At 43.4% G+C, this 72089-nt stretch overlaps 3 protein-coding genes and 1 pseudogene across 4 annotated transcripts; all 4 read right to left on the bottom strand.

Annotated features, from left to right (window-relative positions):
• Positions 1-20964: 20964 nt before the first annotated feature.
• On the bottom strand, positions 20965-24521 carry LOC311241373 (tubulin alpha-1 chain-like; the record flags this gene model as incomplete). The annotated part of the gene is made up of 3 exons (XM_084330170.1): positions 24308-24521; positions 22117-22265; positions 20965-21936 (listed from the first exon to the last, which is right to left on the bottom strand). Exons 1-3 carry the CDS (start codon positions 24480-24482, stop codon positions 20965-20967), a joined length of 1296 nt encoding a protein of 431 aa, XP_084186296.1. The 5' UTR covers positions 24483-24521.
• Positions 24522-32404: 7883 nt separating this feature from the next.
• Positions 32405-33209, bottom strand: LOC311242164 (tubulin alpha-4A chain-like; the record flags this gene model as incomplete). Its single annotated transcript, XM_084331115.1, is given in 3 exon segments — positions 32405-32452; positions 32454-32864; positions 33045-33209. Coding segments are annotated over 3 exon segments (624 nt in total).
• Positions 33210-43100: 9891 nt separating this feature from the next.
• On the bottom strand, positions 43101-46731 carry LOC311242163 (tubulin alpha-1 chain-like; annotated as a pseudogene). The gene is made up of 4 exons: positions 46700-46731; positions 45319-45533; positions 44242-44390; positions 43101-44061 (listed from the first exon to the last, which is right to left on the bottom strand). The product of its transcript is annotated as a tubulin alpha-1 chain-like (transcript).
• Positions 46732-53462: 6731 nt separating this feature from the next.
• LOC311241778 (tubulin alpha-4A chain-like) lies at positions 53463-55847 on the bottom strand (the record flags this gene model as incomplete). Its single annotated transcript, XM_084330683.1, has 3 exons — positions 55634-55847; positions 54615-54763; positions 53463-54434 (listed from the first exon to the last, which is right to left on the bottom strand). Exons 1-3 carry the CDS (start codon positions 55806-55808, stop codon positions 53463-53465), a joined length of 1296 nt encoding a protein of 431 aa, XP_084186809.1. The 5' UTR covers positions 55809-55847.
• Positions 55848-72089: the final 16242 nt, after the last annotated feature.

Here is a 72089-nt window from a genome sequence, read left to right as displayed (position 1 = left end):
AAGGTCTACTGTGAACGAAGGAAAAAGTAACTCTGATGTATTGTCCTACTGAAGAGATGACAGCTGATATGACAAAACCTGTAACAAAATTGAAACTGAAGAAGTTTGCAGGAATAATTTTTGGAGTTCAAAATGTGTGAAGATATATGCATTTTACTATGCTTGATTTCTGTCAATACAACAACCTGAGTTCAAGTGGGTGTGTTAAGAATAAAGGTAAAAATGTCCTCAGTTGTGCTATTATGTGCTATATATATATCAATGGGTCTCATTCTCTTGGAAGACTTATCTTGGAACCGACTGAGACAGAATCAATGACAAGTTCACTCTGAGTCACCAACACGCTGGTAATATGTCTTAAGTGGCTCAAACATTCGCACCTGTGATATGATCTGATATCTGCATTGGGGAATGGCATATGTCTCAAATGCGAAAGCGCGTCCCTGTTCAGGTCATTTGCATACAAAACAACGCATTCAGAGCTCCTTATAAGGCAACTAATAACGCAGCCGCGTGAAAATGGAATGGCGGAAGCGCTTTGCAAGTCTTGCGACCCATCAAAATTAGATTAGATTAATGTATTGGCATCATATAGTACAGCTCATGGTACACCTGCCGCAGCGCGCGCACACACACACACACACACGCAGTACTGTATATGAATGAATGAATGAAAACTTTATTTAACAGATTGCAGAATGGGTACAATACAGTACGGCTCAATACACACAATTGTTAAGGGGATGCAGACCAGAGAAAGACGTTTGTCTTGTTTACATAATATATATATATATATATATATATATATATATATATATATATATATATATAGCCTACGGCGTAATGAATGAACGCAGTATAGGCTTATTATTCCATTAATGACTTGTTTCATTAGGATTTAGTAGATACTATATATATTCTCTGCCCTACATACAGTATAGGTACAGTCTGTATACATACAGACTGTACTTATACTGTACGTAGGGCAGAGCATATATATAGTATCTACTAAATCCTAATGAAACAAGTAACTAGAATATATTAAGCCTATGTTCATTCATTAGACACGTAGGCCATACTGGCGCACACAAGACTTATTATGGAATATTAATGCAGTCTATTTCCACCGATTAGCTTTAGTTCTTATTTATTTATTTATCCACTGTCATTTCAGTGTTGGTGTATAGGCTATATAGTGTATTTCAATATAAGTTTAATTGATTAATGATATATTCGAAGGAATGCAGGTTTATATCTATATCAAACAAAGGTCTGTCCCATTGTATACCATTAAAACAGATATGTAACAAATAAGAAATACAAATTCCACAGAAGGCATTAAATAATTATTATTTTCAATCATTTCACAATAATTGCATAATTGTGTTTGAATATCTGAGTAATTAAAGTAATTATACATTTGTTCAAAATAGCTGGTTCAGATATGGTTAATGCAGCTGCCCTGTGATCAGATGCATCCATATTATTTATTTTTCCGGCATGAAATGCGTAATTTCTTATCGTACAAATATTGTCATATTTATTTTAATTATGATTTAATTATGATTAAGTAATTAAGTCAAAGGAGGCCTGTAGTGTTGACATGAAGGAATCACTATGAGAACAAAGTCTGTCAAGTTAATACAATTTTCAATTAGTCAATCAATCATAAGTGTGCTCCTCAGCACTCTTAAATCTGCTCTCAGGAAAATTTGGGGAATCGCGCTACCAGCCCTAATATGTCTTAAATGGGCAGAAATCTGCCTAAGAGGACATTTTTGGTCGTAAACCGGTTTGGGAATGAGACCCAATGTGTTCTCTGTATATATCATAAGTGCAGTAATGTTGTTGTAACACTATGGGGCGCTCTAACTAAAGGTAGAGGCGCACATCTGTTCCACGTACTGAGCCTATAAAAGGGGTGTGTCCACCTGCTCAGCTCGCTCTCATCCTCTCAGCTGCACCTTGAAGTAGCAGGTGCACGCTGCAACAATGTTTATGACCAATGTGAAATAAACCAAGCCAAAAAGGCTAAAGAGTTCATCGTCTCTCATCGATTCCTTTCCTCCGAATGCAACACAAAGATAAGCTGCAGTCATTATCTTAAGTCTTGATTTGTCTTTTTTGTTTAAGTCTAGGGGAAAAAGCTTATTTGACGACCATATTTAGTCATCATTTTAGTTGACAAAATTAACACTGTACTCGAGTAAAGTACAAATCCCCCAAAACAGTACTTAAGTATTGTAACAAAGTACAATTACTCAAGTACTTTACACTTTACTCTGATTAAAGGTTATGCTAAAAGTGGTATGTGGTCCAGCTATGCTGCTCTGATTACATCCTCTTGGAGTTAACAGGCTTCAAATGTGAAATTATATAATCATCCTTTTCTTAAAGTAACTACTAACTGATGGGTTGAGAAATGTAGAAAAAAAGTATAACGTTCCCTAAAATCACGTAAAGTACAAGTAGCTCGAAATTGTAAGTACAGTACTGTAATGTCCATGGTTCACATAGTTGACTTTATGTTCATAATGTTCAGTGAGCTTGGTAATGTTTAGTTCTGACCTATAGAGGGCGCTCTAGGTTTTACTCCTCAAGAGCGAGACACTCGGGTGATCTTGTCAGTGCACTACGGAGAAGCAGCGGGAGTATTGTTATTGTGGTAGTTCTAGCCATAACAGCAGGAATGTGTCTGTAAGCTTGAAGACGTTCATAAAGAGTCAAACCAGGAATCAATGTGTCGGAGCCTTCATTCTAAAACTTTACACTGGCGACGAGGAGTAAAAGTTATATTTTTGTATAACCATGGCTGCTGCATTACCATCGTTCCCTACTTTTGATACAAGTGACGATCACAGCTCATCTATCCGTTGGAGAAAGTGGATACAGCGTTTTGAAAATTTCATTGTTGCGTTGGATGTCAAGGATGAAACAAGACAACGTGCGATGCTTCTACATTATGCAGGGGAAGGTGTACAGGACATTTTTGATACACTGTCAGACACGGGTGACGCAAAAGACTATAAAAAAGCTAAAGATAAACTGAGTGAGTATTTTTCCCCTAAACTCAACGTCACATACGAGACTTACAAATTCAGACAAGCTATACAATTGGCTGGAGAAAGTCTCGACTCTTATCACACTAGGCTGCGACAGCTAGCAGCAACCTGTGAGTTTTCTGATGTTGGAAGAGAGATCAAGACGATGATTATCCAGACGTGCACATGTAATAAGCTGCGACGTCAAGCACTACAGAAACCGGAGATGACGCTGACTGAGCTACTATCACTGGGTAGAACCATGGCACTTGCCGAGACTCAAGCATCAGGAATGGAGCAAACACGACACAGTTCGGCTCAAGGAAACATGAGGGAAGATGTTTTGGCTATTGAAGTGTCTTTTCTTCATTCATGTATCTCTATCTAAGTTCATTGATCGTATAGTGTTCTATATCACCCTTCTCTCTGCATTGGTTTCGGTATTTTCAGATGTTCGGTTTCAAGTAAGAGGAGACTGACGATATGGTCAAAATCAACGGGCGGCGGTTGTTTATTAATTAAACAGCTTTAGGAATTAAAACAGTACATCGTCTCTTTGGTTCAATCTAATTGTCTCTTTCATTTGGCTGTTGTCGTCTCTCGGTGCTGTTCGCTGTCTCAGGTTGTCCCTGGCCAACACCGAGTCCTCTCTTGTGGTTCGCTGGTCTGGTTGTCAAGACAACCTGGTCTCCTCGCCGATCAGGCAGGGAGTGCTTGATTTCGTATCGGCGGAGTCCGCTATGAACCTCGGCTCGGTCATCTGGTCTCAATGGCTCTCTGAGTCATCGGCTCTTCAGTAGCCTGAGTGGCGAGTCTCCCTCTGTCGGTGGAGGTTTTCAGCGCTCCAGTTGCGATGCGATCTCTGTCATCGTCTGTCCCCATGTCTCTGGGTCTTCAGGTCCTTTCTGGTGTGTCAGCGCTTCTCCTGATGCGAAGCGATTTCGTCTGTCATCGGGTCTCAGTCCCTCTGTGTCACGGCTTGGCTCTGCAGGGATCCTTCTCCGTCTCCTCTGAGTGTCACCGGGTGTGTGTGTCTCTGTCCGTCGCCATTCGCCCTTTTTATCAGGGGGAGAGAGAGAGAGAGAGAGGGAGGGGGAGACAGAGAGCGAGAGGGAGGGGGAGACCCTGCCTATTCCTGTCACATTCCAGCAGAACTTGTCTTGATGGTGTCCTGTGACCACATGTTACACAATTTCTTCTGCTGACACAACCTCCTGGGTCCTCTGACAACGGTTTTTCACAGTTTGAATCTGCTGACACTTTAATCATTACTTAATGAGAGGGTAGTTTTTCACTGAGTAATACATCATCATGCTTGTGACTAAAATGTTTACATAGTCTAGATAAGAACCAGACTACTTTTCCAGACAGTGCCCAGATAACAAACCCTATATATCCGTTCTTTAATAGAACACCTTATTTTCCTGATGAACATTTGACCAATACGGTATAGTTTTACCTTCTAGCTTTAAGAGTTTCTTTTCTTTATTGTGACTAAGTTATTCTAATAGTTTCTAAGAGTTTATGCCTACATGTAACTTATGAAATTGCTAAATCTTTTAGTATATCATTGCTTTGCATTGTTTTCTCAACTAGTGGCAGTTGTCTGTGTAAGGAGAGATTTCCAAATAGCCTGTGTCACTTTTCTGACCTCTGGGTTAGTCAGCAGCTGCCGTGTTGTAACTTGAAAGTCCTTACTTAGGGTAAATATGACCTTTTATGATCTCACCGGTTATTCTGAGTTTTTAGTTCCTGTTTCAACGAGAATGATCTCCTCGCTTTTCAGTTGGAGGTGGCCTAAACCACAGCTGCTAACCAGTGGAATGTGCATTAACATCATAAACAGTCTTTTGCCCTCCAGATTGTCGGTGCATTGGCTGAGTGCGGGCTGATCTCCCTCTCAAGCTTCACTATAGCCAATTTTGTCTTTCTAATCATTACCTTGTACATTTTCACTTGCATTTATTCATGTTTTCATTTAGAAATATACGACAATCCACCCTTAGGGGGTTTAATAACCTCCTATACAACATCAATATTCTAAATTAAAACATGTTTAAAATCATTCTCATAATTTTTGCTAATATTTTCTAAAATTTTCAAAAAAATCCAAAATTTACCCAAATCGAACTACAAAACCCTTTCCATCTGTACAGTTACAAAATCATCATTTCACCTACCTTTTCCTCCTTTCACAGTTTATACACATTATCAGTTATTATTATGACATCCAGTCTAGGTCCGTCTCTCTATGCAAAGAGATGATCGTACCATTCTCAGCTTCTTTTCGTTTAAGACTATATTTATCCATGTACTTAGCTTAAATGTCTATTTTGTGTAATGGACTCTGCAAGAAAAGATTAATACATCACACCACTAAAATATTAACACTCTAAACATTTGAGGGAAATTCAAACAAGCAACATAAATTATTTTTACTCCTTAAAAAGACCACTGAGGCCTCAATTATCCTTTGCTTTCATCCCTGTCAGTTATCCCTGTTTAAACCTCCTAAGGCCTTTACTGCTAACTCGTTTTTGACCGTTTTCTTCTTGTTGTATCTTGTGCTAATCACGCCCCTTCTTCGTTGTATGCAGGTCTCTGGTACTGCTCCGATTTTCCACAGAAGGAAAAGATTTTCCCTCTGTCCTTTTTGCATTTTGGATTATTATTTACAAAACACACAATAGATTGGAAACAGTTATTTTCGCAGATACATTCTCTACTGTTCTGCATTTTGACAATACATTTTTCTCCAATTCATTATCTATGTATTTCACAGCTTCTTACGTTAGCATTCAATCAAATCATCTTTGTCTCATTTCTTTTTGTGCTGTACTGTTTTACTAGATCAAATATCTTAAGATCAACACAACTACCTCCACCCTTGACAGTGGAATAACCATTATTTCACTTTCAAATACCTCGTTTCCCGACAGCTCCTCGGTCCGGACAGTCAGCTCTAGACGAGGCCAATCACCAACAGAACCTATGTGCATGGTCAACAAACCACAGTCCCTTTAAACACACATCACACAGTCCCCGCCAGCTTTCAACAAGCCGGTGCAGAGTCTACCATAAGTCAATCATCAAATTCACATGTCTGCACCCTACATGAACACCAACTGGCCAAATTTGCGACCAACAACCCACAGAGCTCCCTATAGACAGAGAAATATGTTCCCCCAACACTTACCATAACCCAAAAAGTGACACAACCCTCCAGATTCTACATCTGGAGTCTTAATGAGCGGAAAACAAACCATGAACCAGCTCCCGTCCATTTCCAGTTTCCAGCTCATTATATCAGACCTCCTACCAGTCCCGCTGTGTCACCACCACCTGCTATCCCTGACCGGCGAGAGAACCCTCCCAGCCAGCCAGCTCCTAAAAAAATATAGTCAACCAAAAACAAAGAAAATTAAAAATAAACAAAAAAAAACTGTGAGTGCCTACATGCTACACACCCATCCAACAGAATTAAACTATCATCCAGAGGCATAAATACCCCCGCAAAACTAAGACAGCAAAATTAGAAATCCAAAAAGAAATAAAATAAGTAATGAAATAATAATATTGTTGTTGTTCTTTTTTTTTTTTTTTTTTTTTTTTTTTTTTAATTCCTTAATTCAACCTTGACCACCCTTTGATCAAGTATTGTAATCACTACTATAAATAGTCCTTTGTTTCTAACTCTGTCTAATATTACATGTTCCATTGTTCCTGTCTAAAACCAACTGTTTAACCCTTCTCTGACACCGTCTGGTTCAGAGTTCACATGACCACAAGAGCCATTGCGGTGACCATTTTTCTCTCCCTCTCCAATCTGTGCAGCCGGGCCAGGCTGCACAGGTGGGAGATACCAAAAATCGTCCACCATACCATTCTCCCTTACGTTTTCCTCACTGCCACAGCAAGAGTTGATCAGACACACTGTAGCAAAAAGGAAAACCCATGATTTGTCTATTAATTAACTGTTAGTACGATTGGCTCATGCATCTATCAGTCATTTCATCTCTCCCTGTTAGTTGCACATCCATCTTAGTCGCTTCCACTCATAATCTAATGTACCAACGCTTCTATATATTTTTTTTTCTATTTTTTGTTCCAATCAGTCCTTCTTCCCATTTTAACTTATTAATAACTCTATTTTCCCGAGCACTATTAGCTCCGCTTGTGCATTCCTGCCTCGTTCTTAATTAACCTATGACCTATGCAGACACCCCCTCTGACAATGTCCCAACTCTCCACATTCCCAGCAACCCTGTTTGGACACTTGCTTCTTACTGGACATTCGCTGAGTCCTCCACCCTTTGTCACATGACCGAGCGAAATGGCCAACCTCCCCACAACCCCAGCACACAGCCGACGCCGGCCATCCCAGGGGTTCCAGTTCACCCAGTTTACCACGACTCCCACAGTCTCTCGGCTGGCCTCCCACCGTCCTCTCCAGGTCCACCCCTCTCCTGTCCTCTGGTCGCATGTCCTGTTGCCTGGAGGAGAGAGGGGCATACCTGTCCTTTTCTGCTGCCTCTCCTCGGGCCTTCTCTTGTTGGGAGGGGCCTGGAAACTCACCCCTCCTGCGGTCCTGTTCACCCTGTCGCGGCCCAGCTCCCTGTCCGGGCAACGGAGCACAGGGCACTCTTTGATCACAGCGGCCTAGGTCAGACGCCCGAAGCATGATCTCAACAGCTGTCGCTTCTAGTAGCACAGTCTTTCTCGCCAGTTCTCGTCCCAGTCTCTGAGTCTCGTGTGCGGCTTGACCGATCTCCAGCTGTGTCTTCATCAGATCCCGATGAACTGCCTCGTGTTGTTCGAACGCCGTCACAAACGCTCTCTGTTGTTTATAGTATGCTGCCTCTTCCCCCATCTCAGCACGGGCGGTTTGACGTCCCACCGTTGGGCTCCGCCTCTCATCTTGGCTCTGGTGCTGAGGGCAGGGTGGATATGGGAAACGGGTGGGCTGTAGAAACTGTTCGTGTATTCCATACCTGCTGTCGGTCTCAGTTCCAGCCCTCCGGCCAGAGTGGACTTCGTGGGACGGCTGTAACCTCAGTCTCTTTTTCTGCCCCTTGGTTAAACCGCAGTCGCCTGCAATGGACACTCCAGCTTGAATAGTCAACATTTCAAGTCCTTCTGTCGTACTGGTCACATGAGAGAAGTCCATATTCAAATCAATCAGATCATTATCACTGGTAAAGTCTATCTGGGAAATGTCTGCAGAGGCTCTCGGCCTACTCCCCCCAATGGCCCGATCACTAAGGCCCTCTTCCATATTGTCGTTGTTGTTATTCTATTATTATTGCATCTAACGCTTCAGTTGTTCCTATCAAATGTCCCACTAAAGTGAACTTCCTATGTTACTGTCATTCATTCCACTTTCAACACACTCTTGTAATCACCGTTTGAAAAAACAAGTTTCTCTGTCTTCCACTACTTCTACTTACTTGAGTTAAAACACTCACACTGTCAAATTTTTACTGTGCAGACACGGATTGATAACTGGCTTATCATTCATACTTATACCAAGGCGCATTAAAGCCGTTTTCCCTAGATGGTTATGGAAGTCGTTAGAGCACCTGTCCGGCCGAGCACCTGTACAGAAAGAAAGCAGAAATATCCAGCACTTAATACAGTGGCATTTCCCTTATTATTTCCACTCTTCGTTATGCATTGGAAATGTCGGGCAACACTATACTAATATATTTAAAGAGACACAGTGTGATTTGCTTGAAAAAATAACGATACAGCTTATCTTGTTTTTTGTCCGTTCCTTCAACAGGAACACTGGAGGTTTTCCAATCCCCTGTGTGCTCTCTCCACCTGATTTCCTGGGAAATATAATCATTAATCCCCTTCCTATCCATTGTCTAATAATCCTTTGTAAACCTGGTCCTTCATCTGATTCTAATCTCTCTTTGCTTGATGAATCTGTTCATCCTAACCTTATTTCTTACTTTTAAATGCCCGATTAGCGTATCGACTAAACCTATTATTCCGATTAGCGTATCGACTAAATGTATTATTCGCTTTCGCTTCACTTCTCATACTACATCCATTTCATTCATCCTTACACACAACCATTACCCCCCACAACACTTAATAAAAATTAATCAGTGTTGCTACTGCTACCAACCACCTAATCAGGGAAAACAATAAACTTTTAGCAACTTAGATCACTAAAACCCTGACCGACACATAGTACAGCTGGCCACGTTAATAATTTCATGGACACCCGCACCATGCCACCGCAATATTCACCCAGTTCTCTGAATATACAAAGAACCGTCAACTCACAGCCCAAAGCGTCCTCCCTTCAGTTTCGAACCTGAATGGAAACACCCCAAGCTTTTACCACACCAAGAATATCACAAATCATCCTACCACCACCTGCACCTAGACAGGCCAGCGCCCATCCGGTACCTACTTCACATACATAATACCAACGCAGTACAAATAAACCTACAACCAAATGCCCACAACACACGCCGCAATCTAGGGATGGCGAAATACAAGGAGAGACAGGGAAGGGAAAAGAAAAAAGGAGGGAGGGATACAGGGATCCAGGGACTAAGGGGAGGAAAGGGGGGGGGGGGGGGGGGGGGGTCACACAATGCAACATTAACTACTACCAAAACCGTCTAAATCAACCTTAACTTTAATCAGACCAAAAAAAATGACCATGAATATTCCATCTATCCTTATGTAATTCTATTTTAGCAAGTAACACTATATTAATATAACCAACACTCCAAGCCCATGAATTGAAAATGGGGGACCCTGATGTAAACCAGACGAAAGTCTTTCTCCGGTCTGCATCCCCTTAACAATTGTGTGTATTGAGCTGCACCGTATTGTACCCATTAAACAATCCGTTAATAAAAATTTTCAATCAATCAATCAATCAGGCAATCTATCCTAAACAAAACTCCCTCCGTGCACCTGTCATCTCACAAAGTTAAGCCGGGAGACAGGGATGGAGCGGAGGGGGGCGGGGGGGGGGAGAGAGGGAGGGAGGGAGGGAGGGAGGGAGGGAGGGAGGGAAGGAGGGAAGGAGGGAGGGAGGGAGGGAGGGAGGGAGGGAAGGAGGGAGGGAGGGAGGGAGAGAGCGTGAACGAGGGAGGAAGAGACAGAGGAAAAAGGGGGGGGGGGTTGTTCACGCCAAATCCCATCACAAAACGCTGCTGCTCTCACTTCAACCATACTTGGCCCATAACAAATACAGATTTATAATCAAACCAGTAAACACACCCATCATCAACAACAGTTAAAACCGATAAAAAGAACCCACAAATTCCCACAGATTGCCGCGCTTCAAAACCTATAATAATCACAACTGATCTCTATTGTTTACTGCACCTCGTTCCACCTGTAAAGGTGAAACTATAAAAGAGGCAACAGCGCCCTCCGCTGGAACGTCTTGTCCATCACCAACGCACTACAGCACTCACCACTTCCTGTAGGAGGCGCCCACGCCCCCCCCGCAAGTGCGTCATTACGTAAACCACCCCAAGACGTCAACTCGACGTTCCACCTCAACCACAAAACTACAATTCCCAGAACCCTCTACACCGGAAGTCCCTGTCCATCGCCTCTCTAAGATCCCGCGCCAGCAACAGTAGCAACACGCGAGATTCCCCGAGAGCTCAATCATGCTATATTGTTAGCACAGGTAGCTTAGCATCTTAGCTTCGTTAGCTCAGTACCGCTCGCACCAGCTTAGCTTAGCATCCAACACCACTCCTCCTAAACGGCCCAGTCTCCTGTTGATCCGAGCGGCACAACACATCGCGACGTTTACACAACCCCAGCTATACCCCGTAACACAACTTTAATCCTATTAAGCCCCCGTCCACAGAACATATATTATTATCCTTATCCCAGTACGCTCGCCCGATTGGCCCCGGCCGGCTCCGTATTTTAAATCTAACGCTCCCGATCTAGCCCCGTATTTCAAATCTAACGCACCCCAAGCTCCGACGCTCCCTATGACGTCACCAGCTCTAAAATCCCAGTTTTCTTTGATCTTTACTACATTACTTTTAGACTTCTACAGCCCCGATTTGAAAAATTTCAACGAACATTACACATCTCCTAGGTTCCATCTCACATGTCATTCATTCAATTCACTCGAAAACGCAACACAGCGTCCACACGCTAGTCCCGTCGCGCTCAGCTAATGCTGGCAGGACAGGGGTGTGGTTTCTCCGTTGCAGCCCTGGCCACCTGGTTCATAATAATGCAAAAAATACCTTGACTTTTACTCAGAGCTCCTAACATTCATCCATTCAAACACATATACTTAGCAAAAACAATTTCCCATTCATAAGCACCCCATCCATTTGTACACATCCATCCTAAACGCATTTGCTGCCCATTTCACACAATATCCTCCTATGCTCTAATCTCATGTGCAGTTACCCCACGCATTTCCCCCACAAGTGCATTATCTCCAAAGGTTACTTTCCCCCCCCCCATCATTCCTCTTCTCAACCTCTCAATCTTCATATTCAGCGCCGTTTGGGGAGCTTTTACCTGTCTCACCCCCAATCGACCAAATACCTCCTTAAAAATCCGTACCAAAGGCGAATTTTTTAAGCAGATTCCGTCGGGTCACACTACAACAGATCTGTATGAAAACGTCTTTCTAAACTCGTCTGTTATACGTGCCGATTCTAAGAGTGAAGTCCGCGAATGATGGCGCGGCAAAAAAAGCAACCAATTATCTCCCTGTTCTCTATTTCTCTTCGCGGAACCAGGCTACCCCGTACTTCACCACGGTTCTCTTATACTACTCTACACTCCACTCCGTTCTCTGTTCTCTTCGTGGAACCAGGCTGCCCTGTACTACACCACAGTTTATCTCTTCGTGGAACCAGGCTGCCCTGTACTACCACGGTTTTCTCATTAAACTCCTTACCTTACCCTCTACTGAACCACTCCGTCACGCACAGTCCCACTTCCCGCTATCTGTGACTAATCTCCGTTCTACTGCTCCTACGCCGGTCCCCTCAAATATTTCACCTAATCCCTAGCCTATCCCCTAAGCTGATATAACTAAATACAGACATCTATTTCCTCTCCTCACTTGGCCTTGTACCAATTATAGGCATCCTAACTGAACATAAGTGCAGCGCCGGTGTGTGGCTGAGACCAGAGCCAGGTTGTGAAACCTGGACCCCGGTACCCCTCCAACACCAACATTATCCTGGTCCATTTACAACTCATTTCTACCTAATGCAATAGCAACCCCAAAATGCGAGACTGCTTCGACCATTTACCAATTTTAAACACATTAGTACTACTTACCTATTCCCACTGGCCTCGGTCGCAACGGTGACGATCCTCAGTCCTCAGTCGTAGAGAGCATCGATGAGGGGGAGAGAACCTCTCCGTGTCCTTGAGAAGTGGCTGCTGTCGTTTTTCAACCGGTACTGGCCGAATGCAGGACGGGTCATGGCACCAATTGAAGTGTCTTTTCTTCATTCATGTATCTCTATCTAAGTTCATTGATCGTATAGTGTTCTATATCACCCTTCTCTCTGCATTGGTTTCGGTATTTTCAGATGTTCGGTTTCAAGTAAGAGGAGACTGACGATATGGTCAAAATCAACGGGCGGCGGTTGTTTATTAATTAAACAGCTTTAGGAATTAAAACAGTACATCGTCTCTTTGGTTCAATCTAATTGTCTCTTTCATTTGGCTGTTGTCGTCTCTCGGTGCTGTTCGCTGTCTCAGGTTGTCCCTGGCCAACACCGAGTCCTCTCTTGTGGTTCGCTGGTCTGGTTGTCAAGACAACCTGGTCTCCTCGCCGATCAGGCAGGGAGTGCTTGATTTCGTATCGGCGGAGTCCGCTATGAACCTCGGCTCGGTCATCTGGTCTCAATGGCTCTCTGAGTCATCGGCTCTTCAGTAGCCTGAGTGGCGAGTCTCCCTCTGTCGGTGGAGGTTTTCAGCGCTCCAGTTGCGATGCGATCTCTGTCATCGTCTGTCCCCATGTCTCTGGGTCTTCAGGTCCTTTCTGGTGTGTCAGCGCTTCTCCTGATGCGAAGCGATTTCGTCTGTCATCGGGTCTCAGTCCCTCTGTGTCACGGCTTGGCTCTGCAGGGATCCTTCTCCGTCTCCTCTGAGTGTCACCGGGTGTGTGTGTCTCTGTCCGTCGCCATTCGCCCTTTTTATCAGGGGGAGAGAGAGAGAGAGAGAGAGAGGGAGGGGGAGACAGAGAGCGAGAGGGAGGGGGAGACCCTGCCTATTCCTGTCACATTCCAGCAGAACTTGTCTTGATGGTGTCCTGTGACCACATGTTACACAATTTCTTCTGCTGACACAACCTCCTGGGTCCTCTGACAACGGTTTTTCACAGTTTGAATCTGCTGACACTTTAATCATTACTTAATGAGAGGGTAGTTTTTCACTGAGTAATACATCATCATGCTTGTGACTAAAATGTTTACATAGTCTAGATAAGAACCAGACTACTTTTCCAGACAGTGCCCAGATAACAAACCCTATATATCCGTTCTTTAATAGAACACCTTATTTTCCTGATGAACATTTGACCAATACGGTATAGTTTTACCTTCTAGCTTTAAGAGTTTCTTTTCTTTATTGTGACTAAGTTATTCTAATAGTTTCTAAGAGTTTATGCCTACATGTAACTTATGAAATTGCTAAATCTTTTAGTATATCATTGCTTTGCATTGTTTTCTCAACTAGTGGCAGTTCTCTGTGTAAGGAGAGATTTCCAAATAGCCTGTGTCACTTTTCTGACCTCTGGGTTAGTCAGCAGCTGCCGTGTTGTAACTTGAAAGTCCTTACTTAGGGTAAATATGACCTTTTATGATCTCACCGGTTATTCTGAGTTTTTAGTTCCTGTTTCAACGAGAATGATCTCCTCGCTTTTCAGTTGGAGGTGGCCTAAACCACAGCTGCTAACCAGTGGAATGTGCATTAACATCATAAACAGTCTTTTGCCCTCCAGATTGTCGGTGCATTGGCTGAGTGCGGGCTGATCTCCCTCTCAAGCTTCACTATAGCCAATTTTGTCTTTCTAATCATTACCTTGTACATTTTCACTTGCATTTATTCATGTTTTCATTTAGAAATATACGACACTATGAATATGGGGAGGGGAGCTACAAATAAAAGTTGCTATAATTGCTCTGGCACTTTTCCCCATCGTGAGGAAACACCGTGCCCAGCGAGGGGGAGAACGTGTAACACCTGCGGTAAACAAGGACATTTTTCAAAGTGCTGTCGTTCCAAACGACCACAAGGGGGCACCAGAGCACCATGGGAAAAGAGAGACCGACATGAAGTGCATTATATGCACACCAGTGACAGGGAAATCACACCAAACTCAACACATGCAGACAGAGAATCTTCTGAGGAGTATCTGTACACACTTTCTCAAACTAGATCAGACCTCCCACATGCAAACATAAAGGTTGGTGACTGCAAAATAAATGTGATGCTGGATACAGGGGCAACTGTAAATATCATTGATGAGGCAACTTACCAGAGACTGACATATAAGCCCCCACTCACCAAATGCACTGTTCCCATATTTCCCTATGGCTCTCGTAAGCCACTACCTGCCCTGGGAAAATTCACCTCGCTGGTGGAGTCCAAATCACAGTTCACAACTACAACATTCCATGTGTTACAAGGAAATAATGGCAGTTTACTCGGATATGACACTGCCAGTCAACTTGGGCTAATCAAGATTGCTAATGCCCTTCATACATCCCCAGAGCAGCAGGAACAGCTCACATCTCCATGACAACCGGTCGACAGACAGCCCACATCAGCTTGCAAGCAGACAGAAGCGAATACAGTGGATGATATCCTCACTGAGTACGATGGTCTATTCCATGGATTGGGCAAGTTGGATGGGGTTCAAGTCAAGTTACACATAAATAAAGACGTTTCTACTGTCACACAACCTCATAGAAGAGTGCCGTTTCATGTGAGAAAGCGGGTTGAAGCTGAACTACAACGCCTGGAGGATCTCGATGTAATTGAAAAGGTTGATGGCCCCACTCCATGGGTTTCTCCGATAGTTGTTGTTGTGAAGGGCCAGATTAAACCGAATATATATATTTATTTATATATATATATTTAATTGTATTTGTATATTCTCTAATATTCCCTGATATCCCTTGTATATTCCTTGTACAATATGCATTGAATATCCATTCTAGCCTACTGAACATCCCATAATAGTCTCCATTCTACTATTGGTCGAGACCTTGGTGCCAGGCTGCCATACCCCTCAGACCCAGTTCAAACGTACCGCTCCACATGTACGAACAAGTCCTAGTTCCGCGTAGGAATCTGGCTACCGCACCACTAATGGGACTATTTGTTCATAGTGCGTATATATACTGCGCTACTAAAGTAGGACTTTCTTTTCAGTCCAGTTTCTTACCTTCCAATAGAGTCACAGACGTAAAGCCTCCCCGCGACGCCACGTGTGGGAGTAAGGCCAAGTTCGCCTACCATCGGTATTGAGACATCGTGTATATTAATATTTGAATAGTCATATTTGGCACTATATCGTCGAGTTGGACGTAGTCTATTAAGCTAATAATAGTCTGTTAATATATAGTGCTTCGAGAATACTACCGTAGTCAGTACCCCATCGTTTCGGGCAGAGAACTGGCTGCTTACCCAGGGTGGTTGACCCCATGTGAAGCTGCACCCGAGGAGCCCCAGAGCCGACGAGCGAGTGGACCTGTATACCGGATTATTCTACCGACGACAGCCCGCCTTCCCAGGCACGGATTATGCTTTGTATACTTTGATTATTCCATGGATAAAGACCCCCGACACTGCCGTGTGTTGGAACCCCCCCCCCCTGGAGAGGACGCAAGGTGAGGAGACGCTCTGCAAGACGAGGTCGCTTCACGTCTCTCCCCCGTGGACCGGAGAGAGCCGGCCCACAAAGAGTCCACCTGTTTTCATCTGTGGTCCAAGGATCGCCGGCGCATTGAACGGCACTACAGTGGGTTCACCTGGGATACCCTTGGCCGGACGAGGCAGCCGGATTCTACCCCCCCCCCCCTCCTACTCCTGTCGGCTTACAAGCGACCGGATTAACCCCCTCTAGTGTATCTAGTATATAATCATTAAAGTATCATTGCTGTTATTCCTTAACTATTCCAGGTCGTATATTTACCACCTGCGCCTTCAGAGATTGGACATTCTCTATTGATATACCGACGAATACTCTTTGCCATAAAAGTGCATACTATTTCAATTCATAAATGTAATTAAGTGATTAAGTGCTTGTTCTACACACCATCGCTGTGTAGAAATAAAGACCTGTTTCGACTTCGTACATTTGTGTTGGATCCGTTTCATCTACGTGAGAGTGTTTATGATAATATATTTATGCCGTGTACTGGGTGGCCGAATATTAAGTACAAAGGTAGTGGTAGTAAGTATCATATCTAGTAATACAGTCAGGGAATTGTACCCCTCAGTTACAGTTGTTGTTCCAAAGCCGAAAGACCCGGAAGGTGTGCGTTTATGTGTGGACATGAGGGTACCAAATTGTGCCATCGAAAGAGAAAGACATCTCACACCCACAGTAGATGACGTGATACAGGCACTCAATGGAGCCAAGTTCTTCTCAAAGCTGGATTTAAACAGTGGATATCATCAGCTAGAACTGGATCCATCCTCACGATACATCACAACATTCTCCACTCATGTAGGGCTACGACGTTACAAGAGACTGAGCTTTGGGGTCTCGTCGGCTGCAGAGGTGTTCCAAAATGCCATTCAACAGGCCCTGGATGGCATTCCAGGAGTCATCAACCTCAGTGATGACATTCTGGTTTTTGGGGAAACCAGGGCTGCCCATGATCAAGCTCTCAGGGCAACCTTTCAGCGACTGAAAGAAAAAAACCTGACTCTCAACAAGGCCAAGTGCTCATACGCACAGACCACTCTTGACTTCTTCGGATATACGTTCTCAGATGGAGGTTTCTCTCCAGATCCTAAGAAGGTTCAGGCGATTCATGATGCTGCTGCCCCGACCAATGCAAGTGAGATACGCAGTCTCCTTGGCATGGCAAACTACAGCGCCCGATTCATAAAGGATTTTGCCACCATAACTCAACCCTTGCGAGACCTGACAAGGAAATCTGCTCATTGGACATGGACCGAAGAACACCAGAGGTCTCTTAATGAGATGAAACGCAGCCTTACTAGTGACGCTGTGATGACCTACTTTGACCCACACAAACTAACTGAACTGGTTGTTGATGCAAGCCCAGTAGGTCTTGGGGCTGTATTGGCACAAAGGAACAGTCCAAATGAGCCGGCCAGAGTGATAAGCTATGCAAGTAGAGCACTGTCCCCCATTGAACAAAAGTATTCACAGACAGAACGTGAGGCCCTTGCTATTGTCTGGGGCTGTGAACATTTTCACATATACCTCTATGGTGCAGCCTTCACACTTGTCAGTGATCACAAACCATTGGAATGGATTTTCAATAACCCCAAATCCAAACCACCTGCTCGTATAGAGCGTTGGAGCCTGCGTCTGCAACCATACAACTACACAGTCTGTTACAAGGCTGGCAAAGACAACCCGGCGGATTACATGTCGCGCCACCCAGCACAGGTATCACACATCTCTCATGCTATGTCAGACGACAAAAGACAAGCTGAAGAATACATAAACTTTGTCACTGAAAATGCTGTACCCAAGGCGATGACACTGGCGGAAATTCAGGATGCAACCACAACTGATCCCACTCTACGTGAAGTAATTCGACTCATTAAAGATTACTCTTGGAGGTTGCTGTCTGACAAACGGGACTCTATTGATGGAGTTGACAGATCTGCTCTTGTGTCGTTCAAGAAAATAAAAGATGAACTGACAGTGACTGCTAATGGTGACACTGTACTGCGTGGCACAAAGATTGTCGTCCCCCACTCTTTACAAGTCAGAGCAATATCACTTGCACATGAAGGCCACCAGGGGGTGGTCAAAACTAAGAAGTTGATCAGGGAGAAAGTCTGGTTCCCTGGAATTGACAAGCAAGTGGAGGCAATGATAGCTGGCTGCATCCCATGTCAGGCTGTGGTGCCCAACCACACACAAGAACCCCTCTGCATGTCTGAACTGCCATCGTCACCATGGGAAAAGGTTAGTGTTGATTTCTGTGGAGAAGCAGCGGGAGTATTGTTATTGTGGTAGTTCTAGCCATAACAGCAGGAATGTGTCTGTAAGCTTGAAGACGTTCATAAAGAGTCAAACCAGGAATCAATGGGTCGGAGCCTTCATTCTAAAACTTTACAAGTACTTGAGTAAAAGTACTTAGTTACTTTACACAACTGCTAAAAGTGTTGATGTTCATGCAACACAAGTTTGAATAATGTTAACTAATTGAACAACATTGAAGATTTACCTTATTGTTAATGTACACAAAGCAGTGGAATGCAGAAAGCATTATCTCTCCTAGTTACACATACACACACACGTAGGGTTATGTATTTCATCAGAGAGAGCAGTTTGGCGGGGGGGGGGGGGTTCAGGGCCTTGCTCAAGGACACTTAGACAGAGATGGCAGGCACAATAGAAGGAATACCAGCCACTCTCCAGTTGTTAGCTTGCAAGAGTACACCCTCCTGACCAACAGTCTCATCGGAGAACACCAATAAAGTAGGAGGAGTTCAACCAACAATCATTGCAGTGATTTTAAAGTGATAAAAAAGATCACTTCACCAAAAGGAAAAACTGTTCAGATGTATTTTAGCAGACAATTACTTTGAGAATTGAGTAAATTTGTTTGAATATAGCCACCAGTGATATAGAATCCTTGTGTTGCGTTAATTACAGCTCAATTAAATGATAGGTAGCAGTCCCTATAACATATGGTATCGGCAATGATTTCTCTTCTACGTAATTTCATTGAGCTGTAATTACCACCACATGACTCAATGTCTCAGATGACATCACTGGTGGCCATATTCAAACTATTACTCTCAATAACAAAAAATGTATGCATGCTCAGGTGTTGGATTTTATTTTTTATTTTTTTTATTAGCGATCTGAAATCATATTGCATCAAGTGAGCCTACCGTTGGAGATCCAGGCACCCCCTATTGTCTCCCAGATGGTAAATCACCCTTTTGGATTAGACTCAATGAAAGTGAAGAAAGAAAGGATTTCTGACTCTACATTTTACTTCTCACTGATGTAACCGGGGTCTACCAGAGTTCATTCTGGAGCCTTGGTGCCGCGGCGAATATGTGTTTTACTGTATACACGATGGATCAATCAAATGAGCGATTTTTTGAATGGCGATAGGAAATTGGAATAAACCATTTGGATACCATCTGACCTCAGGTAAGGAATCTATGTTATCAGTCTTAGGATAATCACTCGTTTTCACGGATATATAAGCGTTTCCCATATATGTGATATAGCTGTTTTGACTGTAAAAGCCATCAGGAAATAAGAGCAGCGATTATCAGCGTGCAGCACGAGCGCACACATACTATAATGAATAGGCCGACAAATGACAACTTCTAGAATATTCCAGTAAAAGACGATCATAGAATGTGTTGTTTTTTCCACGAAAAACGAGTGATTTTCAAAATGCTATCAAACTGAAATGAAGCGATAAAAATCTGCTTTGACAATGTTGACTGGAAAATGATTCTTTGATAAACGACGGGCAGATTAGAGACAGGCATAATTTAAAACATAGATTAGGCGATATTAACGTTAACATTGGAGTGGATGGTGGCATTCAAGGGGGTAAAAAGGAAAACACGGCTGGCCATCAAAGTGTTAAAGGGGCTATGCACTGCTATTCCTAGCACTATTTGGGCAACTTTACACAATTCCTGTTAGTCTATTGAAGACATTTGTAAGGTTTTTTACCAAAAAATTCATTGTTTTATATTTCTAATCAAGTACTCGAAACCATCATTTTTCAGCCTCAAGAAATCAGGCTGTTATGGCCTGGCTTTGCCCATAAGCACTTTGAGTGACAGTCAGACCACAGTCTGCACTGGTAGAGGGAGGGAGGGAGGGGGGGGAAGAGAGAGAGAGTTCAGTTCAGAGTTTTTATTTGCCACATGGAATAATACAATCATAGTTTCTTCATTAAAAAATCATAAATAGTCATCCCATGGACAAAAGGAGCAGGAAGAAGAATAAATCTTATAGTTACCTGCCCCTTATTCCTAAACTAACATGTATTTTCTTAATGGTCGGCGTATAACCTTATTTACACAAATAATCATTTATACAGAGAGAGAGAGAGAGAGAGAGACTCTCTCTTCCTTTCTCTCCCTCCAAAGCGCACGGCCCCGCAGCTCCACTCGCTGATGAGACGGGGCAGCTTTTTTCTCTCTTTCAATCTCCCGTGTGGCGCGCGGCCGGCAGGTACACCCCCCCCCCCCCAAGTGCCCCCTCTCTCTCCCTCCTTTCTCTCCCTCTCGGCTCTCTTCCTTTCTCTCCCTCCAAAGCGCACGGCCCCGCAGCTCCACTCGCTGTCTAGTCTAGGTAGAATGGGGGCGGGCATTAGCTCCAACCACAGAGCCAATCGCATCACTGTGTGCCGAATGACGTGACTCAGGACTTCAAATCAAAATGACCCGATTTACTAGAGGACGAGAGGGGCTGGGCTGAATCGGAGCAATCCGCCAATATGGTATTTAGACCCTAAAACACATTGATACGAACTCCTATTACTATAATACAATGCTAGAGACTGAAAAATGACATTTATAATGCATAGCCCCTTTAAGAGCTTCCAAGAACATACAGATGAGCTGTATGGGAGAAGGTCTAGCACCAACTACCTCTGGTGAATGTTGGAAATAAAGCAAGCTAGAAATTCAATGCAATTAATCTTTATTTTTAAAACAATCTGTTCTCCACTTCTCTTCATGTTCAGTATTCCTCTTCCGCTGCCTCTTCCTCACCATCAGCCCCCACCTCTTCATAATCCTTCTCCAGAGCCGCCATGTCCTCCCTGGCCTCACAGAACTCTCCCTCCTCCATACCCTCCCCCACATACCAGTGGACGAAGGCCCTCTTGGCGTACATCAGGTCAAACTTGTGGTCGAGCCGTGCCCAGGCCTCCGCGATGGCCGTGGTGTTGCTCAGCATGCACACGGCCCTCTGGGCCTTGGCCAGGTCTCCTCCGGGCACCACGGTGGGGGGCTGGTAGTTGATGCCCACCTTGAACCCAGTGAGACACCAGTCCACAAACTGGATGTTGCGCCGGCTTTTGATGACGGCGATGGTGGCGTTGACGTCTTTGGGCACCACGTCTCCGCGGTACAGCAAGCAGCAGGCCATGTACTTACCGCCCCTCGGGTCACATTTCACCATCTGGTTGGCCGGCTCGAAGCAGGCATTGGTGATTTCCGCCACGGATAACTGCTCATGGTAAGCCTTCTCCGCAGAGATGATGGGAGCGTAGGTGACCAGGGGGAAGTGGATGCGGGGGTAGGGCACCAGGTTGGTCTGGAACTCGTTCAGGTCCACGTTGAGAGCTCCGTCGAAGCGCAGGGAGGCCGTGATCGAGGAGACGATCTGGGCGACGAGGCGGTTCAAGTTGGTGTACGAGGGACACTCTATGCCCATATTCCTCTTGCAAATGTCAAAGATGGCTTCGTTGTCCACCATGAAGGCACAGTCGGAGTGTTCCAGAGTCGTGTGGGTGGTCAGGATGGAGTTGTAAGGCTCCACCACAGCGGTGGACACCTGCGGAGCCGGGTAGATGGCGAACTCCAGCTTGGACTTCTTGCCGTAGTCGACAGACAGGCGCTCCATCAGCAGAGAGGTGAAGCCAGAGCCGGTTCCTCCACCAAAACTGTGGAAGAACAGGAACCCTTGGAGCCCATTACACTGGTCAGACTGCAAGGAACAGAGATTTCCATCAGACATCTTTGTTTGCAATGTACAAAGAATTTTATGAATATAAACAAATCTACTCTATAGCAGCGATCTGGAGCGGCAACAAGAAATATTCTGAAGTTCACTCAGGTTGGAGTCAACATTTATTTGATGCAGAGTCTCGTTTGAGTCAGTTCTCACCATTTTTCGCACCCTCTCCAGCACAGATTCCACGATCTCCTTGCCAACAGTGTAGTGGCCACGGGCGTAGTTGTTGGCTGCATCCTCTTTGCCCGTGATGAGCTGCTCAGGATGATATAGCTGGTGGTACGGCCCATGCCGGATCTCATCTGAGGACACAGCCATTTTAGTACAAATGCATTTCAACTGCATCAGCGCCAACAGCTTATTGATGTAGCGTGTTCATTTACCAGTACTTAAAAAAAAGGTGCATTTTGAAACATTTCACTTGACAAATAGTCTTATTGGAGGAAAGTTTCACACATACGTCCCTTCAGTTTCCCAGTGTTAACATGTCTATTCTAGTTATCTTTTTATTATTAAAACCATTGTTTTATTGCACAATTGAAGCAGGCATGGCCAACCGCATTTCACTGTATGCCCATTGACCTGGTATGTATGTGATGAATAAAACTCGTGAATCATTGAACCCAAGGGGCACAGCCGATTGCAGAATGGATACAATACAGCTCAATACACACAATTGTTAAGGGGATGCAGACCAGAGAAAGACTAGTTTACATCAGGGTCCTCCATTTTCAATTCATCGTAAAATTTAAAGCTCCGTGTCATGCTAGTTGTGCCCAATGGTTTCAATGACGAATGCCAATAAATAAACGTGCCATTTCTGGGAAACTGAAGGACATACATAAACCTTTTCCCACCAGCAAGAAATAAATCAATTGAAATTCTAAAATGGCAAAGTACTCCTTTAAAGCCCAACCTCCAGGTTAAACCCTACTGATCAATTATGGGTAGTTTACATCATTGGTATATAATTTCATTATTTATTTTTTCCATTTGACACCGGAAATGCCACTCTGAAAGAGTTAAAAAGGTCCACGCATGAATAACATGCACGCGCGAATCAAAAAAGCTTATCAAACGCCGACGTCACTACAGGTGCATATTAATGAGCCGAATCTAAAAGCTAGCACGGCCGTGACGTCACTTCAGGAAATGCCTTGCCCGTCCGGGTCATAGTACTAGTTCAATGGTGGCCCACTCGGTGCATCACAGTTAGCCTATATAGCTCCGCCGTCCCTGCTGCCTACAGTTGGGACCACTACACTGACGTTAGCCTATGGTTCTCTCCTCTTTGTGTGCCCCCATCCTCGCAGGTGTCCTGCGGAGGAGCTTGTGGACACGACAACAGCGGCGGCCGTTGTTAGCTCATAGCTATCATGTTTGTACCACTAGCCTTTACGGGCTCGAGCACCCTACAGGCTGCCACCATTGTCGCCGTTGTCGCGTCCATGGCCCCCCGGCAGGGTCCCCGTGGGGACGGGGTGTACAGAGAGGAGAGAACCATTTTGGGTCGGCCGTTCATGCCGGCCAGCGAGCCGGATGTCGGGATATTTTGTTAGCACAATAGCTACCAAGCTAAGCTATGTTAGCTACTAACGTTATAAACACAATATGTGTACAACGACACAATGATTTACATTATTACAAATATGGTAACGTGGTTGTGGCTTTAGAGATGGGTGGCTATAATCACGGAGCAATAGTGTTAGGTGAAACAGATACATTTTCATTCGGCTAGTAGTAGCAAGCATAATATCAGTGCCTGCCACTAGCTGTGTGTGACTCTGAGCGCCCCCTGGTGAGCCCCTGGTGCCCTGCACCTGTTGTGACGATCATTTCGATTACACACGCACGTTATGAACCATTGATTAAAATATGCACGTGCGTGGTGATTGTGTTGGGCAGACAAAATGTTTGATAAAAACACTAAAACTGGGTCAATTTCAATACTTTTTTTCCCATTCTTCATGAAAGTCACTGTTGGCCTAGTCCACATTGTTTATTGAACAAAAATACAACGTGAAGGTTGACCTTTAAAAGGAAAACTCCCAACATTTTGGGAAATTAGCTTATTTGGCATCTACCCTGGAGTTAGACAAGATACATACTTTTTTTCTGGTCTGTGCATGCAGTAGGAGTAGGAAGACACGCACCGTTAGCCTAGCGTCAGTCACTGGAAGTAAGTTCCTCCATTAGCCTAGTTCCAAACGTCTTCCTACTCCTACTGCATGCACAGAAGAAAAAGGTATGCATCTTGTCTAACTCCAGGGTAGATGACAAATAAGCTAATTTCCCAAAATGTTGTAGTTTTCCTTTAAGGTGGCACTAATGACCGAACACTCACCTATTACTGTAGGCTCCAGGTCTACGAAGACAGCCCGAGGGACATATTTCCCAGCCCCCGTTTCACTGAAGAAGGTTCCGTAGGTGGACCCTGCAACCCCACTGCCTGTCTGGAGGGTCCCGTCTGGGCTGAGGCCGTGTTCTAGACAGTACAGCTCCCAGCAGGAGTTGCCCATCTGAACTCCCGCCTGGCCAATATGGACCGAGATGCACTCCCTCTGTTAAGAACCATGTGATTTGTAAGGATTAAAAAAAAGAACAAAGCCTAAATGATTAGAAGTACAAATGTTATTCTGGTCAGCACATCATATTTCACTTGTGAAAAAGCACGAGAGGACAATGTTGCAGTAAGAACTGAATGCGTCTGCTTTGCTCACCATAGTTGGAACAGATGGTTCTTCAGATTGCAGTACTTGGAATATAACCCTGAAAACGGTTTCCTACACGTTGAACACAAATCAAACATCATGAAAATGTTGCATAATTATAGCCATCGTTTCTCTGAGGGTATAACAATCCTCACCTGACCACTGTTCCACAAATGATACCAAAGCTGCTAAGGCTTTATGCTGCAGAGGAGGTGGCTCTCATTTGTTGTACTTTTATAAAGAATTTATCTTAGCCGTCCACTGCACTCGTATTGTAGTCAGAGGTGGAAACTGAAAGTAATGAAACTGAGCAAAGGTTCAGTCAGGAAGCAGAGTACCTTGCAGCACAACTCATTATCCAACCAGTTTAAACTTTAGAGAATGTCTGCTCATTGGTCTTTGTGCCACACCTCATGATCCAATTAACCAATCAGTTTACCCTGAGCGTGACACACCTTCACTCATGCCTTTTCCTGAATCAGCTGTGTAGCTGATGGCTTAGACTCTGCCTTAGAGTACAATTTGTTACAAAATACTAATTGGTTACGAATGGTATATTGCAATATTATTGGAAATTAAAGTAAAAATGCACATATAGCCTACACTAATATATTTAGTAATGCAATGTGGTGGAAATACACATAACTGTATAAATGTATTGTGAAAACTATAAGACTACACAGGTGAACAGGTGTCATTGGTAAAATGTTGCTACCACTCTCCTACAGTTGTAAAAACACAACCAGTATAAAGCATGCTCTAATTTACATTTAGGGGATATATTTCACAATAATAACATATGTACATGTTCTAGACATTCTAATGATCACCAAAAAAATTATTGCAGGCATTTTACTTACTTTTTTGTGAGGAATGCCGTCCAGTGAAAAGGAAAGGTGTGAGAGGTGAGAGGATTTTGAAGTTGTGAAATGTCCTGCCTCTGTGGGGGGTCCTTATATGCAAATATACTGGCCAATGGCATTGCAAGACTAAACAATAGGATCCACTGATGATGTTTAGGTGACAAAATAACAGGAAAACAAATTATTTATATATATTTTTATTTTTTTTTATAAAATACAAATGTTACACATGTGCAACTGTGGGCCTTGGTTAAAGGTGCTATAGATAACACTTTTGTGTAGAGTAATCATTTAAAAATAATAAAGGGGGTAGGTGGGGGGAGGGGGGGTTGGACAGGGGATGGGTTTGATTGATTGATTGAAAACTTTATTAACAGATTGCAGAATGGGTACAGTACAGTACAGCTCAATACATACAATTGTTAAGGGGATGCAGACCAGAGAAAGACTTTCGTCTTGTTTACATCAGGGTCCCCCATTTTCAATTCATCATAACATATATGACATACACGACATACAGATAGACAGTACTGCTACATCTATACATTTATGACATACCAGATTTGCAAATAGAGTACCGTTTGTGATACAAAAAGTGTCCAGAAAAGAGTGTATATACATTTGACGTAGAAACTGTACATTGGAGGAGGTTGGGTAGGTGGGTGGGGTTGGGTGGGTGGGGGGGGGGGTGGGCTGTACATTGGAGGTGGGTGGGGGGGGGGGGGGGGGTAGGGGGTGGGTGGGGGACACTGTACACTGTACATTGGAATACTGACAAAGCCATACTTGGTCATTTACTGTACAACTGGGTTAGGACATTTGTGGGGGCCAGTTTCGAATTGCCCGTAGGTGTTCTTTGAGAGTGTTTTTGAAAGTGGGTAGTGATTCACATTCCTTTACAGCTTTGGGTAGGGCGTTCCACATTGATGTGGCATAATTGCGAAACGTGTTTAGTCCCTTGTTTGAGCCGAATCTGGGTTTAACATGATTTGTGGAGCTCCCTCTGGTGTTTTGATCGTGGTATTCACTGACCTTTTGGAAGTATTTTGACATGTACATGGGTACCTTGGTCGTGTAGTGTATCTTGTAGACCAGGCCCATTGCAAGTTGCTGTACTCTGTCGTCTACTCTAAGCCATCCTAGGTTGTCAAAGTGGGCAGGGGTGAGGTGGGTTCTAGGAGTCAGGTCAAGCAGTAGTCTGACCAGTTTGTTTTGAGATGTTTGTAATTTGGTTTTTAGTGCCTTTGAGGTGCTTTGGTACCATGAGGTGCAAGCATAGTCGTAGTACCCTTGAATGAGTGCTCCTGCCAGGGTCTTCAGGGTATTCTTGTTTACCAGAGAGGAGATCCGGTACAAGAATCGAGTTTGTTGGTTGACTTTTTTTATTACATTGGATGCCATTTTGTCACAGGAAAGATTAGCCTCTAGGATGGAACCCAGGTAGGTAATTTCATCTTTCCTTGTGACACTATTCTCACCCACTGTAACTGAGAAGCCGTCGGTCTTGCTGAGTTTGTTATTTGAACCGAAGAGAATGGACTCTGTTTTGCCCATGTGTAATGATAGTTTGTTATCGGTGAGCCATATGCAGATTTTGCCTAGTTCCGAGCTGAGGGTTTTTTCAACCTGTAACTTGTTCTTGTCAGAGACCAGCAGGGCTGAGTCGTCCACAAACAGGAACAAGTTGCAGTCACAAGCTGGGTGGGGGAGGGGGTTTGGACATTTATGGAGGCCAGTTTCGAATTGCAGCCTCCCGCAGGTGCTCTTTGAGAGCGGTTTTGAAGGTGGGTAGGGATTCAAATTTTTTACGGCTGTGGGTAGGGCGTTCCACATTGATGTGGCATAATTGCAAAACGTGTTTAGTCCCTTGATTGAGCCGAATCTGGGTTGGACATGATTTGTGGAACTCGCTCTGGTGTTGTGGTCGTGGTATTCACTGACCTTTGGGAAGTATTTCGACATGTACATGGGGACATTAACGTGTGTTGTCGGGCCCTATAAATAAATTTGATTTGATTTGATTTGATACCTTAGTGGTGTAGTGTATCTTGTAGACCAGGCCCATTGCAAGTTGCTGTACTCTGTCGTACTCTTTCTACTTGTGAAGTGGAATACATGGCTCTAGCCTCAACGATACAGGAGTGCATATACCTAGAACAACTACTTGAAGGTATTGATGACCAGGAATATACACTTACAAGGGTATATGAGGACAATCAGGGAACATAGCTTTAGCCAGAAACCCTGTAAGCAGACAGAGGTGTAAGCACATAGACATAAAATATCATTTTATAAGGTCTACTGTGAACGAAGGAAAAAGTAACTCTGATGTATTGTCCTACTGAAGAGATGACAGCTGATATGACAAAACCTGTAACAAAATTGAAACTGAAGAAGTTTGCAGGAATCATTTTTGGAGTTCAAAATGTGTGAAGATATATGCATTTTACTATGCTTGATTTCTGTCAATACAACAACCTGAGTTCAAGTGGGTGTGTTAAGAATAAAGGTAAAATGTCCTCAGTTGTGCTATTATGTGCTATATATATATATCAATGGGTCTCATTCCCCAATATTTTCCAAAGAGTTCTCTTGGAAGACTTATCTTGGAACCGACTGAGACAGAATCAATGACAAGTTCACTCTGAGTCCTCAACACGCTGGTAATATGTCTTAAGTGGCTCAAACGTTCGCACCTGTGATATGATCTGATATCTGCGTTGGGGAATGGCATATGTCTCAAACGTGAAAGCGCGTCCCTATTCAGGTCATTTGCATACAAAACAACGCCTCCAGAGCTCCTTATAAGGCAACTAATGACGCAGCCGCGTGAAAATGGAATGGCGGAAACGCTTTGCGAGTCTTGCGACCCATCAAAATTAGATTAGATTAATGTATTGGTATCATATATAGTACAGCTCATGGTACACCTGCCGCAGTGCGTGCACGCACACACACACACACACACACACACACACACACACACACACACACACACACACACACACACGCAGTACTGTATATGAATGAATTTATTTAACAGATTGCAGAATGGGTACAATACAGTACGGCTCAATACACACAATTGTTAAAGTGGAGATGAAGCAGTGAACAATGTGATCCTAGTTTGTTTGTTGTGTACCTTGTGTAAGACAGGGTCCTATAATAAAATGTGAAATCCTGCTTATTTGTCTGAAAAATCAAATATAATTTCCCTGTTTTCGCCATGGGCGGCGCCATTTTGTTGCTGACGTCACGGTGTTGGTTTGGTGTATACACTGCTAGTTAGCTGCATAGTAAACATGGACTGTCAGGTCAGTCAAATGTTGCCTACCAAACAACGGGACCGCGGTGGTTCTTTTTGTATTGCTCCTGACTGTTCAAACTCATTTTACCGTGTGAAAGAGAGAGGAAAGTTGGTTAATTTCCACAAACTACCAGTGAAAAAAACAGTGTTGTTGGCAGTTGGCTCAGGCTGGCTGCACTCAGGCGGCGCGATCAGCCTGTTGGACAGGGAATGAAGATCTCCACGAACACTTCATTGCCTCGGATTATGTTGTTGGGGTGGGAGGTTTGTTCAGAAGACCACTAATCAGCTGAAGCCCGATGCGGTTCCCTCGGTCTTCGACAGACAGACCGGCCCAGTCAGTTCAGCATCGGGAGCATTTAGCCTGCTGGCTACCTAGCTCCACTATTTTTATTTTTTTTTTTACCTTTATTTACCCAGGGTAGGTTCGCTGAGCACAGATGCTCTTTTTCAGGAACGCCCTGCTTCACATTCACACAGTTCCATGAGTGTGCTAGATACTGTACTGTACTGGTAATATTATTTATTTGTGTTAACTTCTGAATAAAACAACTTATTAAACACAAGTACATCTTATTGAACATTATTTTGATATTTCATTACCAATTATCATAGCAAAACAGCTTTTTCAAACAGTCTGTAATGCATTTTGGAAACGGGAGATGGGCTCATGGTGTAATGGGCCACCTGGCCTGAGAAACATAAGGAGGAAAGAAAAAGTAAGGACTTACTTCTGGTCATTATTTGGGTAGAACACACATATTTTGAATGCCTTCGGCAGGTTTTTTTTTTTTTTTTTTTGAGCCATTTTAATCTAGATTAATCTAGATTAAATCCAGGATTGCAGATAGATTAATCTAGATTAAAAAAATTAATCTATGCCCACCTCTAATTATATATATATATATATATATAGCCTACGACGTAATGAATGAATGCAGTATAGGCTTATTATTCCATTAATGACTTGTTTCATTAGGATTTAGTAGATACTATATATATTCTCTGCCCTATGTACAGTATAGGTACAGTCTGTATACTATATATAGTATCTACTAAATCCTAATGAAACAAGTAACTAGAATATATTAAGCCTATACTGTTCATTCATTAGATACGTAGGCCATACTGGCGCACACAATACTTGTTATGGAATATTAATGCAGTCTATTTCCACCGATTAGCTTTAGTTCTTATTTATTTATTTATTTATCCACTGTCATTTCAGTGTTGGTGTATAGGCTATATAGTGTATTTCAATATAAGTTTAATTGATTAATGATATATTCAAAGGAATGCAGGTTTATAGCTATATCAAACAAAGGTCTGTCCCATTGTATACCATTAAAACAGATGTAACAAATTAATAAGAAATACAAATTCCACAGAAGGCATTAAATAATTATTATTTTCAATCATTTCACAATAATTGCATAATTGTGTTTGAATATCTGACATTTGTCCAAAATAGCTGGTTCAGATATGGTTAATCCAGCTGCCCTGTGATCAGATTAATCCATATTATTTATTTTTCCGACATGAAAAGCGAGATTTCTTATCATACAAATATTGTCATATTTATTTTAATTATAATTAAGTAATTAATTCCAATGAGGCCTGTAGTGTTGACATGAAGGAATCACTATGAGAACACAAGTCTGTCAAGTTAATACAATTTTCAATTAGTCAATCAATCATAAGTGTGCTCCTCAGCACTCTTAAATCTGCTCTCAGCCACGCTCAAATCTGCTCTCAAAAAAATTTGGGGAATCGCGCTACCAGCCCTAATATGGGCAGAAATCTGCCTAAGAGGACATTTTTGGTCGTAAATCCGTTCGGGAATGAGACCCAATGTGTTCTCTGTATATATCATAAGTGCAGTAATGTTGTTGTAACACTATGGGGCGCTCTAACTAAAGGTAGAGGCGCACATCTGTTCCACGTCCTGAGCCTATAAAAGGAGTGAGTCCACCTGCTCAGCTCTCTCTCATCCTCTCGATTCCTTTCCTCCGAATGCAACGCAAAGATAAGCTACAGTCATTATCTTAACAGCCTTGATTTGTCTTTTGTTTTAGTCTAGGGGAAAAAGCTTAGTTGACGACCATATTTAGTCATCATTTTAGTTGACAAAACACTGTACTCGAGTAAAGTACAAATCCCCAAAAACAGTACTTAAGTATTGTAACAAAGTACAATTACTCAAGTACTTTACACTTTACTCTGATTAAAGGTTATGCTAAAAGTGGTATGTGGTCCAGCTATGCTGCTCCGATTACGTCCTCTTGAAGTTAACAGGCTTCAAATGTGAAAGTATATAATCTTCATCCTTTTCTTAAAGTAACTACCAACTGATGGGTTGAGAAATGTAGTGGAGTAAAAGTATAAAGTTCCCTAAAATGAAAAGACTCACGTAAAGCACAAGTAGCTCGAAATTGTAATTAAGTACAGTACTTTACACCACTGCTAAGTGTTGATGCAACACACGTTTGAATAATGTCAACTAATTGAACATTTACCTTATTGTTAATGTACACAAAGCAGTTGAATGCTTTCTGCATACCTCTCCTAGTTACACACACACATGTTGGATTATGTATTTCATCAGAGAGAGCAGGGGGGGGGGGGGGGGGGTTCAGGGTCTTGCTCAAGGACACTTAGACAAAAGATCACTTCACCAAAAGGAAAAACTGTTCAGATGTATTTAGCAGACAATTACTTTGAGAATTGAGTTTGAATATAGCCACCAGTGATGTCATCGGGGATATAGAATCCTTGTGTTGCGTTAATTACAGCTCAATTAAATGATAAGGTAGTAGTCCCTATAACATATGGTATCGGCATTTTTTTTTTCTTCTACGTAATTTCATTGAGCTGTAATTAACACCACATGACTCAATGTCCCAGATGACATCACTGGTGGCCATATTCAAACTATTACTCTCAATAACTAAAAATGTATGCATGCTCAAGTGTTGGATGTGTGTGAGAATATGTGCAAAATTGTTTTTGGTGAAGTGCCCCTTTAAGAGCTTCCAAGAACATACAGATGAGCTGTATGGGAGAAGGTCTAGCACCAACTACCTCTGGTGAATGTTGGAAATAAAGCAAGCTAGAAATTCAATGAAAGTCATCTTTATTTTTAAAATCCCCTTAAAAAACAATCTGTTCTCCACATCCTCTTCATGTTCAGTATTCCTCTTCCGCTGCCTCTTCCTCACCATCAGCCCCCACCTCTTCATAATCCTTCTCCAGAGCCGCCATGTCCTCCCTGGCCTCACAGAACTCTCCCTCCTCCATACCCTCCCCCACATACCAGTGGACGAAGGCCCTCTTGGCGTACATCAGGTCAAACTTGTGGTCGAGCCGTGCCCAGGCCTCCGCGATAGCCGTGGTGTTGCTCAGCATGCACACGGCCCTCTGGACCTTGGCCAGGTCTCCTCCGGGCACCACGGTGGGGGGCTGGTAGTTGATGCCCACCGTGAACCCTGTGGGACACTGGTTGGCCGGCTCGAAGCAGGCGTTGGTGATTTACGCCACGGATAACTGCTCATGGTAAGCCTTCACCGCAGAGATGGGAGTGTAGGTGACCAGGGGGAAGTGGATGCGGGGGTAGGGCACCAGGTTGGTCTGGAACTCGTTCAGGTCCACGTTGAGAGCTCCGTCGAAGTGCAGGGAGGCCGTGATCGAGGAGATAATCTGGGCGACGAGGCGGTTCAAGTTGGTGTACGAGGGACGCTCTATGCCCATATTCCGCTTGCAAATGTCAAAGATGGCTTCGTTGTCCACCATGAAGGCACAGTCGGAGTGTTCCAGAGTCATGTGGGTGGTCAGGATGGAGTTGTAAGGCTCCACCACAGCGGTGGACACCTGCGGAGCCGGGTAGATGGCGAACTCCAGCTTAGACTTCTTGCCGTAGTCGACAGACAGGCGATCCATCAGCAGAGAGGTGAAGCCAGAGCCGGTTCCTCCACCAAAACTGTGGAAGAGCAGGAACCCTTGGAGCCCACTGCACTGGTCAGACTGCAAGGAACAGAGATTTCCATCAGGCATCTTTGTTTGCAATGTACAAATAATTTTATGAATATAAACAAATCTACTCTATAGCAGAGATCTGGAGCGGCGTGATGAAATATTCTGACGTTCACTCAGGTTGGATTAAACATTTATTTGATGCAGAGTTTCGTTTGAGTCAGTTCTCACCATTTTTCGCACCCTCTCCAGCACAGATTCCACGACCTCCTTGCCAACAGTGTAGTGGCCACGGGCGTAGTTGTTGGCTGCATCCTCTTTGCCCGTGATGAGCTGCTCAGGATGATATAGCTGGCGGTACGGCCCATGCCAGATCTCATCTGAGGACACAGCCATTTTAGTACAAATGCATTTCAACTGCATCAGCGCCAACAGCTTATTGATGTAGCGTGTGCATTTACCAGTACTTAATAAAAAGGTGCATTTTGAAAATTCTCACTTGACAAATAGTCTCATTGGAGGAATACGTCCCTTCAGTTTCCCAGTGTTAACATGTCTATTTTAGTTATCTTTTTATTATTAAAAACTATTGTTTTATTGCACTATTGAAGCAGGCATGGCCAACTGTATGCCCATTGCCCTGGTATGTATGTGATGAATAAAACTCATGAATCATTGAACCCAAGGGGCACAGCTGATTGAAAATTGCAGAATGGATACAATACAGCTCAATACACACAATTGTTAAGGGGATGCAGACCATTAACTTTGTCTTGTTTACATCAGGGTCTCCCATTTTCAAGTCATCGTAAAATTAAAAGCCCTGTGTCATGCTAGTTGTGCCCAATGGTTTCATCGACGAATGCCAATAAATAAACGTGCCATTTCTGGGAAACTGAAGGACATGCATAAACCTTTTCCCACCAACGAGAAATAAATCAACTGAAATTCTAAAATGTCAAAGTACTCCTTTAAGGTGGCACTAATGACTGAACACTCACCTATTACTGTAGGCTCCAGGGCCCTCATTTATCAACAATTCTTAGAAAGTGTTCTATTTTTGTACTTAAGCACAGAATTTAGAATGTGTACACAGAAATATCGGGATTATCAACCGTGCGTACACTGGTCCTACGCTCCTCTGTGTTGATAAATACCATTAGTTCTGACCGTCAATGCTCGTGCATGATTATCCATATATGGTAATGAAACACCCCCCATGGGATGTGAAATAATGGACTGACCCGAGCGAACTCTGAGAAACTCCACAAGCGAGATTGTTCACGGAGGCGCCGTCGAACCTTATGGGAGAAATAAAAGGCTGGCGGACTTGTGATGTCAGATATCAACGACTCCCTAAGACTTGCTGCAATTCTGCCTGGACAACTTTGCCCCCTTGGTTGATTTTTTTTGTCAAATAAGTTGTGCAATACGTCACTTTTGGTGAGTTGTTTCTATACAATTCAGTTATGATATTTAGGTATGACACAGGACTACACAAGCATTTTTTGTATAGAAATGTGTCAACAGACTAAAGCAGGGAACCACAATATTTTGCATACGAATTATGCAGAATGTAATATCATAACCGTCTATTACTTTTCTTGCAATTGAGCCAATTTTCCTTAGGTACGGTTTTGAGGTGTGTGTTAAACAGAATGTAGTATCAAAAACACATTCACAAAAAGTATGGGTTACTGAATGCTGAACTGCACTGTTATAATCACTAAGCCATTGTAAGACCTTACCCGTGTCCCTGTATCACTCGTCTCTGGTGCCCTTTGATAAAAACGTCCCCATGTCCATTTTCCTTTTTTTTTGGCATATTTCAGTTAGTCACAGTAAAAGTCACCTAGTAAAAGTGAGATAATTGACAATATCAAAACATGCTAGGGCTGTACCGAATAGTTCGAAGCTTGGTTCATAATGTTATTTGAATTCTAAAAACATAAGAAAATTGTAATACAATTTAATTTTTTTTTTTTTTGCCAAGGTATGGCGAGTGCCATACCAGAATGACGCCCCTGGACCCTGCCATCATTCATAGCCTATCCTTTATAATGTTATAGGCTATTTCATTTACAGTTTACTCCATCAGCCTACCCAGCATGTAATACGTTCTTTGTTAGAACTCAACTCATTATTTTGCGCATAGATTGCAGGAACGTTTTGATTTATATTTTAAAGGCTTTGACACAAAATGAAATAAGTGGAATTTCTAAGCTGCAAGCAGAATACAAGTCATATCACCCACACAATATATGCTCTGTATCCAGAGCATGTATGCTTTCCATTCATTTAAGACACATTTATTGCGTCTTATATTATAGGGTTTTGTATACACAAACTCAAATAACCTCTGTTCTCGTTGCAATGCATTTTTTATTCTTTCTTATACAGTAGGAAGGGGGAAGAACACTATCGTGGGTGTTCATATGGACTTGTATTCTGCTTACACCTTCGGGGTTCCACTTGTTTCGTTTAGCATTATGGCAAAGCCTTTTAAATATAATCAAAAGGTTCCCGTATTTTTGCAATCTATGCGCAAAATAATAACGAGTTGAGTTACGCGGAGCGCAGTCTGTACACCCCGTATATTCCGATAACGCTATATATAAACCATGCTGCATTCATTCAGAAGGAAACACTTATTATTCCAAATGCTATTTATAGGGTTGACCATAATTACACTACTGTTGCTATTTTACAATTAACTATAATGATTTACGGGAGTCATACAGAACACGTCAAACTAATGAACAGAAGCTTATTTCCGCGTTGAAACTAATGCATGAAACTGATGAGAGCATATGCCGTCCGTATGCAGTATCCATATTCTACCGCCGGGCGCCAGGTACGCATGCCCTGAGCCGAGCGTAAATATACGCACAAAGTCAAGTTCACGTTCAAATTGATAAGTCCCACACTTTGCTTAGAAATGATCGTACGCACGGGTTACGCACATATCTGTGCGTATGCAACGTTGATAAATGAGGGCCCAGGTCTATGAAGACAGCCCAAGGGACATATTTCCCAGCCCCCGTTTCACTGAAGAAGGTTCCGTAGGCGGACCCTGCAACCCCACTGCCTGTCTGGAGGGTCCCAGCAGGAGTTGCCCATCTGAACTCCCGCCTGGCCAATATGGACCGAGATGCACTCCCTCCGTTAAGAACCATGTGATTTGTAAGGATTAAAAAAAGAACAAAGCCTAAATCATTAGAAGTCCAAATGTAATTCTGGTCAGCACATCATATTTCACATATTTCACTTGTGAAAAAGCACGAGAGGACAATGTTGCAGTAAGAACTGAATGAGTCTGCTTTGCTCACCATAGTTGGAACAGATGGTTCTTCAGATTTCAGTACTTGGAATAGAACCCTGAAAACGGTTTCCTACACGTTGAACACAAATCAAACATCATGAAAATGTTGCATAATTATAGCCATCGTTTCTCTGAGGGTATAACAATCCTCACCTGACCACCGTTCCACAAATGATACCAAAGCTGCTAAGGCTTTATGCTGCAGAGGAGGTGGCTCTCATTTGTTGTACTTTGATAAAGAATTTCTTAGCCGTCCACTGCACTCATATTGTAGTCTTGGTGGAAACTGAAAGTAATGAAACTGAGCAAAGGTTCAGTCAGGAAGCAGAGTACCTTGCAGCACAACTCATTATCCAACCAGTTTAAACTTTAGAGAATGTCTGCTCATTGGTCTTTGTGCCACACCTCATGATCCAATTAACCAATCAGTTTATCCTGAGCGTGACACACCTTCACTCATGCCTTTTCCTGAATCAGCTGTGTAGCTGATGGCTTTGAGTACAATTGGTTACAAAATACTAATTGGTTATGAATGGTATATTGCAATATAATTGGAAATTGGAAATTAAAGTAAAAATGCACATATAGCCTACACTAATATATATATATATATTTAGTAATGCAACGTGGTGGAAATACACAACTGTATAAATGTATTGTGAAAACTATAAGACTCCACAGTTGAACAGGTGTCATTGGTCAAATGTTGCTACCACACTCTCCCACAGTTGTAAAAACACAACCAGTATAAAGCATGCTCTAATTTACATTTAGGGGATATATTTCACAATAATAACATATGTACATGTTCTAGACATTCTAATGATCACCAAACAAATTATTGCAGGCATTTTACTTACTTTTTTTGTGAGGAATGCCGTCCAGTGAAAAGGAGAGGTGTGAGAGGTGAGAGGATTTTGAAGTTGTGAAATGTCCTGCCTCTGTGGGTGGTGCTTATATGCAAATATACTGGCCAATGGCATTGCAAGACTAAACAATAGGATCCACTGATGATGTTTAGGTGACAAATTATTTATACCCTTTTAATTTTTTTTTAATAAAATACAAATGTTACACATGTGCAACTGTGGGCCTTGGTTAAAGGTGCTATAGATAACACTTTTGTGTAGAGTAATCATTTAAAAATAATAAAGGGGGTAGGTGGGGGGAGGGGGGGTTGGACAGGGGATGGGTTTGATTGATTGATTGAAAACTTTATTAACAGACGCAGAATGGGTACAGTACAGTACAGCTCAATACATACAATTGTTAAGGGGATGCAGACCAGAGAAAGACTTTCGTCTTGTTTACATCAGGGTCCCCCATTTTCAATTCATCATAACATATATGACATACACGACATACAGATAGACAGTACTGCTACATATATACATTTATGACATACCAGATTTGCAAATACAGTACTGTTTGTGAAACAAAAAGGGTCCAGAAAAGAGTGTATATACATTTGACGTAGAAACTGTACATTGGAGGAGGTTGGGTAGGTGGGTGGGGTTGGGTGGGGGGGGGGACTGTACATTGGAGGTGGGTGGGGGGGGGGGGTTGGGTAGGGGGTGGGGGGGGACACTGTACACTGTACATTGGAATACTGACAAAGCCATACTTGGTAATTTACTGTACAACTGGGTTAGGACATTTGTGGGGGCCAGTTTCGAATTGCAGTCTCCTGTAAGTGTTCCTTAAGAGTGTTTTTGAAAGTGGGTAGTGATTCACATTCCTTTACAGCTTTGGGTAGGGCGTTCCACATTGATGTGGCATAATTTGCGAAACGTGTTTAGTCCCTTGTTTGAGCCGAATCTGGGTTTAACATGATTTGTGGAGCTCCCTCTGGTGTTGTGATCGTGGTATTCACTGACCTTTTGGAAGTATTTTGACATGTACATGGGTACCTTGGTCGTGTAGTGTATCTTGTAGACCAGGCCCATTGCAAGTTGCTGTACTCTGTCGTCTACTCTAAGCCATCCTAGGTTGTCAAAGTGGGCAGGGGTGAGGTCGGTTCTAGGAGTCAGGTCAAGCAGTAGTCTGACCAGTTTGTTTTGAGATGTTTGTAATTTGGTTTTTAGTGCCTTTGAGGTGCTTTGGTACCATGAGGTGCAAGCATAGTCGTAGTACCCTTGAATGAGTGCTCCTGCCAGAGTCTTCAGGGTATTCTTGTTTACCAGAGAGGAGATCCGGTACAAGAATCGAGTTTGTTGGTTGACTTTTTTTATTACATTGGATGCCATTTTGTCACAGGAAAGATTAGGCTCTAGGATGGAACCCAGGTAGGTAATTTCATCTTTCCTTGTGACAATATTGTCACCCACTGTAACTGAGAAGCCGTCGGTCGTTCTGAGTTTGTTATTTGAACCGAAGAGAATGGACTCTGTTTTGCCCATGTGTAATGATAGTTTGTTATCGCCGAGCCATATGCAGATTTTGCCTAGTTCCGAGCTGAGGGGTTTTTCAACCTGTAACTTGTTCTTGTCAGAGACCAGCAGGGCTGAGTCGTCCGCAAACAGGAACAAGTTGCAGTCACACGCAGTGATGCCACAGATTACTTGTAAAAGTAATCTGATTACTGATTACTGATTACTCCTTTAAAAAGTAATCTTAGTTACTTTACTGATTACTTGATTATCAGAGTAACTTAGTTACTTTGAAAGTAACTAGGTTACGAAGTCGTCCCCCCTGCTGCTGCCACAACATAAGAATGACAAAAAAAATTGAGTAAAATGTACTCAGTTTGAGTAAAATGTACTAATAGGGCAGGTAGGCCTATCTATAGATCTATAGATTTCACAAAAGATAAATGGTCAATAACACCACATGTAGGCTGATATGTAGCCTACCTTTGAGGCCTGCCCCATTCAGATATGGTTCTACGTTATTATTATTTATTATTGTGTGAATGAATGAATGAAAACTTTATTTAACAGATTGCAGAATGGGTACAATACAGTACGGCTCAATACATACAATTGTTAAGGGGATGCAGACCTGAGAAAGACGTTTGTCTTGTTTCCATCAGGGTCCCCCATTTTCAATTCATATAGACATTTATGACATACACAACATACATGACATTTATGGCATAGGGACATATAGGTATTTAGTACTGATACATTTGTGACATAAGCGGTATTCAAATATACAGTAATGTTACCCCTAGATCCTGACAGAGTATATACATATGATGGGGAGGGGACTGTACATTAGGAGGGGGTGGGTGGGTGGGAGGGAAATATACACACGGCGGGGAGGGAATATATATACTGCAGTGTTGTCAGTGTGCTACTGACAACCTACATACTGCAGTATGGTGTTCCATGTTCATGAATAGTGCAAGCAAAAGATGTTTAACTCAAAGGTGGAACATACTGTTTGGCTGGTGCAGCTCCGACTCCGAGTCCTGTAGAAGTCGATGGTCGTGCTGTTCTGTATATTCCATATGCGGTAGACTGTATTTTGTTTCCTCCGCAAAGTGAATGTTTTTTTCACCCGGCTTAGTTTACACAAACGTTAAGTAGACTAGTGAACTTCCAGTGCAAGGAAGCGTTACGAGCGCGAGCGTCTCCCTGCTACTGTAGCTCGCAGGTCAGCCTGATAATAACAATAACAGCCGCGCCCACCAGCATGGCTCAACACGCGAGTTTGCGTGCTGTGACGTCACTCCCCAATACAAGGAAAAGCTTTCCAAACGTATATTTGACTGTCGAAAACGAAAGAAAATACTGCATTCCCCCTGCATTATGATGAGATAGTAACGAAATAGTAACGCACAGCCACTTGAACAAGTAACTGCAATCAGATTACTGGCTTGTAAAGATTAACGCGTTAGATTACTATTTTCGGGGGAAAGTAATCAGATTACAATAACGCGTTACTTAGTAACGCGTTAGTGGCATCACTGGTCACACGCTGGGTGGGGGAGGGGGTTTGGACATTTATGGAGGCCAGTTTCGAATTACAGCCTCCCGCAGGTGCTCTTTGAGAGCGGTTTTGAAGGTGGGTAGGGATTCAAATTTTTTACGGCTGTGGGTAGGGCGTTCCACATTGATGCGGCATAATTGCGAAACGTGTTTAGTCCCTTGATTGAGCCGAATCTGGGTTGAACATGATTTGTGGAACTCCCTCTGGTGTTGTGGTCGTGGTATTCACTGACCTTTGGGAAGTATTTCGACATGTACATGGGTACCTTAGTGGTGTAGTGTATCTTGTTGACCAGGCCCATTGCAAGTTGCTGTACTCTGTCGTACTTTTCTACTTGTGAAGTGGAATACATGGCTCTAGCCTCAACGATACAGGAGTGCATATACCTAGAACAACTACTTGAAGGTATTGATGACGTTCGCACCTGTGATATGATCTGATATCTGCTTGGGGAATGGCATATGTCTCAAATGTGAAAGCGCGTCCCTGTTCAGGTCATTTGCATACAAAACAACGCCTACAGAGCTCCTTATAAGGCAACTAATGACGCAGCCGCGTGAAAATGGAATGGCGGAAGCGCTTTGCAAGTCTTGACCAGTGATGCCAGTGACGCGTTACTAAGTACCACCTGCTCAGCTCTCTCTCATCCTCTCAGCTGCACCTTGAAGTAGCAGGTGCACGCTGCAACAATGTTTATGACCAATGTGAAATAAACCAAGCCAAAAAGGCTAAAGAGTTCGTCTCTCATCGATTCCTTTCCTCCGAATGCAACGCAAAGATAAGCTGCAGTCATTATCTTAAGTCTTGATTGGTCTTTTTTGTTTAGTCTATGGGAAAAAGCTTAGTTGATGACCATATTTAGTCATCATTATAGTTGACAATTAACACTGTACTCGAGTAAAGTACAAATCCACAAAAACAGTACTTAAGTATTGTATTACTCAAGTACTTAACCTTTAATCAGAGTAAAGTAAAGTGTATGTTAAAAGTGGTATGTGGTCCAGCTGTGCTGCTCTGATTACGTCCTCTTTAAGTTAACAGGCTTCAAATGTGAAAGTATATAATCTTCATCCTTTTCTTAAAGTAACTACTAACTGATGGGTTGAGATAAATGTAGTGGAGTAAAAGTATAAAGATCCCTAAAATGAAAAGACAAAAGTACAAGTAGCTAAAAAAATTGTACTTAAGTAAAAGTACTTAGTTACTTTACACTACTGCTAAAAGTGTTGATGTTCACGCAACACAAGTTTGAATAATGTCAATTAATTGAACAACATTGAAGATTTACCTTATTGTTAATGTACACAAAGCAGTTGAATGCTTTCTGCATATCTCTCCTAGTTACACATTACACAAACATGTATTATGTATTTCATCAGAGAGAGAACAGTTGGGGGGGGGGGGGGTTCAGGGCCTTGCTCAAGGACACTTTGACAGATATGGCAGGCACAATAGAAGGAATACCAGCCACTCTCCAGTTGTTAGCTTGCAAGAGTACACCCTCCTGACCAACAGTCTCATCCGAGAACACCAATAAAGTGCTACTCCAAAACAAACGCTGCGACGAGGAGTTCAACCAACAATCATTGCAATGATTTTAAAGTGATAAAAAAGATCACTTCACCAAAAGGAAAAACTGTTCAGATGGATTTAGCAGACAATTACTTTGAGAATTGAGTAAATGAGTTTGAATATAGCCACCAGTGAGTGATGTCATCTGGGATATAGAATCCTTGTTGCGTAAATTACAGCTCAATTAAATGATATAACATGGTATCTGCAATTTTTTCTCTTTTACGTAATTTCATTGAGCTGTAATTAACACCACATGACTCAATGTCCCAGATGACATCACTGGTGGCCATATTCAAACTAAATTACTCTCAATAACTAAAAATGTATGCATGCTCAAGTGTTGGATTCTCGAAGTCAACTTCCTCCCTGTTGCTACGCAACTGCTGCGTGGGGGGGAACTGTCCAGCCTGGTACATTGTGTACGGTTCATTTAGTGCAGAAACGGATCGTTAAGCGGCAAATTAAAGACAATCAAGCGGAATTCTCTTCAGTCCTTCACAATGCCAAAGAGCTGCTGTGTTACGTGTTGTACTAATGACAAACAGAAATACAAATTGCAAGTTTTATACCATCACGGAGGAAAAAGTGGCTGTGGCCAACGTTCGGCTAACTCGCTCTGCTGTTGTGGTCGTGGTAGCTACATGCTAAGCTAACGTTAATCACATCATATCGAACCGATAGGAGCTCATCTTATCTAATCTTACGTAGATGTTTGATCGGGTAGTGGCACACGTGGTACCACCACGGATTAGATAAGATAAGCTCCTATCGGTTCGATATGATGTGATTAACGTTAGCTTAGCATGTAGCTACCACAACACTAGAGCTAGTTAGCCGAACGTTAGCCGCCAGCCACTTTTTCCTCCGTGATGGTATAAAACTTGCGATTTGGATTTCTGTGTTTGTTTTGTTATTAGTACAACAGCAGCTTCAATTTGGGTATTCGAGAGATGGCCATGTCTGTATGCGTTTTGTATGGACATTATGTCAAGTCAATCAGGGGGAGCTTCTTTGAATCATATCTCGCCTTAGAATCACCAGAAAGGCTTTCGAAATAGTGAAATGCCATGTTGGCCTCAATATTTTCAAAACAAATCGTATGAAAATGTTATGAAATGAACAAGAATGTGATAAAACATGTAATAAAAACACACCTCAACGCATGCATTTGATGGTGGAAATCCGTATGGCCCCCCTATACCAAGATGGCGGCGGTCTCGTGACATCAGAGTGTCTTCGAGAATGTGTGTGAGAATATGTGCAAAATAAATTTGTTTTTGGTGAAGTGCGACTTTAAGAGCTTCCAAGAACATACAGATGAGCTGTATGGGAGAAGGTCTAGCACCAACTACCTCTGGTGAATGTTGGAAATAAAGCAAGCTAGAAATTCAATGCAATTAATCTTTATTTTTTAAATCGCCTTAAAAAAAAAATCTGTTCTCCACTTCTCTTCAGGTTCAGTATTCCTCTTCCGCTGCCTCTTCCTCACCATCAGCCCCCACCTCTTCATAATCCTTCTCCAGAGCTGCCATGTCCTCCCTGACCTCACAGAACTCTCCCTCCTCCATCCCCTCCCCCACATACCAGTGGACGAAGGCCCTCTTGGCGTACATCAGGTCAAACTTGTGGTCGAGCCGTGCCCAGGCCTCCGCGATGGCCGTGGTGTTGCTCAGCATGCACACGGCCCTCTGGACCTTGGCCAGGTCTCCTCCGGGCACCACGGTGGGGGGCTGGTAGTTGATGCCCACCTTGAACCCAGTGAGACACCAGTCCACAAACTGGATGTTGCGCCGGCTTTTGATGACGGCGATGGTGGCGTTGACGTCTTTTGGGCACCACGTCTCTGCGGTACAGCAAGCAGTTGATGCCCACCTTGAACCCTGTGGGACACTGGTTGGCCAGCTCGAAGCAGGCATTGGTGATTTCTGCCACGGATAACTGCTCATGGTAAGCCTTCTCCGCAGAGATGATGGGAGCGTAGGTGACCAGGGGGAAGTGGATGCAGGGGTAGGGCACCAGGTTGGTCTGGAACTCGTTCAGGTCCACATGGGGAGCGCCGTCGAAGCGCAGGGAGGCCGTGATCGAGGAGACGATCTGGGCGACGAGGCGGTTCAAGGTGGTGTACGAGGGACGCTCTATGCCCATATTCCGCTTGCAAATGTCAAAGATGGCTTCGTTGTCCACCATGAAGGCACAGTCGGAGTGTTCCAGAGTCGTGTGGGTGGTCAGGATGGAGTTGTAAGGCTCCACCACAGCGGTGGACACCTGCGGAGCCGGGTAGATGGCTTACTCCAGCTTGGACTTCTTGCCGTAGTCGATAGACAGGCGCTCCATCAGCAGAGAGGTGAAGCCAGAGCCGGTTCCTCCACCAAAACTGTGGAAGAGCAGGAACCCTTGGAGCCCACTACACTGGTCAGACTGCAAGGAACAGAGATTTCCATCAGACATCTTTGTTTGCAATGTACAAAGAATTTTATGAATATAAACAAATCTACTCGATAGCAGCGATCTGGAGCGGCGTCAAGAAATATTCTGACGTTCACTCAGGTTTGATTCAACATTTATTTGATGCAGAGTCACGTTTGAGTCAGTTCTCACCATTTTTCGCACCCTCTCCAGCACAGATTCCACGATCTCCTTGCCAACAGTGTAGTGGCCATGGGCATAGTTGTTGGCTGCATCCTCTTTGCCTGTGATGAGCTGCTCAGGATGATATAGCTGGCGGTACGGCCCATGCCGGATCTCATCTGAGGACACAGCCATTTTAGTACAAATGCATTTCAACTGCACCAGCGCCAACAGCTTATTGATGTAGCGTGTTCATTTACCAGTACTTAATAAAAAGGTGCATTTTGAAAAATGTCACTCGACAAATCGTCGTCTCATTGGAGGAATACATCCCTTCAGTTTCCCAGTGTTAACATGTCTATTCTAGTTATCTTTATTATTAAAAACCATTGTTTTATTGCACAATTGAAGCAGGCATGGCCATTGGCCAACGGCATTTCACAGTATGCCCATTGCCCTGGTATGTATGTGATGAATAAAACTCTTGAATCATTGAACCCAAGGGGCACAGCTGATTGAAAATTGCAGAATGGATACAATACAGCTCAATACACACAATTGTTAAGGGGATGCAGACCAGAGAAAGACTTTGTCTTGTTTACATCAGGGTCCCCCATTTTCAATTCATAGTAAAATTGAAAGCTCTGTGTCATGCTAGTTGTGCCCAATGGTTTCAATGACTAATGCCAATAAATAAACGTGCCATTTATGGGAAACTGAAGGACATGCATAAACCTTTTCCCACCAGCGAGAAATAAATCAACTGAAATTCTAAAATGGCAAAGTACTCCTTTAAGGAAAACTCCAACATTTTGGGAAATTAGCTTATTTGGCATATACACTGGAGTTAGACAAGATACATACCCTTTTTCTTCTCTGTGCATGCAGCAGAGTAGGAAGACACGCACAGTTAGCCTAGCTTAGCGTCAGTCACTGGAAGTAGGTTCCTCCATTAGCCTAGTTCCAAACATCTTCCTACTCCTACTGCATGCACAGAGAAGAAAAAGGTATGCATCTTGTCTAACTCCAGGGTAGATGGCAAATAAGCTAATTTCCCAAAATGTTGGGAGTTTTACTTTAAGGTGGCACTAATGACCGAACACTCACCTATTACTGTAGGCTCCAGGTCTACGAAGACAGACCGAGGGACATATTTCCCAGACCCCGTTTCACTGAAGAAGGTTCCGTAGGCGGACCCTGCAACCCCACTGCCTGTCTGGAGGGTCCCGTCTGGGCTGAGGCCGTGTTCTAGACAGTACAGCTCCAAGCAGGAGTTGCCCATCTGAACTCCCGCCTGGCCAATATGGACCGAGATGCACTCCCTCCGTTAAGAACCATGTGATTTGTAAGGATTAAAAAAAGAACAAAGCCAAAATCATTAGATGTCCAAATGTAATTCTGGTCAGCACATCATATTTCACTTGTGAAAAAGCACAAGAGGACAATGTTGCAATAAGAACTGAATGACTCAGACCTACTCCTATCCAAGCTCCCGGAGGGTCATCAAAGAGAAGCCGCCTATTCTCAGTCCTTGCCCCACAATGGTGGAATGAACTACCCATCCAGTTGGGACAGCCGAATCCCGTCCAATCTTTCGCCGTCGACTAAAGACTCACTTCTTCAACAATTATCTGAAATGAAGAAAAAAAAAATCTAACCCTGACTAACCTTACTGTCATGCACTTGTCCTAATAAACTAACCTACACTGTAACACGCAACACTTTGATGAACATTGTTACTCAGCTGATAGAGTTGTACTGTGGTACCCTTGACTGAGATTTCATAATCAAAATGTTAGATTAACCCTGAAAACATCTGTAGTAATGGTAATTTATGCATTACATAGACTCTCAGAGTACATTCCGGAGGAAACCTCTCTAGGCAAAACCTCTAAGGATAAGGTTGTTTACACAGTTGTAGAGGCGCCATACCAAACCCCCAAGAACCAAACACCTTCTAGAAATGTGACGGTTGAGCACAGCAAGAGAGGCTGAAAGCGGAGATGCCTCTGTGAGACAAGACAAATGTGGTTAAATCTATACAAAAATAGATTACCATTTTTAGGAATGCCAAAGCTGGTTCCTTTCATAGAGTAATACAAAGTGTCAGTTTGGTAGATGGGGTTTGGTGATGGCTCTTGTGGACTGAATAGTATTAACCTAAGGAGCAATGACTATACTGGGTTAATGTTATATCAACACAAGCCCTATTAAGGAAATGTTAAAAGGTCTGAAGTCATCAGACCTCCTGGATGTTGAAAACTGCAAGAAGACACCAAAAAGACGCCACCTCATCAACATACCACGGGCCCCCCCCCCTGCTGCTACAGGCACCCACACGACAAGGAGATGTTGGGTCATATAGCCCTAACAAGAGGACTGCCTGTTTTAAGATACTTGTGATTGGTGGAACCAGTTGAAAGATAAGGTCATTTTGGGCCTATAAGTATAAGAGCAGTGCAGTTAGTTGGGAGGCCAGCCCACCGACCCGTCTCCAGGGGGGTCCGGCTGAGCCTCCATCGATCCACCAGAGAATGTGCTGTTATACATGTGAGTAGAATCATGGACTCTTATTGTTGGTTAGAGTAACATGTACAGATTCCTACCTTAGGACCAGGTTGTGCCCATGTGTATGGCTTAGTACATTCTCAGTTCATTAACATAACGACTAATATTTATGTGCAATACTGTCTTGATGTAGAGAGCCAACGTGAAAGGGCTATTGTGATTTACCTCATCAATCCTTTTGTACAATCATGTATTATGCTGAATTAATTCCTGTATGTAACTAATGCATTATCCACTCTTGGCCGTTCTGCAAATAAATGAGTATTGGACCATAGCTCCTGGTTGTCTGGCTATACAAGCTTATTCTCTACTGGCTATTTTTGGAAGTCAGACGAGGACCATGTTTCTATCACTCTGATATTTCCCTCCATCCAGTTAGCAACCTCATTGTACTGTAATTAACAGTAGATATTCATATAGGAATATACGACAGTACCCTTCTTGCTGTCTTGTCGTACAGAACTTGTAAGTCGCTTTGGATAAAAGCGTCAGCTAAATGACTAAAAGTAAATGTGAATGAGTCTGCTTTGCTCACCATTGTTGGAACAGATGGTTCTTCAGATTGCAGTACTTGGAATAGAACCCTGAAAACGGTTTCCTACACGTTGAACACAAATCAAACATGAAAATGTTGCATAATTATAGCCATCGTTTCTCTGAGGGTATAACAATCCTCACCTGACCACTGTTCCACAAATGATACCAAAGCTGCTAAGGCTTTATGCTGCAGAGGAGGTGGCTCTCATTTGTTGTACTTTGATAAAGAATTTCTTAGCCGTCCACTGCACTCTTATTGTAGTCAGAGGTGGAAACTGAAAATAATGAAACTGAGCAAAGGTTCAGTCAGGAAGCAGAGTACCTTGCAGGACAACTCATTATCCAACCAGTTTAAACTTTAGAGAATGTCTGCTCATTGGTCCAATTAACCAATCAGTTTACCCTGAGCGTGACACACCTTCACTCATGTCTTTTCCTGAATCAGCTGTGTATCTGATGGCTTCGAGTACAATTGGTTACAAAATACAAATTAAAGTAAAAATGCACATTATATATATATATATATATAGTAATGCAATGTGGTGGAAATACAAAACTGTATAAATGTATTGTGAAAACGATAAGACTACACAGTTGAACAGGTGTCATTGGTAAAATGTTGCTACCACTCTCCCATAGTTGTAAAAACACAACCAGTATAAAGCATGCTCTAATTTACATTTAGGGGATATATTTCACAATAATAACATATGTACATGTTCTAGACATTCTAATGATCACCAAAAAAATTATTGCAGGCATTTTACTTACTTTTTTGTGAGGAATGCCATCCAGTGAAAAGGAGAGGTGTGAGAGGTGAGAGGATTTTGAAGTTGTGAAATGTCCTGCCTCTGTGGGGGGTGCTTATATGCAAATATACTGGCCAATGGCATTGCAAGACTAAACAATAGGATCCGCTGATGATGTTTAGGTGACAAAATAACAGGAAAACAAATGATTTATATACTTTTTTTTATTTTATTTATTTTTTATAAAATACAAATGTTACACATGTGCAACTGTGGGCCTTGGTTAAAGGTGCTATAGATAACACTTTTGTGTAGAGTAATGATTTAAAAATAATAAAGGGGTGAGGGAGGGGGGGTTTGGACATTTATGGGGGCCAGTTTCGAATTGCAGCCTCCCATAGGTGCTCTTTGAGAGCGGTTTTGAAGGTGGGTAGGGATTTTAAAAAATTTACGGCTGTGGGTAGGGCGTTGTGGCATAATTGCTAAACGTGTTTAGTCCCTTGATTGAGCCGAATCTGGGTTGAACATGATTTGTGGAACTCCCTCTGGTGTTGTGGTCGTGGTATTCACTGACCTTTGGGAAGTATTTCGACATGTACATGGGTACCTTAGTGGTGTAGTGTATCTTGTAGACCAGGCCCATTGCAAGTTGTTGTACTCTGTCGTCTACTCTACTCTAAGCCATCCTAGGTTGTCAAAGTGGGCAGGGGTGAGGTGGGTTCTAGGAGTAAGGTCAAGCAGTAGTCTGACCAGTTTGTTTTGTGTTGTTTGTAATCTTGTTTTTAGTGCCTTTGAGGTGCTTTGGTACTTTATGAATAATGGATTTGTCGATTCAAGGTAACTAGCTTTGTTTACTATTCTAATAGCTCTTTTCTGTAGTTCAATAATAGTATCTATATTTGTTTTATAAACATTCCCCCAGACCTCAACACAATATGACATGTATGGCACAACAAGTGAAAAATACAATATATGCAAACATTTCTGATTTAAAAGCTCCCTTGTTTTGTACAGAATGCCAACAGATTTGGCTCATTTACCTTTGATATATATGCCTATACTATTTCTTGTCAGGGGTGATTGTGAGCCTTAAATTAGAAAAGCATTACTAGGCTCCTATTAAACTATACAGAACAGCCACTAGGATAATGTCACAAAGTGGTCTGTCTTTATCATACATATACAGGACTAGGGCTTTCCCCGACTAAGGATTTGGATAGACGACTATGATTGACCAAAATTTGCCGTTAGTCCACTATTTGTCGACAGAAAAATATATATATATATTTTTTTATTACATTTGGGCTGTGGGGGGTGCTTAATGTCTGAAGGAGTCGACTGAAGGCTTCTTGTCCTCTGCAAAAGCATGCAATGGGTCCACTGATGGATACTGTTATGTTTTACTGTTTTTAGATTATCATTGTGATTGTCATATGTATCTCATGTTGTTATGTTTTCTGTTTTCTGTTGTCTTTCTATGTGGACCCCAGGAAGACTAGCTCGCCACTTAGGTGACAGCTAATGGGGATCCTTTTAAACAATAAACAACAATAAACATCTTGATATTTGTCTAGTCTAGCGTGTTCATTAGATGGGTGAAATCCTCTTTCAGTGCCTCTGTGCCTGTTTTCCTAGGCAGTTAGCCTCTGGTATGCGTGCCATTAGCGTTAGCCACGCTTCTAGGCCTCTTTTCTTTTGGGAAGAATGATAAATTCTTCGACTAATAGGGGTCAGCCCTATACAGGACATAATGTAATAAAAAAAGTCAACCAACAAACAAGATTCTTGTACCGGATCTCCTCTCTGGTAAACAAGAATACCCTGAAGACTCTAGCAGGAGCACTCATTCAAGGGTACTACGAGTATGCTTGCACCTCATGGTACCAAAGCACCTCAAAGGCACTAAAAACAAGATTACAAACATCACAAAACAAACTGGTCAGACTACTGCTTGACCTTACTCCTAAAACCCACCTCACCCCTGTCCATTTTGACAACCTAGGATGGCTTAGAGTAGACAGAGTGCAGCAACTTGCAATGGGCCTGGTCTACAAGATACACTACACAACTAAGGTACCCATGTACATGTCGAGGTACTTCCCGAAGGTCAGTGAATACCACGACCACAACACCAGAGGGAGTTCCCCAAATCATGTGCAACCCAGATTCGGCTCAAACAAGGGACTAAACACATTTAGCAATTATGCCACATCAATGTGGAATGCCCTACCCACAGGCAGTGTTCATTTTGGCAGCTATTTTAATTTTAGTTTTAGTCTTAGTCATGTGTTAAATGCTCCTTTTTCGTTTATCATATTTAGTCACCTTCATTTATTTTTCGTTTAATCAGTTTTAGTCAACTACAGGTCTGAGCATTTGTCTTAGTCAGTTTTAGTCTCGATTTTGTCTTTTTTGTTTTAGTCTAGATTTAGTCGCAGAAAACGGATGACATTTTTGTCTAGTTTTCGTTAATAATAATAAAAAAAAATGGCATTTTATTCTCTTGTAATGCAATTCTATGTACCGCTACAGTCAGTCAAATTCACATTATTTCTATTGGGATCATAGATTCATGTAGATGCTCCTCTCACCCCATAACGTAATGAGTTAAAGATGTAAACAGTTAAAGACCCTCACCAGTCTTAAAATAACAAAAACAGTAAAGTGAACCGAACTTTTCCACAGCCCATGTGAAGCAGACATGACCCCTGGTTGTACAAAAATAATATATATATATATATTAGAGCTGGGCCGTTAATGGCGTTAACGTGCTGCGTTAACGCGATACTAGTATTGCGCGCTAATATAATTACCGCATTAATAAAAAAAATAATAATAATAATTAACATTTTTTTTTTTTTTTTACCTTTATTTACCCAGGGTAGGTTCTCTGAGCACAGATGCTCTTTTTCAGGAACGCCCTGCTTCACATTCACACAGTTCCATTCACACCTGGGAGCTGCCCAGTACAACCACAGTTGACACCATTGGCCACTGAGCAACTCCACTGGAGCAGTTGATTTGCATTGGCAGGGTTTGGCCCTGTCTGGCACCCAACGGGAAAAATATTATAGGCACTATAAGTAGACACCGCTACATAAAACAAGCTGGTCTGCCTGAGTGACTGGTGGAATAAGAAGAAATAGAGATTGGACTGATTGAGTCAAGCCATGTCACTTCAAGTTTGAAATGCTTCTTTCTGTTTTGCTCCTGAGAGTGTGCTAGATACTGTACTGTACTGGTAATATTATTTATTTGTGTTAACTTCTGAATAAAACAACTTATTAAACACAAGTACATCTTATTGAACATTATGATATTTCATTAACAATCATCATAGCAAAACAGCTTTTTCAAACAGTCTGTAATGCATTTTGGAAACGGGAGATGGGCTCATGGTGTAATGGGCCACCTGGCCTGAGAAACATAAGGAGGAAAGAAAAAGTAAGGACTTACTTCTGGTCATTATTTGGGTAGAACACATATTTTGAATGCCTTCGGCAGTTTTTGTTTTAGTTTTTTTGAGCCATTTTAATCTAGATTAAATCCAGGATTGCAGATAGATTAAAAAAAATTATCTATGCCCACCTCTAATATATATATATACATATAGAGCTGCATGGCACAAGCTATAATTTGTATCCACCCAAGGGCTGTCTACTATTAACCAACCTAAAACACGTCAGCCATTGCTTGCATGTCAAAAACACTAGGCTAACGGGCGAGCTCAACAACCTAGCTCAAAATAACCCGCTAGCATAAAATACGAACTTGGGGCAAACAAAAGTCCAGCTACTGTAGCTTATTGCAATACAGTTTTCCAGCCACATGCACCTAGCTCAACCGAACAGTCCGATGGTCACAAATGGAGGAACTCACCAGACCTAGTTGGCTTCAATATACTGTCAGTTATCCTTCAACCATGAACTATTGTAATTGAAATTTAGCTGGCTTATAGCCAGTGTTAATTTTGTCAGCTATTTAAAAAATTTGTTTTAGTCTTAGTCATGAGTCAAATGCTCCTTGATCATTTTCATCATATTTAGTCACCTTCATTTATTTTTCATTTTAGTCAGTTTTAGTCAACTTCTTAAATAGTGTTCTAGACAGCACCAAACACTTTACCCCCTCCAGTATCCTACCAAACCCAGTAACCAACACCCAGCCCCTTGTAAATTGTAATTTATTACAATTTACTCAGCCTAGTAACAGACACAATATTTCTGACACTGGAAATACATACCCCCAGGTCCCTAGATACCAAGAACATGAAAATGTACCTTGCAGAAGTGGAGCAATCTTCCATTTACTTAGGCATGTACCTTTAGGCGAAATACAGCCTACAGCCAACTCAGGAAATGGCTGTTAAGACAGCCAAATATGCACTCATTATGGATGTTAGTGATGTTGTACTGACTTGAATGTCGTTAGTGTGGTCATGTCAGTGAAAACTACAGGTCTGAGCATTGTCAGTTTTAGTCTCTATTGTCTTTTTTGTTTTAATCTAGATTTAGTCAGGGGAAAAAGCTTAGTTGACGACCATATTTAGTCATCATTTTAGTTGACAATTAAAACTGTACTCGAGTAAAGTACAAATCTAGTTACACACACATGTAGGATTATGCATTTCATCAGAGAGAGAAAAGTTGGGGGGGGGGGGGGGGGGGTTCAGGGCCTTGCTCAAGGACACTTTGACAGAGATGGCAGGCACAATAGAAGGAATACCAGCCACTCTCCAGTTGTTAGCTTGCAAGAGTACACCCTCCTGACCAACAGTCTCATCGGAGAACACCGGTAAAGTACTACTCCAAAACAAAGGCTGCAACGAGGAGTTGAACCAACAATCATTGCAGTGATTTTAAAGTGATTAAATATCACTTCACCAAAAGGAAAAACTGTTCAGATGTATTTAGCAGACAATTACTTTGAGAATTGTTGAGTAAATGAGTTTGAATATAGCCACCAGTGATCGGGGATATAGAATCCTTGTGTTGCGTTAATTACAGCGGAATTAAATTATAAGGTAGCAGTCCCCATATGGTATCGGCAATTTTTTCTCTTCTACGTAATTTCATTGAGCTGTAATTAACACCACATGACTCAATGTCCCAGATGACATCACATCACTGGTGGCCATATTCAAACTAAATTACTCTCAATAACTAAAAATGTATGCATGCTCAAGTGTTGGATGTGTGTGAGAATATGTGCAAAATAAGTCTTTGTTTTTGGTGAAGTGCCCCTTTAAGAGCTTCCAAGAACATACAGATGAGCTGTATGGGAGAAGGTCTAGCACCAACTACCTCTGGTGAATGTTGGAAATAAAGAAAGCTAGAAATCCAATGCAATTAATCTTTATTTTTAAAAAACAATCTGTTCTCCACATCGTCTTCACGTTCAGTATTCCTCTTCCGCTGCCTCTTCCTCACCATCAGCCCCCACCTCTTCATAATCCTTCTCCAGAGCCGCCATGTCCTCCCTGGCCTCACAGAACTCTCCCTCCTCCATACCCTCCCCCACATACCAGTGGACGAAGGCCCTCTTGGCGTACATCAGGTCAAACTTGTGGTTGAGCCGTGCCCAGGCCTCCGCGATAGCCGTGGTGTTGCTCAGCATGCACACGGCCCTCTGGACCTTGGCCAGGTCTCCTCCGGGCACCACGGTGGGGGGCTGGTAGTTGATGCCCACCTTGAACCCTGTGGGACACCAGTCCACAAACTGGATGTTGCGCCGGCTTTTGATGGCGGCGATGGTGGCGTTGACTTCTTTGGGCACCACGTCTCCGCGGTACAGCAAGCAGCAGGCCATGTACTTGCCGCGCCTCGGGTCACATTTCACCATCTGGTTGGCCGGCTCGAAGCAGGCGTTGGTGATTTCTGCCACGGATAACTGCTCATGGTAAGCCTTCTCCGCAGAGATGATGGGAGCGTAGGTGACCAGGGGGAAGTGGATGCGGGGGTAGGGCACCAGGTTGGTCTGGAACTCGTTCAGGTCCACGTTGAGAGCTCCGTCGAAGCGCAGGGAGGCCGTGATCGAGGAGACGATCTGGGCGACGAGGCGGTTCAAGTTGATGTACGAGGGACGCTCTATGCCCATATTCCGTTTGCAAATGTCAAAGATGGCTTCGTTGTCCATCATGAAGGCACAGTCGGAGTGTTCCAGAGTCGTGTGGGTGGTCAGGATGGAGTTGTAAGGCTCCACCACAGCGGTGGACACCTGCGGAGCCGGGTAGATGGCGAACTCCAGCTTGGACTTCTTGCCGTAGTCGACAGACAGGCGCTCCATCAGCAGAGAGGTGAAGCCAGAGCCGGTTCCTCCACCAAAACTGTGGAAGAGCAGGAACCCTTGGAGCCCACTGCACTGGTCAGACTGCAAGGAACAGAGATTTCCATCAGACATCTTTGTTTGCAATGTACAAAGAATTTTATGAATATAAACAAATCTACTCGATAGCAGAGATCTGGAGCGGCGTCATGAAATATTCTGACGTTCACTCAGGTTGGATTCAACATTTATTTGATGCAGAGTCTCGTTTGAGTCAGTTCTCACCATTTTTCGCACCCTCTCCAGCACAGATTCCACGATCTCCTTGCCAACAGTGTAGTGGCCACGGGCGTAGTTGTTGGCTGCATCCTCTTTGCCCGTGATGAGCTGCTCAGGATGATATAGCTGGCGGTACGGCCCATGCCGGATCTCATCTGAGGACACAGCCATTTTAGTACAAATGCATTTCAACTGCATCAGCGCCAACAGCTTATTAATGTAGCGTGTTCATTTACCACTACTTATACGTCCCTTCAGTTTCCCAGTGTTAACATGTCTATTCTAGTTATTTGTATTATTAAAAACAATTGTTTTATTGCACAATTGAAGCAGACATGGCCAACCGCATTTCACTGTATGCCCATTGCCCTGGTATGTATGTGATGAATAAAACTGTTGAATCATTGAACCCAAGGGGCACAGCTGATTGAAAATTGCAGAATGGATACAATACAGTACGGCTCAATACACACAATTGTTAAGGGGATGCAGACCAGAGAAAATATTTGTCTCGTTTACATCAGGGTCCCCCATTTTCAATTAATCGTAAAATTGAAAGCTCTGTGTCATGCTAGTTGTGCCCAATGGTTTCAATGACGAATGCCAATAAATAAACGTGCCATTTCTGGGAAACTGAAGGACATGCATAAACCTTTTCCCACCAGCGAGAAATAAATCAACTGAAATTCTAAAATGGCAAAGTACTCCTTTAAAGGAAAACTCCCAACATTTTTGGGAAATTAGCTTATTTGGCATCTACCCTGGAGTTAGACAAGATAGATACCCTTTTTCTTCTCTGTGCATGCAGTAGGAGTAGGAAGACACGCACGTTAGCCTAGCTTAGCATCAGTCACTGGAAGTAAGTTCCTCCATTAGCCTAGTTCCAAACATCTTCCTACTCCTACTGCATGCACAGAAAAGAAAAAGGTATGCATCTTGTCTAACTCGAGGGTAGATGACAAATAACTAATTTCCCAAAATGTTGGAGTTTTCCTTTAAGGTGGCATTAATGACCGAACACTCACCTATTACTGTAGGCTCCAGGTCTACGAAGACAGCCCGAGGGACATATTTCCCAGACCCCGTTTCACTGAAGAAGGTTCCGTAGGTGGACCCTGCAACCCCACTGCCTGTCTGGAGGGTCCCGTCTGGGCTGAGGCCGTGTTCTAGACAGTACAGCTCCCAGCAGGAGTTGCCCATCTGAACTCCCGCCTGGCCAATATGGACCGAGATGCACTCCCTCTGTTAAGAACCATGCGATTTGTAAGGATTAAAAAAAGAACCAAGCCTAAATCATTAGAAGTCCAAATGTAATTCTGGTCAGCACATCATATTTCACTTGTGAAAAAGCACGAGAGGACAATGTTGCAGTAAGAACTGAATGCATCTGCTTTGCTCACCATTGTTGGAACAGATGGTTCTTCAGATTGCAGTACTTGGAATAGAACCCTGAAAACAGTTTCCTACACGTTGAACACAAATCAAACATCATGAAAATGTTACATAATTATAGCCATCGTTTCTCTGAGGGTATAACAATCCTCACCTGACCACCGTTCCACAAATGATACCAAAGCTGCTAAGGCTTTATGCTGCAGAGGAGGTGGCTCTCATTTGTTGTACTTTTATAAAGAATTTATCTTAGCCGTCCACTGCACTCGTATTGTAGTCAGAGGTGGAACGTAATGAAACTGAGCAAAGGTTCAGTCGGGAAGCAGAGTACCTTGCAGCACAACTCATTATCCAACCAGTTTAAACTTTAGAGAATGTCTGCTCATTGGTCTTTGTGCCACACCTCATGATCCAATTAACCAATCAGTTTACCCTGAGCGTGACACACCTTCACTCATGCCTTTTCCTGAATCAGCTGTGTAGCTGATGGCTACAAAATACAAATTGGTTGCGAATGGTATATTGCAATATTATTGGAAATAGGAAATTAAAGTTAAAATGCACATATAGCCTACACATATTATATATATATATATATATATAATCTATTTAGTAATGCAATGTGGGGGAAATACACATAACTGTATAAATGTATTGTGAAAACTATAAAGACTCCACAGGTGAACAGGTGTCATTGGTAAAATGTTGCTACCACTCTCCCACAGTTGTAAAAACACAACCAGTATAAAGCATGCTCTAATTTACATTTAGGGGATATATTTCACAATAATAACATATGAACATGTTCTAGACATTCTAATGATCACCAAACTAATTATTGCAGGCATTTTACTAACCTTTTTGTGAGGAATGCCGTCCAGTGAAAAGGAGAGGTGTGAGAGGTGAGAGGATTTTGAAGTTGTGAAATGTCCTGCCTCTGTGGGGGGTGCTTATATGCAAATATACTGGCCAATGGCATTGCAAGACTAAACAATAGGATTCACTGATGATGTTTAGGTGACAAAATAACAGGAAAACAAATTATTTATACCCTTTTATTTTTATTATAAAAATACAAATGTTACACATGTGCAACTCCCCCCTGCGCGCCGAAGGGGTGCGGCTGCAGGACGCCTCCTTCTCCTCCTGGGTGTCGACGGAATCTACGGGCAAGGGCAACTCAGCCGAGTTGTCTGTGGAATGAATAGGCCATTTAATTACGTTTCATTTATTTGCTAGAAAGGTTCGAAACCATACGGTTAAATATTGTTTCAAATAAATGAAATTTAATTTATTGTGTATAATAAAGTCAAATTAAATTGACTCCATCATCCCATTTAAAACCCACCTCAAAACCCACCTGTTTAGGCAGGCGTATGTCTGAATTTTTTTATGGATTGTGATTGTAAATTAACTGTTTTTAAATTGTTGTACGGCGACCTTGAGTGTCTTGAAAGGCGCCTTATAAATAAAATGCTTTATTATTATTATTATTATTATAAATGAAGACATTCTTTGTCATGTTCCTCAATAAAATCGTTGACCGTTATTTCTATGCCCGTTGTTGTGGCTGAGTAGTCGTTAACACAGCAGGAGACGGTATTTCCAGTTTCAACAAGCAATTTATTTAAGGAAAGAAGGTTTAACAGAAGAGCTATGGATCAGTAGACGGTCACCACAGTTGAAGAAAAACACTCTAACCTCCCAACCCCCGTGCCCCCCAGATAATACCTTCCCAGCCCTGCCCCAACATGACAGATATGATGACGTGACATATTATATCAGATATGACATGACGTACGATGACACATAGATTTAACATCGAAGAGAGATAAAGCTGGAGTCAAGATTAGTGAAAGAGAAAATGAGTGTGTGTGTGTGAGTGAGTGAGATGTGTGTGTGTGTGAGTGTGAAAGAGTAGAATGAGTGTGTGTGTGTGTGTGAGAGAGATGTGTGTGTGTGTGAAAGAGAGAATGAATGTGTGTGTGTGTGGGAGAGAGAATGTGTGTGTGAGTGAAAGAGAGAGTATGTGTGTGTGTGTGTGTGTGAAAAGGAGAATGAGTGTGTGTGTGTGTGAGAGAGATGTGTGTGTGTGTGAAAGAGAGAACAAGATGTGATGTACAAGATTAAAGCGGAAAAGAACAAGATGTGATGTACTCGAAATGTCTATCTGTCCCTATCTGTCCCATACTTAAAGTTGTTTTAAGAACATCAGCTGGACTGTCGCCCTAGCGTTCTTTGAGCACTGCTAGTTGACCTATATTAAACTAGTCCACCCCATATACACATTTTCCACAACATTCCCCCATTTGGGGCTATCCCTAGTCCCACCCAAATCATATAACCAAGAAAATGTGAACGTCTAACTCAGGGGTGGCCAACCCGCGGCTCGCGAGCCGCATGCGGCTCTTTGCCCGTCAATGTGCGGCTCTTCCATCCATAAAAAAAATAATAATAATAAAAATTTTTTTTTTTTTTTTTTTTTTTACTTTTTTTTTTTTTTTTTTTTTTATGTCACTCATTCCATAAGGACGTAGAATAAACATTTACAATTCTTTTTTAAATGGTCCATTTGCATGTTCTTGGTATCTGAATCTAGGGACATATATGGATCAGTGTCAGAAATAGTGTGTCTGTTACTAGGCTTGAGTAAATTGTAATGAACCAAAGGAGAATATCAATTCTATTTAAAAAAAAAATTATCTTTGACTGTAAATAACACCATGCTAAAATTGACCAGACCTGAAAAATCTAAGCAAATGAATAAAGGGAAGATGATTAAACAGAAGGTTTTGTAGATACAGTACTGAATTCTGCCATCTTTTTTATAATGTAAATTTCTCCACCATTTTTCATCATATTGCAACAACGTTTTTTGCAAGACGTTCACAGAAAGGTAGAGAAACTAACTGCGTTCTGTTTTATGGCAATAACGTTCAGGTTTGTGGGAGATAATCCCAAAAAATAAGAGAAATCAAAAAGTAAATCCAGAAGTCAGATGATTGACAGGGGCTGGTGTGAGCTGGGTAGGGTAGTTTTTCGAAATTTGAAAGCCCTGAGTCTCTTCCTTCAAAAGACTACACTCACTTTTGGCTGTGCCACTTCCTCCTGTCAATATGCGCCGGTTTCCGACTCAATGCTCAATGATTTCTATAATCTTATATTTCACTAATAACAGTTAAAATAATTGGTAAACAAACATAATGCTGAAAATATACACTTTTACTGTATATCTCGGGCTTAAGAGGTTAACCCTGTGAGGCCCAAATTAAAAAGAAATTAGCAACTTCAGAGACCAGAGGGTGGGACATATAAACACATTTACTATCAAATAGCATTGTGAGGCTGAACAACAGGACCAATTGACTATACATGTGCTTAAAGGGGAACTATCTTATAAATGGCTTTTTTCATTGTTTACCATTGTTTCTTAGCTATGTGGACTTATATTAATAGGATATATGTCTCTAATTCTCATATTGGCGAATTCTTCCAATTCTCCTCTCACAATATTCACCCTCACTGAACTGAGTCATCTGAAAATGTGCATATCTGTGATGTCAGAGATTTCTCAGCTGCATAATAATGTGGCAGTTGATGTGGCAGTTGGCACCAGGCCACACAGTGGTTGGAGCCCAGCCTCAAAACGGCTTAAGATCTTGAGGTAGAAAAATGCGGTTTTTAGTACTTGATTAGAAATACAAAAAATGCATTTTTTTTTTAAAAACCTAGGTGTTCCATAGACTCACAGGAATTGTGTAAAAGTGCCCAAATAGTGAAAGAAATAGTAAAATAGTTCCCCTTTAACATTTTTTAAATAAACATTATTTTTTTAAATGGCTAAAAGTGATTTTGTAATTTTGCAACCGTGGGTCTCACAGGGTACTTTTAACCCTGTGAGGCCCAAATAAAAAAGACATTAGCAACTTCAGAGGCCAGAGGGTGAGACCTATAAACACATGAAGGGTGCCGTGACTGAAAAAAAAAGTTGAGAAACGCTGGTATATGGTGTGGCTCTTTGTGGTACCACAGTCATTTTTTTGTGGCTCTTAGTCTCTGACTGGTTGGCCACCCCTGGTCTAACTAAACGAGAAACCATATTTATATAATAAAAGTTTAAATGCCTAATCTAAACAAGAAACCTAGCCATATAATACATTTTAAATGTCAAAACAAGAGTAATAATAAAACATCAACAAAATACCCCAACTTATAATCCTAACCTGACAGACAAATCCCCCCAACCTCCACCGCTTACCAAATGAGCCACAGTTCCGGCCGGAAACCGCGACTCTCATCAGGGAAAGGAGAAGTTGACCGTCAGAACTAAACATAGAACATCCCTCCCCAAAAAAAAATGACATTGTCTCTTCCATAACATTGAGTCCTAGTGTCCATCGCTCAGCCCCCCTTCCATGCCCACGCCATAGTCTCTTCACCGTATTGCCAAAAGTCACATTTTGCCAATACAGCAACCCCCACGCCACACCTCCAGTCCCCGTAGAAACATGTCCCCATGCCGGGACGGGAGGCGCTGATCCCGACCTCACAACGTGTCCCCCCCATCTTCACACCTCCAGTCCTGTCGAAACATGTCACGACATGCCAGGACGGGAGGTGCCCATCTTGCCCACTGCGTCAGCCCCCCCCTTTGTCCCTTCAGTCCCCAGAACCGATCCCCAGAACACTTCTTCTCAATGCTTCCTCAGGCTCAGAACCGACACTCCGTACCATTCCATACCGATGCCCCTTCCCATTCCGGTTTGACCAGGACCATGAGTAAAATAAACCAAAATAATAAAAAATAAACCATCACTCAGACCATCCCCCGTCACTCTTAAAGGAAAGAACCAATACAAAATGTCTTCAAAAAAACCTTACATGTTGTTTTTTTTTTTTTTTTTTTTTTTTTTTTTTCTCTTTCCTCTTTTTTTCTTTGAAGTAAAAGGAATAAAACAAACAAAACTGAACCAAACAAAAAGAAAATGTCCCTTCCTCACCATACGCCTAGTCAAAGGAATAAAACAAACAAAACTTGAACCAAACAAAAAGAAAATGTCCCTTCCTCACCATACGCCTAGTCAAAGGAATAAAACAAACAAAACTTGAACCAAACAAAAAGAAAATGTCCCTTCCTTACCATACCCCTAATCCTCTATCCCCTCGTCTCCCTTTAAGGCAGCATAGAGCTGAGGGCATGGCCCGATTGGTGGCTCAATCTCATTCTGCCCCACCATCAGCATTCGGCTCGTTACGTGTGAAGTTACCAGCCTACCCAAGAGAGGCATACCACAACAGAAAAGGAGAACCAATATCAACCCTGCCACCCCAATGGATATCCCCGTCTGCATCATTATGCTTCCCCACTGTCCCAATCCTTCAAACACCCCACTCCCCCACCATTCTTCATTCCGGCCAGAATTCTCCCTCAACTCCTCCCTCAAATCCTTCAGCTTAGCCATGGCCTTGGAGAACTTTCCCCCTGGCCCCACATTCGTTGGAATGAATGTGCAGCAGTACTGTCCAAACATGGAACAGACTCCACCCTTCTCCGCCATTAACCAGTTCAGAGCCTGTCTATTCTGCCACGCCACCGTACTGGTCGCGTGCATCTGGTCCCCCATTGCATCCAACGCCTCCTCTGTGTAGTTGAGATACCGCTGCTGATTGTAAAACAAATAGTTGATCCACCCTGTGTTCTTATTGACCGATATCCATGGCAGAATAGACTCAAACCCTGCCGCAATCTCATTCTTAGCCATGAAGTCGGCTGGAATGCCCCTTGGCTGTCCTATGCTGTCCAAATACACCCTTGGGTCTGCCTTGTAGCTACGCTTTGTTCGAGAGATAGGAGACTCAGAAGGTCCTTCCGTCACTGATAACGGTAGGACCACCATTGGCATGATCGCCTGAACCCGAGCACATCTACCTGACCAATCTAAAGGAAGTGTATTCCTCAACCTCCTACCGCCGCAGAGCCAGTATTGGTCCGCCAGTGCTATATCCTGGACATGAAAAGGGCAAGCTACAGGCCGTGGGTTGGTATCCACTCCCTTCAACACGACCCCGTGTCCCCACTTTCCTTCTTTCGTGCAGTTAGTCGTGATGCTCCAAATAGTAGTGCACCGCCCCTCTGCCACCTCCCCTACGTCCCGGGTCCCCTCCTTTTGCAAGCACTCAAAATCCTTGGTCAGCCATAGTTTGACACCTCTGGGTATTGGCAACCCCGTCGCTACCCCCTGCACACGTACATCCAATTTCCTACAACGTTCCCGCATAGTGACATCCTTGAAATCCGTGACGTTTCCTGCCGCCTTAAAACGACTAGAGCCGAGAAACCCCAAACACTCTGCCTCGCACCAAGGGCGACTATTATGGGGCCCATCCCATGCCTCTGCCGCTTTGACCCTTTTAACCTCCTTCCAGTTAAGAGTACCCTCCTCCCGTTCGGATGCACTCCTTCCCCTACTTAGATGCACCTCTCCCCGTAAGGTTTAGGCAGTCCGCTACGACGCAACAACCAGCTCCTTTCTTAGGACTGCCTTGTCCGACGTCGGCCCCTCTCCCCCAACAGAGATGCAGGTCTCCACTTCCGGCGGTAAGGTCTCCTCTCATGAACGGAAGCAGTCCCCTTATTTTACCTTCAGGTGCAGTTTAAGGCTGGGTCCCTTTCCAATCTTAGGAGAGACAATCCAGATTCCTCTGAATTGACACCCCTCATCCCTCTGCTTCCCAGCATTTTCTTTTCAAAAACACTGATCACAGAAGCACAACTCGCCTACTAACCCTGTATCGGTTAGTAAGGTTACTGTGGCCTGACTGTACATTAAGCCAGGTGCATTTATGCCACTGTTGTCCAGTCACTCACGGTCCCACATCCCGCGTTTCTGTGACTATAAACAGGGTCATAACGCTCTCCCAACCGGCTGGCGACCCAGTCGATAGCGACCTCATAGTCCGTCATCAAGTCAGGACCCCAAGCGGCTGACTGTCCGTAGTACCTATCAGCCACTCAGTTTAGAAACCGACGGTCTTGTCCCCACCCCTCTTTCTCCGGGCATGGAAATATTGACCGTTTTTGCCAGCCTTGCCTGTTCACGGCAGGAGCTGTGCCCCTTCCGGTGCACCGCCCTGCTCCTAGGTGTGGACTGTCGTCCACGTACCACCCAGTGCCCACACCAACTTACGTGCGACGTTTCCTGGGCCGACTAGACGGTTCCACAGTGGTATGTTAATGCATACCTCGTTACGCACGAGGGCCTTCAGTAACTCCCCAGCACTATAGTGTGTGTTTAACGTGCGCCCAGACTCTTGCGAGCCCACTGCCGCCTGTTAGGGACTAGAGGTTCGGGGTGCCTAATCCCCTCCCTAATCCCTGTCACACTGAGCCCAACTGAACTTCGTGCCCTTCACCAGCAGCCTATCCGGACGTGCCTTGGAGCAGACATAACAATCCTCTATCTGATTCTGCGCGCTCGTGTACTGGACCCACTTAAACCACTCATTCCCTAAAGCCGCCCTATAAATAGGGTCAGCCTCCGGGTCTTCCTCGTCATAGTCATAGTCGCCCCCATCTTGTTCCCCGGGAGGAAGCAAACCCCTCAACCTGGCCCAGAGTGAGCCCACTGAGTCCCTCAACGTTCCGGCTGTCCTCTGGAACATATCCTGTCCCCCCACCTCTTCCGACTCAGTGTCCTTGACCTCCCTTTTTCCCCTCACCCCTGTCCCCTGTGCTTGGTTCGGGACAGGCTCAACCCTCCTTTCTACCCCCACCGCAGTTGCGCAAATGGAGACGTCAGCTCTCCCGTCCACGTCTACTACCTCCGTCAATGTAGCGTTGGCATATGCACGCACTATATGCCTCTCAGGACGGTCTATGCGCACCGTGCATTCAGCGGCCCAACATGAAACGGATCTTAAGTAGTATTTAGAGGCAGATGGTAGCGAGCAGAACTTCGTTGCCTCTTTTAGCGTCGCCGTCCACCGTCCCACCTCTAAACTCAATCTCATTCTGTTACGCTCTGCACTCCAATGGATGATGATTACACACATATTGTGATACTGCTGAGGGCGTATTGCTGACACCAACATTGACACCGCACATTTCACAACCCGATCCTCGTTAGTATAGTGGTAAGTATCCCCGCCTGTAACGGGGGAATGGTCAAAATCAAAAACATGCCCTTGCGGTCCTCCGGGAAACACCATAATCAGGTGTCTGAATGGTCCCTCAGGGAGGGGTGTGTAAGCCGCCACTGTCGGTACTCCTTTGCGCACATTGCCCTGTAAGCATGTTAAACACCTGGCTAGTGTAACGTCAATTTGTGCCTGGAGCTTTGGGGACCAAAATCCCATTTTCGTGATTCGTCTCAGGGTCTCTGCTCTTGCACAGTGATCAACACCATGAGCCTCAGGTATCACCAAGGACAGAAGATCGATGGAGGCGACTATCAAACCGTTATGACTCCTCCACAGACCATCTGCCCCCCTTACAGCCCCCCTCTCCGTCCACGACTGTTTCTCGGCCTGCGTGGCTGAGTCCTGAAGATCACTCAAATTATCCTCAGTTACCTCAGTCGTCAGTTCGGCCGCAAACATCAGAACAGCCGTGGACGGCACCGCAGCCAACACTTTGAATCTCGGATTCCTGTATCATTGAACCTAGATGTTCGGATTCGTAACCAGGATTTATTCTCAGAGTGATGTGTGGGGCGGCGTCTCTTAGTCTATGTTGTTCCCGTAGATACTTACTTGTGTTAACCCTCAACGCCGCGCCCTGTCTCCCTACAATTACCGTAGATGAGTTAATCTGCACCTGCTCGGGCTGTCCCTGCAACCATGCCTTGTTCCTAATTAGGTCACTATCCGTCAAATACTGTAGTGTGCAATGTGCCTCCATGTTTGTTTGTCTAGACTGAGGCAGTTGGGCCTTCAGAAATGGCTCCCAGGGGTCACAGACCCTTTGCAGCTCTGCATCTATGTTGCCCAGCCAGAACACAGTGGCCTCTTTCTCCCCTGTCCCTTGTAACATCATTTGGTACACGTCTTGTTCAATTTGAATCCCCTCAGGCGTACATAGGATTTTACAGCCTAGTTTACACATTGCATCTCGTCCCAAGAGATTGCGCGGGGTGCTGTCCGAAATTAATACAGGTATTGTTATGGTCTTGTTGTTAAACGTCATAGAGATTGGATCTGACGTGGGTATTAGTTGTGTTTTTCCCGAGAATCCGACCGTCCGAACATACTGTCCAGACTGGGGTAAGTGAGCAGCGTATTTTTGCTTTATGCAGGAAAAACCTGCTCCAGTGTCTGCCATCATCTCTGTTAATTTGCCCTCCACTAGGACCTGCAGAATAGGTTCTTGCTCAGCTCCCTTGGAAACCACAATCATTTGATTTCCCCCCGTCGCATTCTCTGGGCACCCCTAGTGATTACCCCCCTGGTTTCGGGGCCCTCTTGTCTCCCCCTGGTTGTAGGGCCCTTGTGACTCCCCCTGGCGCACGGGTCTTCCATACTCCGAGCCGGGACGGTATGGTTGCCCACATCTCATTTCCCTGTGTCCCTGCATGCCGCAGTTCCAACAGTGGAAACGGGAAAACTGTTGTTCATTCCCCGGTCCCTGTGTAATCCGTGGGCCTGATTGCCCATTCCCTGCCTGCCGCCTGGGCGCCTGGTTCTGTGAACTATAGCCATAGCTTCTCACTACCTGAGGTGCAGGCGGGGGTCCCTGGTCCTGCATGGGTGGAGAGGTAGCAGATGACACCATTACTGCCTGCAGCCTCCTTTGGGGCTGCAGTTGTTGCTGAGTTAACTTCCTTGCGTCATTTCTATCCTGATCCCTAACGTTCTGCTCCTGAGCCCTTTGCTTCTCCACACTATGTGTCACATGTGCACAGAACAAAGGATAAGTCATGTCCATTAACCCCACCACGTCTTCCAGTCTATTCTTAACCACCTCTGGAAGCCCTCTCATCACACTTTCTCTAAACATCGCTCTCTGCAACGGGTCAATTTCTGGGTTGTGTCCTAGCTCACCTCTCCACTCCTTCAGTACTTTGTTCACATAGGCGCCAGGCCCTTCCGTCTCCATTATGGGGTTGCCTGCCAGTTTTGCCGGATTAATACGTGATGGATATTGATTCCTGAGTTTGTACCACAACGCCGCTCTATGCGCGTTGAATATGTCTCCATCATGGGCCTGCGTGTCGCATGCCACTCGCATCGATGTATCACCCATGATGTCCCGGCAGGCACCAACTCCTAGCAAACGCGTCAACAGGGCTTTGACGTCACCCACTGCTAGCAGAAAAGGTGACGTATTTTCCTCAAACTGCATGATCCACCTGGAGGCTCCTTCTGTAAGGTCCGGTAGTCTTGCTATTAAGCCATCGATGTCTAGAGGTGACCATGGCATGTGAAAGATATCGTTCCCCTTTATTAGCAGGGGAAACTGGCCTGTGCTTGTCACACTTCCCAGGAATGCCGGGGCGAAAGTCAGGGTTCCTGTAATGTTTCCTTTCTCCTGTCCTGGTTTCGTGTCATTCTCATCTTCCTCCTCAGTCAACAGTTTACTGTGGCCACACGCTCCGTGTTTCTCTGATGTCTGCTGGGCCACATTTAGACGGGCCTCTTCCTCTTTCTTCCTCCCGAATCTCTCCCTCTGCCTGCCCAGGTTCTCTACCTCCTCTTCCTCTGCATTATACAACTTCCGACGTGCTGTCTCGTTATATGCCGCCAGGACTTTCGGATAGAGATCCTGCGGGGTCAGTTTGGGGGGGTATCTCGCCTAAGGGAGGTCTCTGATCTAGCGGGGGTCTCTGACCTAGCGGAGGTCTCTAATTCCGCCTCCTCATATTCTCCTCTTATTGTCACAGTGCCCACCGGCAATTGCGTGACATAAGGTGGGGATGTTGGTTTCCCTATATCCGTCTCTCTCTGATTTAGCGCTAAAGCCTCCTGCCTGTATGCTCTCCCCTTCTGGGTGTAGAGCTTCATTACCCCCAACTCTTCTGTCCTCTTCCTCAACCTCTTTTTGCTGTTGTCGCCTGCCTTGTGGTTACGAATCATTACATTCATCTCTTCGCATAGGCAGAGATCAAAAGTACCTCCGGAAGGCCATTTTGTGTCCCCGGCCTTTGTGCGCCTCTGCCAACGGACACCTACCTTGAGAATTAGGTTTTTTAGAAGCGGGTTCCGGTCTATCAGTATTTCTTCTGCTGTATGCATCTTGATTGAATTTAGGACAGGTGAGGCACTAGTGAAAACAAACCGTTATGCCAAGTGTGTAGTTGTTCGTGTTTACTAACTTTGTATATGTCTTGTGTGTTTATTGCGTTGTTTAGTGTGTGTGTGTGCTTATTGTGTGTGTGTGTGTGTAATGAGTGTGTGTGTGAGTGAGTGAAAGAGTATGTGTGTGTGAGTGAAAAAGTATGTGTGTGTGAGTGAAAAAGAGAATGAGTGTGTGTATGTGTGTGAGAGAGATGTGTGTGTGTGTGTGAGTGTGAAAGAGTATGTGTGTGTGTGTGAATGTGAAAGAGTGTGTGTGTGTGTGAAAGAGAGAATGAGTGTGTGTGTGTGTGAGTGAAAAAGAGAATGAGTGTGTGTGTGTGTGAGAGAAATGTGTGTGTGTGTGAATGTGAGAGAGTATGTGTGTGTGTGAAAAGGAGAATAAGTGTGTGTGTGTGTGTGTGTGAGAGAGATGTGTGTGTGTGTGAAAGAGAGAATGAATGTGTGTGTGTGTGGGAGAGAGAATGTGTGTGTGAGTGAAAGAGAGAATGAGTGTGTGTGTGTATGTGAGAGAGATGTGTGTGTGTGTGAAAGAGAGAATGAATGTGTGTGTGTGTGGGAGAGAGAATGTGTGTGTGAGTGAAAGAGAGAAAAAGTATGTGTGTGAGAGAAAGTGTGTCACGGCCAAGTGAATATTCTGATTATTATTCAGAATATTTTTTGAAAATACATTTCCGTCACACAATACAGAGGTAATACGCTCAACTTAATATACACGACTGATTTAGAGTCTTGAGTTTAACTGCAGCTGGTTATTGTGTGTGTGTATGTGTGTGTGTTCACCACCAGGGGTCAGCAAACCCAAGAGAGAGAGAGAGAGAGAGAGAGAGAGAGAGAGAGAGAGAGAGAGAGAGAGGGGGAGAGTTATCTCTCTTGGCACAACGCCCAGACTTAAAGCAGGGGCCTGCTTTTTTCCAGCCCTGTTCTTTTTAAGAACAGATTACCTTTGTCGTCTTCAAGTTCGACTTTGTCGTTGCGGTCAATCAGGTTTTTGTCTTTTCAGACAAACAGAGGGGAAGAGGGATAGTAAGTTGTTTATTTCACATGTATTTAACGTTTTACAGACAGTCCATGCTGACTAGTGTCACGTTTTAGACTCGAACGTGAAAAATGTGAAAGATACTTAAATATAGCTAGATTGTTACAACCGGCCGGTCGAGTATATAAAGGAAAGGAGAAAACAGTCCAGTCCTTTCTGGGTCCTTCAAAGTATTTATACAAGGTAAATATAGCTACTCTCTCAAACAAACAAACGCTGCCCTCCTTTTTCAAGGCCTAACAACAAAACAAACTGTTTCTTAGAGTCTCGTCGGCCAAACAGGTCATAATGATGTCTGCAGGTCACATGACAATAGATGATCTACTAACATGCAAGTACTGAACAGGTCAAAAATAGACTGAATGCCAAATGACGGTAGGTCTGAAAAACGTAGGTAGATTCTCCCGACTCACAGTCTCGCGTTCCCGCCTCTTGCGAGGAAAACAACCCTTATATTACAGACCAACAAAAATGGAATTAACCCCTTAGAACACTGCCTTCCTTCACCGGCCCGTTTGTTTTTCATTCCCTGTAGATAAAACCCATCTTGGTTTTTCTAGTCAAGGGTGTGCGTGTGTTTTGAGGGTCCTATGTGTAAGTGTGTGTGTGGCGTGTACTGGTATATGCTTGTGTGAGAGGGACGGAACCATGCAATATAGATATAAGAAGGGAAGTGGGGAGTGGGCCACAATGCCACAATGCTACAGCCAGGACACAGTTAACCTGGTTCTACTAACAGCCAGGACACAGTTAACCTGGTTCTACTACAGCCAGGACACAGTTAACCTGGTTCTACAACAGCCAGGACACAGTTAACCTGGTTCTACTACAGCCAGGACACAGTTAACCTGGTTCTACAATGCTACAGCCAGGACACAGTTAACCTGGTTCTACTAACAGCCAGGACACAGTTAACCTGGTTCTACTACAGCCAGGACACAGTTAACCTGGTTCTACTAACAGCAATATAGATATAAGAAGGGAAGTGGGGAATGGGCGAGAGTGTTTGTAAAGGGTCAGAGAAAGTTTGACCAAAGGGTCGAAAACATGCAATTAAGATTGATTAGCAAAATGCGCATTTATAGCCTGTTAAAAGAGGATTCGCCTTGTGTCAACACCTCACCACTCGTGTTCGTTTCTAGTCGTCCGTCCAGACCTGTCACACAGCCAGCTCAACTTTTTCCTCCCGCATAATCTCTAACGGACATTCTAATAAAAAGCACAACGCTCACCTTGTTATCTTGTCGACACCGCCAGAATGTCTACGGGAGAGGACAGGAGCTGGCCGTGTGAGGGGCCCGGCAGGGCGATCTACAGGTCAAGGGTCAGCAAATGTTGTGGCTGAGTAGTCGTTAACACAGCAGGAGACGGTATTTCCAGTTTCAACAAGCAATTTATTTAAGGAAAGAAGGTTTAACAGAAGAGCTATGGATCAGTAGACGGTCACCACAGTTGAAGAAAAACACTCTAACCTCCCAACCCCTGTGCCCCCCAGATAATACCTTCCCAGCCCTGCCCCAACATGACAGATATGATGACGTGACATATTATATCAGATATGACATGACGTACATTAAGATGACACATAGATTTAACATCGAAGAGAGATAAAGCTGGAGTCAAGATTAGTGAAAGAGAAAATGAGTGTGTGTGTGTGAGTGAGTGAGATGTGTGTGTGTGTGAGTGTGAAAGAGTAGAATGAGTGTGTGTGTGTGTGTGAGAGAGATGTGTGTGTGTGTGAAAGAGAGAATGAATGTGTGTGTGTGTGGGAGAGAGAATGTGTGTGTGAGTGAAAGAGAGAGTATGTGTGTGTGTGTGAAAAGGAGAATGAGTGTGTGTGTGTGTGTGAGAGAGATGTGTGTGTGTGTGTAAAAGAGAGAACAAGATGTGATGTACAAGATTAAAGCAGAAAAGAACAAGATGTGATGTACTCGAAATGTCTATCTGTCCCTATCTGTCCCATACTTAAAGTTGTTTTAAGAACATCAGCCGGACTGTCGCCCTAGCATTCTTTGAGCACTGCTAGTTGACCTATATTAAACTAGTCCACCCCATATACACATTTTCCACAACACCGTCTTCTTTACTGATATGTGACAATTCCTGTATGAAAGGTGCTATACAAATAAAGTGTACAAATGAATATTATTACCTTCCATCTGTTGGCTGGATGGCCCAGCCACTGCATACGCATCAATGTCTGTGGTGCGCGGAATGCCTTCCACCCCATCGTCCCCGATAATGCTGGCAATGCGTTGGTCCAGTGTGGACAGGTCACTCTGACTCTGCCCCCCGCCAGTCGCACTGGCATTTCTCCTGTACTCCGCCAGGCGCTTCTTGGCGGTCAACTTGACATCGAACCACTTATTTTTTTTCTCCGCAACGGGTTCGCTGCTGCGGGGATATCGAGTTGACAGCTTCGGTAACTGCCTCCCACGCAGCAGTTTTTCTTTCGTTCGTTATGCCGAAGCTGAGGGAACCAAATAATATGCCTGCCTTGGCATCTACCTCTGTGACGAGGAGATCCACCTCTTGGTCGGTATAATTTCTCATTTGTGTTCGCTTGGCCATTTTCCAACATTCCACGGACAGGAATTTCCTCATGGTATTTGAAGGGGAAGCCTGTTACCATATTTGGTTAATTGGGGCGGTTCTGGTATGCAAATACGTAAAACCGTGCACGAGCATGGAGCGTAGATCAAGTGATATTTATCAACACAGAGTACTTGCAGGTGTGCGTGGGACACGTCTACGCACGTGATAAATTCCGATTTTACTGTATGTACACACATTCTAAATTCTGTGCTTAACAACTAAAATAGAACACTTTCTAAGAATTGTTGATAAATGAGGGCCCAGGAATATACACTTACAAGGGTATATGAGGACAATCAGGGAACCATAGCTTTAGCTAGAAACCCTGTAAGCAGACAGAGAGAGGTGTAAGCACATAGACATAAAATATCATTTTATAAGGTCTACTGTGAACGAAGGAAAAAGTAACTCTGATGTATTGTCCTACTGAAGAGATGACAGCTGATATGACAAAACCTGTAACAAAATTGAAACTGAAGAAGTTTGCAGGAATCATTTTTGGAGTTCAAAATGTGTGAAGATATATGCATTTTACTATGCTTGATTTCTGTCAATACACAACAACCTGAGTTCAAGTGGGTGTGTTAAGAATAAAGGTAAAAATGTCCTCAGTTGTGCTATTATGTGCTATATATATATCAATGGGTCTCATTCTCTTGGAAGACTTATCTTGGAACCGACTGAGACAGAATCAATGACAAGTTCACTCTGAGTCACCAATAATAATAATAATATGTCTTAAGTGGCTCAAACATTCGCACCTGTGATATGATCTGATATCTGCGTTGGGGAATGGCATATGTCTCAAACGCGAAAGCGCGTCCCTGTTCAGGTCATTTGCATACAAAACAATGCATTCAGAGATCCTTATAAGGCAACTAATGACGCAGCCGCGTGAAAATGGAATGGCGGAAGCGCTTTGCGAGTCTTGCGACCCATCAAAATTAGATTAGATTAATGTATTGGCATCATATAGTACAGCTCATGGTACACCTGCCGCAGTGAGCGCACACACACACACACACACACACACACGCAATACTGTATATGAATGAATGAATGAAAACTTTATTTAACAGATTGCAGAATGGGTACAATACAGTACGGCTCAATACACACAATTGTTAAGCCAAAACAAGACGAAAGTCTTTCTCTGTAATATCACA

This window comes from Notolepis coatsorum (genome assembly GCF_963971535.1).
Source record: "Notolepis coatsorum genome assembly, chromosome: 15".
In the NCBI taxonomy this organism is placed as follows: domain Eukaryota; kingdom Metazoa; phylum Chordata; class Actinopteri; order Aulopiformes; family Paralepididae; genus Notolepis; species Notolepis coatsorum.
The sequence above is the reverse complement of the archived record's forward strand: the minus strand, read 5'-3'. Positions and strand labels throughout refer to the sequence as shown.